Raw genomic sequence first — 72,089 nt, 5'->3', positions numbered from 1 at the left:
GTAAAAATAAATAAAATATTGACAAAAACTGGGATGACATATTATTTTCTGTAGAATAATCAGTTTGGAACATTCTAACTCATTTTACTGTAGTCAAACCTATATAAAAGTAAAAATAGTCTAGCTAGTCAAATGCAAATATATTCCTTAATTAGTAAGTGTGGGACTTGGTGTTAATGTGGGTCCGCCGCTTTGAATATGTTGATTTAGTAGTACTATTAATTAATTATATCGAACTTAGTAGTACTCTTATTTATTTTGTTTTATATTCAATTGATTTTCATATATTAAAAGTTAATATTTTTTATTTTATAAATTTCATAAATATTGAAGTTCAATTTGTTATTTTTATTCATTCATTCAAAGTAATAGAGAACTCGAATTAATCAAGCTTAATTTTTGAGAAATTTATAAAATTAAAAATAAAATAAATGTCGTTAAAAATAATTTTAGTGAGAATGATGTTTATGAATTGTACTCATATAAAATATGTAACTTGTCATTTACAGGAATATAGAATAATAAACATTTATGAGCTACTAAAACCGAAGGCACTTGTTAAGATACTATTCCTAATTAATTTATCTTTTTTAGATTAAATCATTTCACAATAATAACGACCTACTAATCAATTTAAATATATTTTAAATTGATAAAGAAAAAGGAAGAGAAAGCGGTGGCATCTGCTGGTCCAAAAACAACTAAACTTCTAAGTCAATTAAATAGCGTAGATATATATGGATCGGAAACGTGACATTCAAATCATGTTATTTATCTTTTATAGAATAAATCATGTTTCATAATTATGTTATAGGTTAATACTACCTATTAATTAATTTAAATATCCAATTATAGCTTCAATATAAATAATAAACTGAATTCATGCGGATTTAATAAGAAAATAATTGTACTACTTTTATTTCCAAAATGTATATGAATAGTTTAATTCCAAACTAATAGATTTCGTTGCTTTGTAACCTGTTTTGTTTAAAACTATTAACACAGTTTATTGATTTATGAAAATAAAAGGTTTAAAGAGAAATAAAAGATGAATGGGATAAAGAATGTAGTCATAACATAACGTCAAAACATAACCAAAAAGGGATAAAAAATCTCAAAATATTAGGATAATAAAGAGGCTAACTTTTGAAAAGTTAGGAGAGAGATTCATGGAGAAAGAAAGAATTATAAATGGACTAAAATATTCTCAAAGTCCTGAAAGATCACAAAATAGTGGAAAATGATAAAAAAAAAAATGTTATTATCCCTTAGTCGTCCAGAATTTATCCATGCTAATATTTTTATTATAGACCACGAATATGTATATGCAAATGCAACTATCCATTAATTTTTATTATAATTCACTCTAATAATAATCATCGATCAAGAGAAATGGATATGCATTAACGATAATACATTACTTAGGTACTAGAATTTGGATTTATTGATTTATTTATTGGCACTGAATCAAGTCTATATATTTCAAAAATCTAAAGCATTAATAAAATGTTGTGACTATAGGTTAAAAAAAAGTCTTAAGAAAAAATTACATACAATGGACCACAGTATAAGTGTAGGTATAAATGTAAGAATTGAAGTGACTGTCTCATGCAAGAATGGTGCTATGTTGATGTAATAATTTGTACAAACAGTAGTATAAATAAGTATCCTCTCCCGCCAAAATAAATAAATAAAAATTAGTAATTTCAAACTTACACACCATCACATCTAAGTGCAGTATTAACTTAGTTGTTTATATACAGCATGAAAATAGAAACCATTCATCATCAAGCTAAGGTATACTATCTTTACTGATTTCATTAAAACCAGAAGTGGATGAAGAGTACGCTACACCTGTTCGTATCGTCGATGAAACCGGCGACTCCCCCCACGTAGCACTGCTCAAGCTCCGCCTCTCCAGGTGAAAGTCTTTCATGGCTTTGAACCTCACGTCGTTAGTGTATGTGCTCCCCCGGCCGTTACAACCGGAATCTCCATTTTGCGCTCGAGCATCAATACAATCTTGCTTCAACCATGTACGTTATAGTGACTTCTGTATACGAATATTGGATCATTTTTCTTGTTCTCTGAAAACCCTAATGAATGGGTGCGAGCAATATTCATAACCTTTCGAGTTTCCAGATAGCAAACTTCAAAGTAACAAAAAGTGGTTCTTCAACCTTAAATCATATTTCTATGGAATACAGAGGATTTAGAAGAATATAAAACAGGACTAATGGCATAATAACAAAAGTTCGAATCCTTACACTCCAAGTATAACTCAATAGCAAGAGCCAAATGTTTTATCCTAGACACTCCTTCAAGCAAAGAGACGATAGGCATAAATGTCATGTTGATCACATCAGGGGCCCCTTCTACAGTCCTTGCCCTGTTCAAGGTCATCTCCCCCTCTCCTTTTGAAAATAACCATTACATCCTTCAGGTATGATAATAGTACAATTCACTTATCAATAAAAATTTTGACACTTCAGTCTGAGAATCATTTATGATGGTATAAACTAATGCAGTGCCTGCTTCACTAACCTTGTCCTTGTATTTTAGAGTGCCAGCATTTGTACTGAGAACCTCTGATCTCCAATATCTGACAAGGATAAGGGTGATAATTGGTGCTGTCTAACATAGACAACATCCCTTCCACCAATTGTTACTGAGGTCACAATGTGGGTTCCGTAATTTTCTATAAAACTGTGAGACAAAGAATTGTATCAGGAACTCAGAAATCCAGTAGTCAACCTTTCACACATTCAAGTTACAGCATGACCTTTTAAAAAGTTTCTTCTACTAGTTTCAAAAGAGACAAGCTGTAGAAATATCTTTGGTGCTTGAAGAGATTCTAAGCAGATAAGTTTACATTCTAAAACTAACAACCAATTTCTATCCATTTAAAGGTTTTCAAAGTTGAAATATTAATGCTTTTCCATACTCTATAAAGAAGCTACAAAATCATACAGTATATTACAACATTTTTATAATGGAAACAGCTTATAGATGTCATGCATACATATGATATTGAAGACAAGCAATATCAGCCAGTAAAAGTTGCTTGCAGAATGCTTCACCTTGCCAAGGATGCAGGATCCCAAGAATATGGAACGGCACATTTTATTTCATTACGCAAACTTAACTCGTCTTTCACTAGTTTGATACTGAATAACGAGATGGGATGGTACATGCAAGTGACTTCGCAGTTGCTGCATCAAGTTGCCAAGAGCCGCTGAAATTAAACATGGAATTGAAGCATCCAAGTGGTATCTGACCAGAATGTTCATTGACATCTGCAAAATTGAAGTTCAAACATGTCAATGCTACAGAATCTGGGGTTACATGAAAAGTTTATGTAGACATATATACATATCAATCATCTTAATGAAGATTCAAGTATCACTGTTGCCCCAGGTAGACAAATCAAATACTACCAAAGGCACATAATTAGAACATAGTAGATAGTACAAATCAACCAATGAAGCTATGCATCAATGATTAGTCATAAAAATCCATTCTTTAAGAAAATCAAGAAACAACTCCCCGTTTCAACACACAAAGAACTACTACATCACTATAACAATTCATAAACCTACCAAAATATAAAACATCCAAACAAGAATAAAGAGCAAAAAAACAAGAAAACCCACAAAGCAAAATCAAGTTCAAGGAAGAGCAATTGGAAAAAATAAAAGCTGAAGGCAACCGGTGCACCCTTGCAGTATAGTACTAGTATTTCTGTATATGCAAAAGTATAATTTCTCGGAATTGGGGGAAGGGGAAATAATTTTTGGAGTATATGCAGAAGTTATTAAACTTTCGGTACTTTCATTAATTTACTAGAGATTACGATTCAGAAATTTGGTTTGATAATGTTGTCCAAGTAAATTACCAGTATCGAAATTTTAATTAATTGTAAAATCAGATTAAATCAATAGTTATGTGAATCTTTTTCGTTAGATCCATGAACTGAATTTGCTCAATACTTTTTCGCATACATATGGCCAATCAATAATTAATGAAAAAAGATACTATGATCTAACCCACAAAAAATTAGTTTAAAGAAAATAGAAGGAAGAAAAGGAAACAGAGAGAGTATATTGAATAGAAAGCCTAATTGCCTTGGGACTTAAGGACCTTCTTCTATAAAGATGAAGACATATTAATGCAACTTTAATTTCACATATCTATCTAAGCAATTGGAATAATCACTTAGACAAGGATCAAAAATGGAATTTCATAGAATTTTTCCTTGAAAGAGAGAAAACATACAAATATAATGAAAGCTAATATACAGTGATCCATAAAGATTTAATTTAGCCAATGAAAATTTACAGATTTGAAATTTTCCCTTTCGGTGAGATAAAATATGAAATGCTATGGATCGTCAGCACAAGTTGATTACTTTTAATTAATTGCGACAATGAGGCTAGGCATAAACCAAATATTTATATCGTCAAATTGCGACAATGAGGCATAAACCAATTTTTTAGTAAAGTTATGTGATTTAATTGATCCTTATTCTTTTATCCTAGTAGTATTTGATTTCTTCAGTTAAAAACTGAATTGATTATCCTACAATTAGGTACACATCAAAAAATTTGGCAGTATACGTTTAACCATTGTTTCATCGGCATATATTAATAGTCGTAGAACTTTTATTTTATAATTTTCTTTTCTAGACAAATTGAACATGAACAATAGAGACTTGCTAAGAAAAGTGAGTGGCAAGTACAACATTTTGGAAAGAGGCCAACGCCCAACAATCGTGTGTCACTTCACTTTCACGTATCCTTTTTCTTAAGATCAATTGTCGTCCAGCTTTTTCACACACGTATCTGATGTTGGTTTCTTTACACACAAATATTCAATTTTAAGTTTACTAAGGTCGTCCATGTCTTAATACCATCACATCCCTTAATTATTGATGGGCCCTACTGCACTTTTTACCCCATCTCTTAACTAAAAGACAACACCTGCAACCCTCCATCACTTAACTATTCATTCAATTTCATTTTTTTATTTCCAGCAAATTCAATTAATAAAAACACACTTTATTAAATAAAAGAAAATTACAATTTAAAATCCTAAAAAAATATAAAAAAACACATAAATAAAATCTTTAAAAAAAGGCATAATTTAAAATTCTAGAAATTAAAAATTGCACATTTAAATTATAAAAACTACTCCGCCGGCGAATCATCCCCGAAGGTGGTAGCGGTGCACCCGGTTGAGGCGGAATACCAAGTTGTCTTGCCAGATACGCAATGCCGGCAAGATGGGCTTAATATTGGTCAGGCGTCATGCGGGAAGTGTCAGTCATCGTGGCGGTGAAGTACATGGACATTAGGGAGGGCGGCGCCCTTGGGAGCCAGCCTGGCTTGATTTGCCTCAGCCCCTCCCTGCGCGAGCTCTAGCCGCCTTCGCCGTCTAGTTCCCTTGCGGCCGACGTCGTGTACCAGAGGAGCCCCCTGCATCAGATGTCGGGAACTCAACATCTTGTGAGGCATTGCCTTCTCCACCCTCACTAGACGAGTATTGGGCACCCGCCGTGTGTTTCGTGCATTTTGAGCTCGAGTCCGTACTGGACTTGGTCACAAATTTGTGTTGACATTTTAATATGATCGTATTGACACAAATTGATGCCGTTGATTTGTACTATCATTATTCTGTTTTAACTTTTAAACTATGTTACTGTAAATAAACTCGTAACAAGTTAAGAATTATGATTATTGATTACTTTGTTTAACACGAAAATAATGTTATTGTAGATTTTACTATTCCTAGTAATATAGCTACAGAGAAGATAATTTTTTTACAGATTACTTATCATGTATTTTAAAATATTGACAAAAACTGGGATAGCATATTACCACTATTTTTTTATAAAATAATCAGCTTAGAAGACTCAGTTAGGATTTGTATTTGTGGGCTTGTTCTTCCTAAAAAGTGTGGGTTGTGAATGTGGGTCCGCCGCTTTGAATATGTTGCTTTTAGTATATTAATTAATTAAAGTGAATTTTTTAAATAAATGACAAAGAATTATAGTGAGAAATAGTACTAATATTTAGTACTACTGCTATTTCATTGTGATAATATATTTAATTAATACTAGTATATTTTTATAGCTACTATACCAGTACCAGTATTTGGTTAAAAATGGTTATTTTAGTTTAGACATTAAAGCAACATGTTTTATTAGCTTAGTAATTAAACATTATACGACGTGCATGACAGTGGGCCCATGTTGCGGGTTATTGAAACAAATGCAACTGATTATTTGACAATTGTGTTTATAAAAATACTATCTAATCTCCTATAAATGGAGAACCAGACTTCATTAAAATTGACAAGTCTTAGATTAACATCATAAAATGTCGGATGCCGGAAAGAAGTTAGGATGGGGATTGGGGAAAAAGAGTGAGCCGCTGGCAGAAGAAGCTGCAAATCCTAAGGCTGAGAGTGGGAAGCCAAAGGCACAAGCAATTGCAGCCCATTCTTTTCCTCAAAAAGAGAGTGAGCCGGATTCGTGTAACAACAACAGTGCTGCTAATAACCTATGGAGCAACAATAAAGTCGCAGGCACAACCTCGTCCGGAGTTGGGCAGACAAAAAACCCTCACCGCGTAATCGGTTCTGCATAAATAGTATGTCGTCCATGTCTCCCTCTTATTTCATACTAACCTCCCTTCTCTTTTATTCAATCATGTGATTGTAGGATGATGATTTAGCGAATTTTTGATGGGAATAAATGCAAGTAATAAATGAAGATCACAACACTGAAAATTACGTGGTTCGATTTACTGAGGTAAATCTACGTCCACGGGAAGAATAGAGGGCAAATTTGTATTGCTTGATCTAGCTTACAGATTACAATACTGATTTGCTATATGAGATTCAGGATCTAGAGAACTTAACCTTGGTCTATCTGATCTAAGTTCTATTTATACATTCGAACTAAGATCGTGGTTTGCAGCCCTGGTAGGGGGGTTGATAACTGCTTAATACCACTAAATAGATCGTGGGTGTAATGGAGGTCGTGGAGATCCTGCATGGGTCCACTATCTCCTTGTTCGGTCGAATACTGAGACCGAACTGCTGAACTTTGCCGATCAGCTTTTGCCGATCTGAGAGTTGAGCTCGATTGGTCGGCTTTTACCGAGCTATAGGCTGTGACCGAACTCTTTGGTTGTGCCGAACTGATACTCTTTCTTGGGTTTTGGGCTGATGGGCCGTCACTGCTATTGGGCTCGCAATTATTGTTTAGTTGTTTAGTTCGTATCCCATCACCACCCCCCCCCGAAAAGCGAAGTGAATCACTTCGGCGTTTTGGATAAGTGTAAGGGGGAGGCCGACGTCAGGGGACGTGCTCTGCACGTGTCTGCATTAAATGCGACAGCAAATCCGGCCAGAGAATCCAGAAAAAGTGGGATTTGAAACGGTGCGACGAATTTGAAAAATATTTCCTTTCTTCATCATTGGAACACTTTTGCGATTATTTCTTCTGCATTCTCTCTCTTTTTCGTAAAATTTTCTTCCGCTTCTTCAAGAATTTCTTCAGAGACTTTCGACCATCAAAGAGTAAGAATCATGTCTTCTTCTTCTGAAAATGTTTCTGAATCAGGTAGTCGTAGGAAGGGGGGTAAGGGATCTTCTGGCCGGAAAAAGTCCGGGGAGAAGACGGTAGAATATTTTCACAGCATTTTGAGTAAGGATACTGTGATATCCTTACACAGAAAATATTTTCTTCCTGGGGGGTTAGTGGTGATTCCCGACGACACTCATAGGGCTAACTCGCCGCCGGAGGGTTATGCCACCGTTTACGAAGCCTGCTTAGAATGCGGGCTTCGTTTCCCTCTTCCCCCCGCCTTTGTAGAGCTTCTTGATTTTTTCCAACTTCCTTTAGGTCAGGTGACTCCAAATTCTTGGAGGCACTTATCGGCCTTTGCTGCCGAGCTGCGTAGACTAGAAAAGGATCTGTCTCTGAGGGCAATCCTTAATTTCTTTCAGTTTAAGAGAAAGGGATCCTGGTTTTACTTGATCCCTTTACAGCCCTTTAGAGCCTTCTGTAAAACCAAATGGCCGATGTGGAAAAATCGCTTCTTTTTTTACAATAGGACAGCGGCTCCGGACTTTTCCTGGAGAGGGCCGAAGTCCGTAATTCCTCATCCTCGGGTAGAACCGTTGGACGAGCTCGAGGGCGGGCTCAATAAGATTCCCATGATTAGGAAACAGTATTTGGAATCTGAGCTCGTCAAGGGTGACTTCGTGTTCGACTCCTCGTCTTCGGACGAAGAGACTGAGGGTGAGGATTTCTTTTTTATGCTTTACTGCTTTAGCGGCGAAAACTAACTTTGTTTTCTTGCTTTTTGGCAGTGAACATGCTAAGCAGGCTTGGTCGCAAATCCTCCGAATCAAAGGAGCCGGAGAAACAGAAAACCACCAGCTCGGCGTCTGATGCCGAGAAGAATCCGAAGAGGCAGAAGACCTCTTCGAGTCAGTCTTCGGATCCAAAAAAGCCGGGATCGACCTCGGCAAGGGGGAAGGCGAAGACTCAGAAACCCCCGAAAGCGCCAGAGAGAGACATTGTCCAGGGGGTTATGGATCAGGAGTGGTTACGGCCACTTCGGAACATATCTCTGAGCCCTTTTTATGGCCAAAGGACTTTGTAGAGGTGAATTTCCTTCTTGATTTTCTGGCTTTGCTTCTTTCCTATATTTTTTTTGTGGCCCCTCTGTTGACTTTTTCCTTTTTCCATTTTCAGAGGAACAATATGCTCTGCAAACTCGTCACAGTTGAACTCTCTAAGGCGTCCAGCGATTATGATGAGATGCAGAGGAATTTGAATGCTGCTCGTCACCAGGCCGAACAGGCTCGGGCAGACTTTGAGAGGGCAAGGGCCGCTATGATCTCGGCTCAGGATGAAGCCCAGCGTGCCAAAGACCAGCTCATCATCCAGAGAGAGCGGTCGAAACAGAGGGAGGCGGCTGCCGTGGTGGCTCAGGGGGAGGCTCTCCGTGTTTACACGGAGAAACTCTTTTTGAGCAATCAATTTTCGGCCCTTATCGGTGATCTGCTGAAATTGATGACCGATAAGGTTGAGCAGGAACCCGAAGTCGTCTTGCCGCTGTATGGCCGAGAGATTGCAGCGCGTCTCCAGAGTCTGCCGCTCCTTGAGGAGCTTGCGTCTTCATCGGTCCTGCTTTCTGCTGAACGAGTCCGTAATTGCCGTGCTGACCGTGACGAGAACATGGAGGCCATCTTTGCCTCCTTGGGGCCTGTTTTACCCGCTTCAATTTTCAAAGAGGGCGAGCAGGAAAATGAGGCCGGCAAGGAGACCGAGCAGAAGGATCAGCAGACCGGCGACGGGCACGCCGAGCAAGAGGTGCAGCAGATCGGCGATGGGGGCGCCGAGCAGGAGGGAGGGAGGAGGGAGGCCGAGGCTGAGACCGAGGCCGACAAGGAGAAAGAAGCTGAAACCCACAGGGAAGCCGGAGACGAAACTGGCGGAGTATGATTTCGTCTCCCTTCTCTTAGTTTAGTTTCTTTCTTTCTATTTGTAAAATGGCCTTGAAGCCCTCCTTGTGTAAACTTTTTCTTGCGAATGAAAAAAAATCTTCTTTCTACACTCGTGTCTTCCTTATAGCTTTTCTTAATCTCTTTTACTCCTATTGTGGTTTACTGCCTGCTCGGTAAACTGAAATGCCGAACTGACATAGCTGCTTCGTATTCTTAACTCTAAGGAGCTGGAGGTACTTCACTGGAAGCGGCTATACTCTTTGGCTTTAAATGAAGCTGAGAAAAAAGCTATAGATGACCAGATGAAGTATGATGAACTCTTGGCTCGTTTAGTGGAGCTGGAGTCCAACAATAAGGACTTAGAGTCCATAAAGAAAGATCTGGAGGCCGAGCTGAATACTGTCATCGCTGAGAGGACTGCATATGAAGATTTCATCTGCGGGCGCGGGGGAATGACTATATCTGAAGTTCAGAATCAAGTTGATGAACAGTGGGAGAAGCTTCATGTACTCCGGAAGAACAATGTGCTGGAGAGCTCGGCTTGCCAACAAGTTGTGAAATCATTGCGGCGCTTGGCTTCTCTGTACGACATCATTCTTTCCCGGCGTCCCTCAATCGAGAGATTCCTTAGCCGTTTCCCGCTAACAGATGCTCACACTCCAACTCAAACCTCTAATCCACTTACTCAAATTTCTACTCCAAATCAGCAACGGACTCAGGAGCAACCGGAAACGTCAAGACAAGAACGCCCTGAAGTTCGTAGAGGAGTTGTGAATATGAGTGAGCAAGATCAGCGAATGCTTCGTGAAGAGACTCTTCGCCGCCGAGGTGCTAGAACTTCCCGGACTCAGGGAAGAGGCGGTAGGTCGATCAGAGCATCTCGCCCACCTACTTATTCTTCATCTGCTCGGAACGCCCGAACTCAGCATCATGAGGATTTTTCGGATAGGTGGCTCAACTTTAGCAATCGTAGACAGTAGAATAGTCCTTTGTAATGGTGTAACGCATTCTCGTAGGGCAGCGGAATTGTATGCCCAACAAGACTTAGTAAATGAAATTTTTTTCATTTCGCTTCTATCACTGCGTATTTACAGTTCAGCGATTTTTTATTTCATTTATTGTACTCGTCCTCGGTCTTATGAAGTAAACTCTTCTTTGACCGGACTTAGTTAGTGTCCTTATTTGGCGAGTTTTATCGCTTGGATTGGACTTTCCCTAGTTAACCGGAGTGGTTTCCGGCTTATTGCAGTTCGTTTCAGACGAATTGCTTGTTTCTTAAGCTGAATTGTGGAATCTTGTATCTTCCTTAGAAGCTTGGACTCACAATTGTCTTTAATACATGATCTAAAAAAAGGGGATCAGCCTTTAAGGAACAATATACCTCAGTAACATTTGTAAGAGACAAAACGCACATAACCCTAGTACCGAACTAGACACAAGAACAATAAAAATATGAAAGCACATAACCTTAGGACCGAACTAGACACAAGACTGACCGGACCTTGTCTCTTACAAATAGAACTTCTTGAGGTTGGAAATATGCCATGTTCGGGGTACTTGTTCTCCTGACATGTGAGTTAATTTATAAGACCCTTTTCCCAGGACTTCTGACACCCGATATGGACCTTCCCATGTGGGTTCAAGTTTGCCCAGCTTTTCTGCTCGGCTTACTTCATTGTTTCTCAATACGAGATCTCCCACTTGGAACTGCAGCTTTTTCACCCTTTGGTTATAACACCGGGTTACTTGCTCCTTGTACTTGGCTTCTTTTATGAAGGCCAATTCTCTTCTTTCTTCGGCAAGATCTAGTTCGGCTCTCAGTCCGTCGTCATTCAGTTCTGTTGAGAAATTAAGAGTTCGGGGGCTGGGTATGCCGATCTCAACCAGAATTACGGCTTCAGTGCCGTACACTAGACTGTACGGAGTTTCACCGTTGGAGGTTTTTGGTGTAGTTCGGTAAGACCATAGGACTTGAGGAAGATTTTCTACCCATTGTCCTTTGGCTTGTTCTAACCGAGTTTTTAATCCTTTCACCAAAGTACGGTTTGTTACTTCCGTTTGTCCGTTTGCTTGTGGGTGAGAGACTGAAGTGAACCGCTGTTGAATATTCAACTCTTGGCACCAATTCTTGAATGTTTTGTCAGTAAACAGAGTCCCATTATCTGAAATGAGGATATGGGGTATGCCAAATCGGCAAACTATGTTCTTCCAGACAAAATCTAATGCCTTTGAGCTTGTTATCGTAGCTAATGGTTCAGCCTCCACCCACTTTGTGAAGTAATCCACGGCAACGATCAAGAATTTCATTTGCCGGGGAGCTTGTGGTAGTGGTCCTACTATGTCTATGCCCCATTGCATAAAAGGCCAAGGGCTTTGCATAGCACATAGATCCGTCTGCGGCGTCCTTGGGATATTTGCATGGATTTGGCATTTCGTACATTTCTTAACTAGCTGTACTGCTTCTTGTACCAAAGTTGGCCAATAATATCCCCATCTCAGAACTTTTTTAGCTAATGCTCTAGCTCCGATGTGGCTACCGCAAGATCCTTCATGAACTTCTCTAAGGATGTAATCCGTCTCTTCTGGTCCTACACATCGCAATAACGGTTGAAGGTAGGACTTTCTATATAGGACTCCTTCATGAAGTTCATACCGACGTGCTCGGCATGTGATTTTCCTTGCTTCTCTCTTATCCTCGGGCAGTTGTCCTTGATCTAGATACTTTAATATTGGCGTCATCCAGTTTGGTGAACTGGTTACTGAGTGTACTTCAGCTTCATCAATGCTTCTGTGCGGTAATTCCTCCACCTTTGAGCTCGGATATGAGGCCAACTTACTTAAGGTATCTGCTCGGCTATTTCCTGCTCTGGGAATGTAGATTATCCGAAAATAAGAGAAATTTCGGCTAATACTTTGCGCTTTGTCCAAGTATTTTTTCATCCTTTCACCACGGGCTTCACTTGTACCCAGCATGTGATTCACTATGACTTGTGAATCACAATGAATTTTGAGAGATTTGACAAGTAGACGTTGCGCTAACTGAAGTCCGGCAAGAAGGGCTTCGTATTCGGCTTCGTTATTAGTGGTTGGGAATAAGAACCGAAGTGAATAAGTTACTTCGTGTCCGTCGGGAGCGATAAGTAGAATACCAGCTCCACTTCCTGTCTTATTCGAAGCTCCATCTACGAATCCAATCCAACAGTCCTGCGGCTCTACTTCGGGTTTCTGGGGCTGTGTTAGTTCATCATTGGTAGGATTTTTCTGTTCGGCAATAATAGGGATTGCCTGATCGAACTTTGCCTCTACAAGAAAATCTGCCAAGGCTTGTCCCTTGATGGCTTTCCGAGGTAGATATTCTATTGAATGTTCTCCCAACTCTATGGCCCACTTGGCAATTCTGCCTGATGCTTCTGGCTTAGTCAAAACTTGCCGAAGTGGAAGATCGGTTAAGACGCATACTTTGTGAGCATAGAAATATGGCCGCAGTCTCCTTGCTGCATTTACTAATGCCAGAGCAATTTTTTCCAGAGGTTGATACCTTGTTTCGGGACCTCTTAATGCTCGGCTTGTAAAGTAGATAGGACGCCGTTTTAGGCCTTCTTCTCGTACAAGCACCGCGCTAATGGTTTGATCTGATGCTGCTAAATATAAGAATATCACTTCGGCATCTGTTGGAGCAGAGAGAATAGGAAGTTCGGTTAAATAACTTTTGAGTTCGTCAAAAGCCTTTTTCTGTTCGGCTCCCCACTCAAACTTTGGTGCCTTCTTCAAAACATTGAAGAACGGCATTTGCTTTTCGGCTGCTTGGGAAAGGAATCTATTCAGTGCGGCTAGACATCCAGTTAGCCTTTGCACATCATGTATGGACTTCGGCATTGCCATGTTCTGAACAACTTGAACCTTTAGGGGATTTGCCTTGAGTCCTTCCTTTGAAACCCAACAACCCAGAAATTTTCCCGAATCTACCAAAAAGGTACATTTTTGGGGATTGAGTTTGAGGTTGGCTTTTTTGAGCACGTCGAGAGTGGATTTGAGATTGTTTTCGTACTCCGAAGTGCTTCTGCTTTTAACAACTATGTCGTCAACATATACTTCAACCTCTTTTCCGATCAGGTGCCGAAATAGCTTATCTACCATCCTTTGATATGTGGCTCCGGCATTCTTTAAACCAAATGGCATCTTTTTATAAGCAAAAATACCGAAGTCAGTAATGAAAGCCGTTTTTGAAGCATCATTCTCATCCATTAAAACTTGGTGGTATCCTTTATACAAATCAAGAAAACAGAAAATTTCGAAGCCTATCAGAGCTTCTACTTTTTTATCTATGTTGGGAAGGGGGTAGCAATCTTTAGGACAGTGCTTATTTAGATCCGTAAAATCTATGCACATCCGCCATCCTCCTTCTTTTTTCTTGATCATCACAGGATTGGCCACCCAAGAAGGATATTTTACTTCAAATAATACATCCGCTTTCAGTAATTGGCGGACTTCGTCATGGATGACTTGATTTCTTTCTGCCGCAAAGAGTCTTTGCTTCTGTTTTATAGGCCGGACTGAAGGATCAATATTTAACCGATGTGTAATTACCTCGGGAGACACTCCAGTCATGTCCAACGGAGACCACGCAAAGACATCTTTGTACTCTTTGAGGAGCTGGATGGTCTTTTCCCGGAGTAGAGGTGTTCCCGCGAAACCGATCTTGACCGTTCTGGATGGATCATCTTCGTATAACTGAACTTTCATCGAGTTCGGCTCCGGTGTGACTTCGTTCATTTCGCCTGCCTCTGACTCCGGCTGCTGTGATTGCTATGCTTGATGGTGCCGATCTGATTGTTCGGCACTTTTAAGCGCAATCTGCAAACATTCTTTTGTTCTCTTTTGATCACCTCGGATGACTGCTATCCCTCCTTTAGTGGGGATCTTGATTGTGAGGTGATAAGTAGAGCAAATGGCCCGAACTGTGTTGAGCCAGTCTCTTCCCAGTATAATGTTATACGGGGATCGAGCTTTTACCACAAAAAACTCGATCACCGTACTGGAGCTCGTAGGCACTCTTCCTACCGTAATCGGAAGGCTGATAATACCTTCAGGGCGGGTGTCCTCCTGGGCGAAACTTTTCAGAGGAAGTGGGGCCGGACTGAGCCGAGCTGGATCCACTTTCAGTTTATCAAAACATTCTTTAAAAAGAATGCTAACTGACGCTCCTGTATCCACAAACACTCTGTGGATCAGTTTGTTTGCCACTCCAGCTTGAATGACAATAGCGTCTTGATGAGGAGAAATGGCCGGGACGGGATCTGCATCTGAAAATGTAATTGCTTCCTCCTTCTTCAGCCTTTTATGTATTGGCTCCTCTCGATTGAAGCCTCTGCGCTCTGATTTTAGAGATGATTTAGTCTTCCCGGCTGGGAGAGCGTCAATAGTCTGGATCACTCCATCATATTGCGGCTCGTCATCGTCTTCGGGATCCTGTTGCCTTTTAGGATCCTGAGGAGCGCAGTTCGCACTTCTCTGTTTCTTATTCTTTTTCGGCGGCTTGCTTTGGTATTTTTTTAACGTCCCTGCTTTCACAAGAACATCAATATCTGCTGCCAAATTTCGGCACTCCTCGGTATCGTGACCGTGGTCTTGATGGAAGGAGCAATATTTATCCTGACTTCGGCGCGTGGCCGATTTCGTCATCGACTTTGGTTTTTCGAACATATCAGAATGAAGTTTGAAATTTTCCGCTCTCGACTTGTTCAATGGTACGAACTGAGCGGGTGGTTTCTCAGGATTGAGACGTGGTCCCAATCTGTCTTGTACCGGTGCCCTTTGAATTCTTTCAAAAGGAGTTCGGCGAGGATGTCCCTGATCGCTATGATCGGGCTTCCTCTTGTCTCCTCTGGAAGAGCTGTCTAAAGACCGTTTTCGACGGTCTGCCTCATCAGCACGAGAAAACTGGTCCGCAATGTCCCACATCTCTTGAGCTGTTTGCGGACTGCATTCAACGAGCTTTCTGTAGAGAGCTCCTGGCAGAATTCCATTTTGGAATGCCGAAATGACAAGTAGATCATTGAGATCATCTACTTGTAGGCATTCCTTGTGGAATCTTGTCATGAAGTCGCTAATCTTTTCATCGCGACCTTGACGTATAGAAAGCAGCTGAGCCGAAGTGATTCGGGTTTCAGCTTTCTGGAAGAACCTCCTATGAAAAACATCCATTAGATCTCTGTAAGATCTAATGCTGCCTTGAGGGAGGCTATCAAACCACCTTCTTGCGTTCCCGATGAGCAGCTCGGGAAACAGTTTACACATATGAACCTCATTGAGACCTTGGTTCGCCATATTATACTGATAGCGTCCCAGGAAATCATGAGGATCCACTAACCCGTCATAAGTCACTGACGGAGTTCGGTAATTCTGTGGCAACGGAGTTCTGGTGATATCATCCGAAAATGGAGTCTTCAGCGCTCCATACATAGCGAATCCGACATCTCTACGGTATGGTGGAGATGGAGTTCTCCTGTGATTTCGGTAACAAGGAGGAGAAGGAACATATCGGTGGTGAGGATTCTTTCTCCTGGAAGATACGACACTACTGCGGTAGTGACTTTCATGTCTGGAGGGGGAGGGAGAATCCATCGTTTTCTTCTCCGGCTTCTGGCTCGTTTGCAGGAATGTTAAGAACTCATCCTGCTTCTCAGCCAAGAACAACTTGACAGCCTCATTCAAATCGAGCTGCTGGGGAGGCTCGGTGCGATGACTTTTTGAGTGGTTTGTTCTTTCACCGTGAGAACTGGAGGCAGATTTTTCCCGAGGCTGTTTTCCAGACCTACGGGCTGGACTAGCTTCCTCACGTTCATCACGGACGGAAGTATGGGTATTATGTGATCTGGTACGCATTTTTTGGTGGAAGAGGATCAAAAACTCGCTTTTATCACAGTTTTGGTTTTCTGTGTCCCCACAGACGGCGCCAGTGATGATTTAGCGAATTTTTGATGGGAATAAATGCAAGTAATAAATGAAGATCACAACACTGAAAATTACATGGTTCGATTTACTGAGGTAAATCTACGTCCACGGGAAGAATAGAGGGCAAATTTGTATTGCTTGATCTAGCTTACAGATTACAATACTGATCTGCTATATGAGATTCAGGATCTAGAGAACTTAACCTTGGTCTATCTGATCTAAGTTCTATTTATACATTCGAACTAAGATCGTGGTTTGCAGCCCTGGTAGGGGGGTTGATAACTGCTTAATACCACTAAATAGATCGTGGGTGTAATGGAGGTCGTGGAGATCCTGCATGGGTCCACTATCTCCTTGTTCGGTCGAATACTGAGACCGAACTGCTGAACTTTGCCGATCAGCTTTTGCCGATCTGAGAGTTGAGCTCGATTGGTCGGCTTTTACCGAGCTATAGGCTGTGACCGAACTCTTTGGTTGTGCCGAACTGATACTCTTTCTTGGGTTTGGGGCTGATGGGCCGTCACTGCTATTGGGCTCGCAATTATTGTTTAGTTGTTTAGTTCGTATCCCATCATAGGAAAAACGAAATTTGAATATCAAAATCTTTAAATTTTTTATAGATGTTACGTTGATGGTGTTTTTCACTTGTATAGCGTTGATTTTTTTAAAAAACTAACATAATTTCTGATACAAAAGAATGCAGCACCTATAAGTTGAAGATTAGTTATCTTAATCTTTTGCTTTTCTATGACACTTTGTTCTAATTTTTTCTTGGACTTTCGCGGTTTGGTTTTCCGTAGAAGATTTTCCTTGAATTTGTGTTCTATTGGTGGAGAATTGTACATCGGCCATACGTTTTCCTAATGGTTTCATGTCTCATCTATAGAGTCGATAATTTGAAAAGAGGCAATATCCAATTATAGCTTCAATATAAATAGGAATCTGAATTCCTAAATAAAAGATTTCCTTTGTTTCTAGATTTGTTTCTCTCTCTTATTCTACTACTACTATTTTTCTTTTTCTTAGTTTATTGTATAGATTCATTGTTTTTCAATACGTTTTCCTATAGTATTCATGTCTCATCTATTGAGTCGAATTGATTGACAACATGCCCAAATCTATATAATACAACTATAATTTTCCTCATTTGTGTCATCAGATCTCACCGGCGGAGTTAGGACGACGGATGACGCCACGATATGTCCCTGCTCCTTTTATTTTAATTTTATGTTGATTTGTACTTTATTTGTGGTGATTTGGGATTGTTTGTTCTTTTTCTTTATAGATATATTTCTTTGCTATCTATCCTTGTTTTTTTTAAAACTATTTATGTAGTTTGTTGCTTTTTACAGTAGTGATTAAATGTTATAGAGAAATACTAAAAGATTAATGGAACAAAGAATGGACATGACTAAAAAGGGACAAAAGATCTCAAAATATTTGGATACTAAAAAGGCTAACTTTTCATAGGTCAATACTATATATTTGGAGAGAGAGAGAGAGAAAAATTCGTGTGAGGAGAGAGATTCATGGAGAAAGAAACAATTATAAAAACACTAAAATAGTCTGATCAAAGTCCAAAAAGATCAATATAATAGTGAAAGATGATAAAAAAAATGTTATTACAGCCTAAACTAATCTATACATGCTAATATTATTGTTATTATAGACCACGGATACGCGTATATGCATATGCAAATGCTGTGATTTTTTTTAGAGTTCTTTCATTGATAAACTGACTGAAATGTCCTTTAGAAACAGTATTTTTGAACAAAACAAATGTTCTAAAAAAGTGAAAAAGTACCTTAAACGGTATTAAATCAAAGTGGAAAGACGATATTTTTAAAGTTTTAATACCTCATTTGATATCCAAGTACCAAAAAAGATGTTCATTATCTCAAAACAATTGTGACATGGGATTCTTTATTCACATGAATTAATGGTTATCGACCAGGAAAAAGTGGATAGGCATAAACGTTAATACGAGACAAAACCGTACAAATATCTCTTAGGTAGTAGAACTTAGATGTATTGATTTATTTAGTGGCAATGGATCAAGTGAATATATTCTAAAAAACTAAAAGTATTAATAAAAAGTTGTGACTATAGCTTAAAATTAAAAAAAATTCTAAAGTAAAAAGTAAGTAGCATTCAAATTTAAAGACTTTACATACAATGGACCACACCACAATATAAATGTAATAATACTGTCTATAATTTACATATAATTACTATAGTTTTAATATTAATTGTAATTCTAATTTCTCGGAATTGGGGGAAGGGGAAATAAGTTTTGGGTACATTTATATGCAAAAGTAAATCCAGTCGAGGTATTTTCAATTGGGTAAAAGGCTGATGTAGAGAAATGGGCTCTGCTATATAAGATCTGGTGAAAAGGAGCCCAGATCCATTCCAATTCAAGCATTGTTACACTGAATATCCAACTTTGGGTTGCTTTCATTAATTTACTGGAGACTATATACGATTCGAAAATTCGGTACGGTGTCGTTTTGATTGACGCCTAATAGTTTCATCAAAGTAATTATCAATCAACATTAGCGCCAAAATTTTAATTAATTACAAAATCAGATCAAATCAAATCAAATCAATAATTATGTTTATGTGAAATGCTTCATTAGATCTGTAAACTAAAATTGCTCACTAGTTGTTCTAATAGATCCTTTCAATAATTAATAAAATGAGATACGGAGTATGATCTAATCCATAAAACGTTAGACAAAAGAAGAGCCCAACGATCGTATGTCTCTTTCTATATTGTCGGTTTCTTTACACGCAAAAAATCGATTTTGAGAGTTTGGAGCATATTTCCAATTGTGTCTAGCTAGCTTCCTCCAAAAGTCACATTTAATTGTTATTGTCTAATGGGAAAAAGTTTTTGGAGAAAATGTAAAAAGTTCGAAATTTGGTATGCTTTGTGTAGTTTCTTTATTACTTCTATTTAAGTGTATTTTGTGTGATTCTCCATCATTGATTATTTAATAAGTATGTTGATTTTTTATAATGAAATATTTAAAAAGAGATAAAAGATGGATGGAACAAAAAATCTCAAAATATTGGTTAAAATAAATAGGCTCTTTTAAGAAGTCAGTATACATTTGGAGAGAGAGAGAGATAATCGTGTTCGTATATGCCAGAGGAGAGATTCATTGCATGAGAACGAATGACTAGGGCTGGCAAAATATACCGAAATACTGTAATACCGCACTTACCGTACCGAAAAAATACCGAAAATACCGCATTTTCGGTATACCGCATTTTTCGGTACGGTATGATACCTTACCGTTAGATTAAGGTACGGCAAAGGTATGAATTTTGCATATACCGCGGTATACCGCATCATACCGCATTATACCGCAATTACGGTATATACCGCAAAATTGCGGTATATACCGTAATTTTGCGGTATATACCGTTAATAATTATATATATTTAATATATTTATTATTTATAATATTATAATATTTAATATATTTATTATTTATAAATCAAACAAGTATGATTTGCGGTATACCGCGGTATACCGCAACACGGTACGGTATACCGCAATGTCGGTATAGGTATGACATTTTCTCATACCGCAATTTGCGGTACGGTATGCGGTATGACATTTTCGGTGCGGTATACCGTACTGTGCCACCCCTAAGAATGACAAAGAAAATCTCAACATTTTTGTGACGTGGAAAATTTTTGAACATAAATTAATAATCATCGATCAAGAAAAAATAGATAAACCATACAAATATACTTATCTAGGTACTAGAACTTTGATTTAACGATTTATTTAGTGGCAACGAATCAAGTCTACATATTCTAAAAATCCTAAAGAGCTGTGACTATAGCTTAAAATTATAAAAAAAAATCTTAGTAAAAAGTAAGTATTCTGGTATTTCAGATTAACGAGTATAATATAGACCGCATTATAAATGTTAACAATTGAAGTGAGTGTAAAAAATATGAAGCAGCTGGTTTAATAATTTGTACAAACAGCATAGATAAATACCCTCTCTTGCCAAAAAAAATGTAAAAAATGTTTTTGACCCAACACGCATTTAAATTTTAAATCATAGACTTTTTGGTTAATCGGCTGTCACAATTAATGATACAACTACGAAATATTATAAAATGTCTTTTTGAAAGAACGTTTGTCATATTGAGTACTTATCTTTATATGTGATTGTCATATTGAGTACTTATCTTTATTTTGTTTGTATGTGATTGTCATATTGAGTACTGTTCTAGGTATAGAATTCTGTTTGTATGTGATTGTCATATTGAGTACTTATCTTTATTTTGTATTGTTTCAATTAGTTATCCCCCAATTTAATTTAGTTATAGACTTTCATTTAACAAAAGAGCCATTTTCTATTAGACCATCTTAGTTCACTAAAATCTAAAATAGGATAGGTAATTAGCTTCAATGGTGTTAAAAAACCAAACATATTTTTGGTTTTTGAGTAAAAAATAGTATTATCTACCTTTAGGTTTACACAAAACCAAATTTTTTTTCAAATTTTGTGAGTAAAAAATAAATAATATAGAGAATATTCTTTTGAGTTTGATTTTAGTGTAAATGGTTAGAATAAAATCATATTTGATGTGATATTTACACTAAAATGAGTTTACATTGTTTAGTATAAATGGTTGGAGATACTCTTAATATGCATTTCCTTGTGATTTGTAAATGACAGTCTTTCATTTAGTTATGTAATATTTTTATAATATGCATTTACTTATTGTGCATTTTAATATGTGTAGGTAAATGTATCATTTTCTTAAAAAAAGTTTCTTCTATTATCTAGGTTTTATCTCCGTCAATGAATGAACCTCCACTTTTCAACCATAAGAGTTACTGAGTGAAGATAAAATAAAGTTGATTTAGAGGTTGAACCCACACTTCTCCAAGCTCAAGAGTTACCAAGTAAAGACAAAAGTAAACTTGATTTTCATCTATCTGCACATCAAAAATTATTTTTGGATCCCCCATCGTTAAAATCCTGCGTCCGCCACTGCACTTTCTAATGTCTTCCTGCAATTTAAAGTTTGAGCATGCTTATGAATATTAAGTATTCTATATTTAGAAAATTTAATTTGATAATTACATATATGAACTAAATTAATCTAAAAAGGACTTTCATGTTATGAACTAAATCGATCTACAACTAACTTATTTGTTATAAAAATAATCTCCGTGATTTGTAGCTAGATATTGTTCTCAATAAAGTTAGATTCTAACCTCTAGGAAAGAAAGATGATGTTTTTGAATTAAAACACCACATTTTAGTAATACTAGTATATAGGGAGTAGTATTTTTATTTTTATAGCTACTATATACTGGTATATTAATAGTATTTGGTTAAAAAAGGATATTTTAGTAGTTTTAGTCTTTACTGTAATAGGCAACCTGCATGACAGTGGGCGCTTATTCTTGTTGTGATTAATGAATTTGTTGCGTATTCTATTTGACTATTAAAATATAGTTAAATTAAGCTTGGATCTGTGCTATATAAAATGGTGAAGCAAGTTTCATTTATATTGACAAATCTTGATTGAGATCATAAAATGTCAGAGGCAGGAAAAAAGTTAGGTTTGGGAAAAAAGAGTGGGATGCAGTCGAACCCTAAGGAGAAGGGTGGCAAGCCAAAATCCGAAGCAGTCGCAGCTCATTCTTTCTTCCCTCATGAAGAGATCCAGACAGATAAGAGGGAGAACAACAGTGCTGCTGATAATCTCTGGAGCAACAATAAAGTCACGGGCACAACCTCGTCTGGAGGACAGACCAACAAAACCCCGCCCTTATTTGGATCCGCATCTAAATAGTATGTTCATCCTGTTTCATTTCATCTAAGTGTTTTCCCATTCTCTTTTATATTTTTCATCTTGTTACATTGGTGAAATGGTATCCTATAAGTTTGAGTGGGAAATATTAGACGATCAAACTTTTGAAACTTATAATCTTTTTTGTGTCAACAGGTCTCACTGGTGGTGGATGAGGATGACGCCAAGATATGTTTTGCTCCTTTCGTTTTTGTTTTTGTGTTGATTTACAGTACTTTTTGTTTATGTGCAATGATTTTGGATTGAACGTTTCTTTTTAAAAATAATTGATTTAGTTGTTTTGTATCATCTTGTTCTACTTGAAACTATTACTGCAGTTTTTGGCTTTGTTGTATTTTTAAATATTTAGAAATAAAATGGGATAACATTTTATGTTTGATAGAATAATTAATTGAAAACATTCTAGACTCATTTAATTTTTACTTAGTCAAATGCAAAAATATGAGTAGTAGTATATGCCAGAGGCGATATAAACATTTGGAAAGAGAGAGAAAGTACCGTGTTCGTATATGCCAGAGGCGATATTCATGGAAAAAGATCAAAGTCTAAAAAAGTTGAAAATGACAACAAATATCTCAAAAGAGTGGCAAATGTATTTTTATTATAGACCACAAATATGCATATGCATATGCAAATGCAATTATTGTAAGGAGTCTCTCAACATTGTTGTGACATGGAAATTTTTTTCACATGAATTACTGTAATAATCATCGTCCATCGATCAAGAAAAAAATAGATAGGCATAAACGACAATACGAGACAACCATACAAATATATTAAGTACAATTAGGTACTAGAACTTTGATTTAAATATTTATTTAGTGGCAATGAATCAAATCTACATATTCTAGTAATCCTAAATAGTTGTGACTATAGATTAAAATTATAAAAAAATCTTAGTAAAAAGTAAGTAGTCTTGTGATTTAAATTTTTTTTTTTTTTTTGCCCGCAGGGGCGTAGCGTAGTTGGCAACGGAGGGGCAGATCTTGTTGTAATGAGTCTGGGTTCGAATCTCACTGATGTCGTGTAGTTGCTTCCATCTCTCAGGCACAAGTGTGAGGCCTTGGGAGATGGGCTTCTGGCAGCCAGTGGGTTAGGGCCTCCCTCTTAACGGGCTACTGCGTACCCTGATTGAACCCCCCACATGATGTCGGGCCGGGAATCGCCTTTTTTGCTGCAACGTAAAAAATGTTTTTGCCCCAACACGCATTTAATTAAAACCGTAGACTTTTGGGGTAATCCGTTTTCACAATTAATGATACAGGAATATAATATCAAAAGTTATGGCAGTTCTGATACATGACGTGGCATTTTTATTCATAAAGCAATAGTTTAAAACCTTTTTTCCCTTTTATATTCCATTGGTGGAACGGTGTCTTGCTTAATTATATACGTTTTTTATCTATAGTTTTACATGTCTCATCTATAGAGTCCATAATTTAAAAAGAGGCAATGTCCAATTATCTATCTCTAATTTTCATGCGAATAAAATGTGAGTGTTATGTGTTAATCGACTATAGAAAACCAGAAAATTAAATGGTTGCATGAGAATCTATCCAAAAGTGGGAAACTATAATAGTAAAATTTTTTTTATGTATGTGTAATCAGATCTCACCGGTGGGATTAGGACGACGAATGACGCCACGATATGTTCCTGTTCCTTTTGTTTCTATTTTGTTACCTTTTTGGATTAAATGTTTCTTTTTATTTATCGATTGATTTCGTTGCTTTGTATCCTTGCTTTGTTTAAAACTATTAACGTAGTTTATTGATTTATGACAACAAATGTTTAAAGAGAAAAATAAAAGATGAATGGGACAAAGAATGTAGTCAAAACATAACCAAAAAAAGGATTAAAAATCTCAACATATCGAGTAGGATAATAAAAAGGCTAACTTTTGAAAAGTTAGGAGAGAGATTCATGGAGAAAGAAAGAATTATACATGGACTAAAATATTCTCAAAAGTCCTAAAAGATCACAAGATAGTGGAAAATGATAAAAAAAATAAAATAAAATGTTATTATCACTAAATCGTCCAGAATTTATCCATGCTAATATTTTTATTATAGACCAAGAATATGCATATGCAAATGCAATTATCCAGTAATCTTTTTTATAATTCACTCAAATAATAATCATCGATCAAGAAAAAAATGGATATGCTTTAACGATAATACGAGTCAAAATTAAACAAACACATTACTTAGGTACTGGAATTTGGATTTATTGATTTATTTAGTGGCAATGAATCAAGTCTATATATTTTACTCCTAAAGCATTAATAAAAAGTTGAGTATAGCTTAAATTATATATACTATAAAAAAATCTAAGCAAAAATTACATACAATGGACCACAGTATAAATGTAAGAATTGAAGTGACTGTCTCATGCAAGAATGATGCTACGCTGGTGTAATAATTTGTACAAACAGTATAAATAAATATCCTCTCCCGCTAAAAAAAGTAGTACTAAAAAATAATTTCAAAGTTATACACCATCACATCTAGGTATAACCTAGTTGTTTATATACAGCATGAAAATAGAAACCATTCATCATCAAGCTAAGGTATACTATCTTTACTGATTTCATTAAAACCAGAAGTGGATGAAGAGTACGCTACACCTGTTCGTATCGTCGATGAAACCGGCGACTCCCCCCACGTAGCACTGCTCAAGCTCCGCCTCTCCTGGTGAAAGTCTTTCATGGCTTTGAACCTCACGTCGTTAGTGTATGTGCTCCCCTCGGCCGTTACAACCGGAATCTCCATTTTGCGCTCGAGCATCAGAACGACCTCTGACATCGTTGACCTCACTGACGGAGTTGCATTCGTGCACAGGAGAGCTATTTTCACCACCATCTCTATCTCCTCTCTGTTGGCACCGGCATCCAATCTCGGATCAATGAGTTCATCAATGTGCTTGCTCTCGTTCAAGTGGTTCGCCTACAACGCCAAAGAATGTAGCAGTTTGAGAAGAATTGTCATACTTATTTAGGGACGTTTACGTTTATCAATCAACATATCACTCAACGTAAACGTCCTATTAGCTGGCGAAAACAATCACTTGAAAAATAAATGGTTCGTACCCAATCTAGAAGGCAGACGAAATTGTGACTAGGCATGTAGTTGTTGTTGCTTTTTCCGCTGACTATTTCCAGAAGCACGACTCCAAAGCTGTAGACATCTGCTTTGTCGGTTAGATAACCCCACAGTGCATATTCAGGCGCCATATATCCTCTGCAAAAGAAGGACGAGCACGCTTATTAGTGTCGTGGGAAGCCAGGGAGAGAGGTTCACCAACATAATTAGATGAAACTTACATTGTTCCAGCAACTTTTGTGCTAATGTGCGTCTTCTCGTCTTCATTAAGACGAGCCAATCCAAAATCAGATATTTTAGGATTCAGAGCGCTATCCAGCAGCACATTAGTGGCTTTGATGTCTCGATGGACAATTTTCAGCCTTGATTCGTCGTGGAGGAAAGCTAACCCTTTTGCAATTCCGATGCAGATCTTGAACCTTGTTGGCCAGTTTAGTATCATTTGACTTCTTCCATTTGACTCTGAAATGTAGTGTTTGTTAACTAAAACATCATAGGTGAAAGTATGCGAATTAAATTAGGAAATAAGCATATATACGCGCACCGAACAAAGCGTGTGCTAGGCTATTGTTTTCCATGTACTCATACACCACCAGCAACTGATCGCCTTCAATACAGCAAGGTTCTGGTGCTGTAAACAAGAAATCATGCCAATCTCATTCAAAAACTCACGATTTCCTTGCCTTGATCCAGACGAGAGTTGCTTCACAGCAATTACAGTACCATCAGGCAGTTCACCCTGCAACAGAACGTCGATCAAGAAAAGCAAACATCTAGAAAACAACATCTTCGTGAAAAGAGCAGAGCACCTTGTATACTGAACCAAAACCACCTTCTCCAATTTTATTTGCAGCGTCAAAATTGTTAGTAGCAGTTCGAATCTGTTTGAGGGTCAAGATGACTGTTTGCAGTTCTAGACCTTCAAGATCTGTACGGAGAAAGTCATCGAATAAGCCTTCAACTCTGAGTTGCAATGCACCACATCTCAGATATGAACAAAAAATCCAATGACTTACCATTTCTACCATGTTTTCGACCTGTCAAGTAACCTTTCCACCATAGGATTCCCAATATCGCGAGAATAACAAACACTGTCAAAACTGCAGCTACTACATACGCAGTTACATGCTTCTTCTTTCCCTCTGAACAGACTTTAAAAGCTACGTACGACACATGAAGAAATAGAATAAAAAAAAAGATAAAATGAAATCTTCTAGTACAAAAAGTTGAAATAAGACATGTTTTGAAGTTGAGGATGCCGAAAATTTTAATGGAGTACTCACTTGGATCAACTGAGATAGCTGATATAAGAGAACCATAATCCCCTCTGTTGGGAATCCGGGTAGTCCCTTTTCCAGCCCAGTAAAACCGGATCTCCAATGTATTATCAGTCACGTTGGTACTAAAATTTCTTACTACCGACTTTTGAGCTCCACGAGCCTCATCTTCAATGTCGAAGTTTTCATGCTCTAATTTCTCCTGGTGCAGAAACAGTATCAGAAAATTAGTGAAGGATCTTGGCAATGTAAAAAACTCTGTAGTATATTGAACCAACCTGAATGTATATATCAAACATCCGCTTCCCCAGACTGTAATATGAGCTGTTGTTGTCTGTGAAAATTATCTCCGCAAAGTGCAGGCTTACATTATATTCCCCATTCTCCAAGCAATAATGGAAATACGTAAGTGAAAGAGGGCTAAGGCGGGCACTACTGTACAATTCAGTGAGCTTTGGCGTATGAATGTTGACTGCACGTGATTTCTGGTAAGAAGGTTCGTCTAAGAAGTCCCCGGTGCTAACAAAGCCCCAGTAGTTGGTGCTTAAATATCTTTCAGCATCAACTCCACCATCACCTTCATATATAACATTTCTGTCGGTTTCTTTGACGCGCAAGTCAGTCCCACCACAATTAACTTGTAAAGAACATTTATCTGTTAGAGGCAAAGTCAACATTCTTGGTTACATATGCTGCATAACATACAGAGATAATAGAGAAGTTGTACAACTTCAGAAAACACAAAAACAAGAAGGCGACTTTTACAACGTTAATCGCTAAAATGTGAAGGAGCCTCACAGATTACTTGAGTTTATTTGAAGAATATGTTCAAGGTATATCATTTTATGTACTTGTTACAAAATGCAGTGAGATTTCCATAATGGAGTTTTTAACCATAAATATAAAAATTGCCTAAGAAAGAAGGCTCAAGAGTTTACACTACAGTACTATCAGGTTAGGTTGAGTATGTCTCATAGTGAAGCATTGAATTTGAAACAGAAAGTGAATCAAAATAATCTTATGCTTCATAGTGCTGACCAAAGTAGAAGATTAGGTTGAGTATGTTTCATGTTTAACAAGATCTTTATGATATCCCAAAATAAGAACTATATAAAACTTGTACCAAATTACATGTACTTGAGTATTTGAGCAAAAATAAGCCAAATCCAGGGGCAGGCTACATCAGTACGTCTTGAAATTAATTTTAAAGAGAAAGGAATGGATTACTTACATCTGGGGCAGACAACATCCTTTATGCATGGGAGAGTTCGTTTTCTGTTGAAGTTAAGAGTATGCGTGAGGAACAAAACTGAGTATATATGCAACTTGACCTTTTTCTCTTGGCCAAACTATAAAAGAGTGGATGGAATAAAGTATATCTTACAATGTATTCGATGCAGATGAGCCTTTGAACAAGTTTACGTTTCGATTCCTGCACCAGAGAAACACAGAGAAAAATGATATGTTGCCATTTACTACTATATGATAAGGAAATCTCAATGGCTTTTCTTACACGTCTAGTCGACAAGCAGCTTCCTCAGGGCCTTCCAAAGTAAAATTGTTGTATGAAAGATCACTGCATATCAATAATTCATGTTACAAATTTCGTATATATGAGTTATAGCATATTCTGTTACAGAAAGTCCATTTTGACAAATATTCATGCATAAAACGTACAACTCTGCCTGAGTCATGCATACAAGCTGGAAAAGGAAGGAATATAGAGTGTTATGAAATATGAACATAAAACGTACATATTGCCTGCATCCTTCAAAAGTGTGCCAGGTATCTTTCCACTCAGCCTGTTGCCGGTCACAAACCTGTTGACAGGAAAGAAAACACTCGCCTGATCAGAGTTATGGTTCTTTCAGATTGAAGACTGCAATAAGTTCAAGAAAAATTTCACTGAGCTGAAAGCGGTGTATGATAAAGGGGATGTGGTAAGAGAAGATGAGTTGAATTAAGTTTATAATCTTGCACTCACACCACTTTCAGATTTCTAGCAATGTGGCTAGGAATCTCGCCGTCCAACATGTTGAAACTGACGTCCCTGTCAATACCATAGACAACAAACTAATGAACTATGAGAAAATAAGTAATAGTCGCTTTAACATATTCATTCTTCTCAAGAATAAATTTCACGGTGAGCAATAAAAGAACTTGGTATTCAATGAAGTACTTAGGTTACTCACAACATATCCAGAAGTCTAAGCTTCCATATATATGCAGGAATTTCACCAGTAATTTTGCAGTTTCTCAATATCCTGTCCCAACAACGAAATCACCTTATTTTTTATAAAGAGTGAGAAATCAACCAGGAAGCATTTCAATATTCTCGGTTACTCAGCATACAATGATGTTAGGGCTGTAGTGCTCCTCAGCAACGGAAATTCCTGGGACGGCCCTTTTAGGTCGCTAATCCTCCTGTGCATTGAAGTTCCATCAGAATACTTATCAAAGTCAACCATATAGAAACATCGAGTGAGGAAATGGTGGGTGAAGGCCAACTCTGGAATGTTGTGTACTCACAGATTTTCTAACATATCAAGAAGAGTTATGTTCAAGGGAATGGGCCCCTCCAGTCCGCTAGCAAACATTTCTCTTCATTGGTGTTAAAAAATGAATGTTAGTAGAAGACTCTGAGGTACTAGCTATACTACTCTCTACTGCAAGGGTACATAGAGATCTTACAAATTTGTAAGTTGCTTCCAGTTCTTAATAAAGTCCGGTATTGGTCCACTTAGATTGTTGTCATTTACCCTACTGTAGTGCAAAAAGAAACTGTTAAAAGCACTAGAGAACTCGAAAGGAACAAATAAATTGAAGAGCTTACAAATCTTTTAAATTCGTCAAATTCGCAAGTGAATTTGGTAGCTCCCCTGTCAGTGGGTTCGACGATAAGATCCTGTAGTTCAGAAATGTAGTCAATTGATATCAGTTTTGTTTTTTAGCATCCTAATTTGAAAAAGTAAATAATACCGCTCATAAGAAACATGAGATCTCACAGATTCGTTAAATTTGTCATCCTTCCTATATCAGGAGGAATGCCTCCCGAGAATTGGTTTCCCTCGAGGTTCCTGATCCACACAATAGTGCAGAGCCAAGAAAAGCTTGTTAATTATTTTGTTTGCTAAAATTTGGTGAAAAGGCATGTAGTTATAATAAGCACCAAAATTAGAGAAAAAATTAAACTGCTTACATACAGGTATGTAAGGCTAGTAAAGTTTGCCAGATATTTTGGTATTTGTCCAGATAAACGGTTTACGAGTACAGAGCTGCAGGAAAATTCAGGCAGAGTTGTCGGTGATCAGAGAAACACTGATGATTATAGCAAAAATAACAGGTGGAATGTAAAACTTACATAAAATTAAGTTGCATTGAAGCCCACTCTTTCGGAATTGTGCCAGTTAGGAGATTGTAGGCAACATCACTAAAAATTAAAAACCAGGAAACAAAGTGTGTATAAATACTAAGTTTCTACATTCGAGGTAAAGCTGATACTGGAATAGGTTCTTACACATGCTGGAGGTACTGAAGCTTTACAATGGACAATGGAAGAACACCAGGAAGATTGTAATTCTTAATCACACTGTTGAAAACAAGAATGAAATTCATTATAACACAGGCCAATGCTGGGAGAATTAGAGTGAATGCTAAGGAATGAAAACCATACAGTGTCGTAACATGGCAGACGGTGTTGGTGTTATAATTGCAATTGCATTCAACATAACCATCAGAGTTCGGTGGAGGAGTTTGTGAGATCCCACCCATCTCCAATTCACATAAATCAGCATCGAACGTCCAATGTACTGCGCCCAACTCGCTGGCTATCTCTTTGAAGACATCCACTAAGGACGAAAACAGAACAACACCGCAAAATGAACAAAGGATGCACAACAAAATCAGAGAAAACAACCAATCCAAATCTTCATCTCCATATCTGGTTATTTTTCTTAAGTTGCTATATACTATGTTCCTTGTACTATAAAAATTCATTACAATAGTGGTTCCATTTGTAAAACAAATTTACATAATTATGCAAACAACAGAGAATTACTCCATATTCTTACACAAACTCATCATACACTGGTAATGAGAAATACATACAGCACTTCTACCAAACAATAGCCAATTACTTCAGTTTCTCATCAGATTGTGCGTGCACTAAAATTTACAACAATTCTTTCTGGTTTACCAAGCCCGGAAATTCAATATCCAAGTTCCCAAGTGTGAATAGTAAAAAAATCAAACAAAAGGTTTTCTAGTATGCCTGAAGAATTCCCTTTCTTTGATCAATAAAACATTAATTCTTCAGTTAATCATCCAATCTTGCTTCTGGAAAGTGTTAAAAACACGCATACAGATAAAATTGAAGAAGAAAAGCAGTTAGTAACCTTCTTCCTGCGGCACCCGCTGCGATTCCGACAACCTCAAAAACGAGTAACAGAAAACCACAACAGCCCAACAAAGATGCAAACTTTTCCCCACCAACATCGTTCCCAAGCATCAAGACTTGAACTTTACTAAAACAATCGATGGAAATTCCAGTTTACAGCCTTAATGTGATGCAATTATATACACATTTAATATCTGACTAGGTCTGGGAAAGCGAATGCAAAGATAGTAAAGGAAAACAACAGGCATGAGCATGATTGATGTAGCGGTAACAAAAATTAAAACACAGACTTTGTATCGAATATTTAAAATCTGGGATTGGATTTTCGTTTTTCCGTACTTGAATAGCTATTTACGTATTTTGACTCTCGGTTATTTTTGTCGGTATCCGATATGACTACATTTATATTCAACCGCTTTGAATTTTCAAATAATAAAAAATATAAAGGTCATATTTGTATCTAGATTAGTTATCCGAGCAACGAAAGATTAACAGAACCAGTGGAGTAAGACATAGTAAAACAGTTTGTTGTCGACATGGGAAAATATTGACGATGTTGCAAATTGTCACTAAACAATGGAAGGCGGCATTATTGAACTATGGAATCAACAACCACCAATCCCACCTAAATCCGCTATTGATCTTAACCATTTTCGAAATCTGGATAGCGAGTATCCACTTTAGCAAAGTTAAGATAGATTACTATGTTTTCTATTTTATAATCACACTTAATTATTTGTCTCCGTTATTTAAATGTATTCGCATTTGTAGAATTACAGTCAATTTTAAATTATATATTGTCTCTAATTATAAGACAATATTATCATTTTGATGGTGCAAATAATTGGATATGATTTAGTTAGGACTTTGGGTTATAAAAGCAATGCTTTCTTTCACCTAACCTTTCTTTTATATTTTTTCAAAATTGTGGATTGCTTCCGGGTGGTGTGGGCACATAGATATAAAAAGTTTGCTGCATTAGATTTTGTTGAGCTCCATTCAAAAAGATCAAACAAATAAATGTTGTCATTCTTTACAATATTAAAAGGTTTGGAGATGGGAAAAGTTTATCCCATTTCACTCTAGAAATGTAAAAAAAGTTGAAGTTCTATGAGCAGCAAGGGTAATGAAAAAGAAGGGTGAAAGTTTCAAATGCACTCGTGCTCTAACCAATATATAATTGTCGATTGTTTTTTAGCTTATATATTGTTAGAGTTTGACTAAAGTCTCAATTTGGTCCTTAACATATTGCGTTTTTTTATTTTGGTTCAAACCATTATCTTTTGAATTATTCTGTCTCTCACATTTGAAATCGGATCACATTTGGTCCATTTTGGACGGTTCCGTCAAATTTTTGACGGTTTTAATTACCGGGTCACAAATCCGTCATTAATTGGGAGAAACTGATTCGGCAAATTTTTGACGGAGTTCTTCGTTCTCCACCACGGAGCGCCAGCGGGGCCTTCCCACCATGCGTGGCTCTTCGTCTTCGTCCTCTTCTTCATCTTCACCTTCGCCTTCACCCTCCTCACCACCAGGGACGCCGCCGGCCTAGAATTCCAAATCCAGCCTCCTCAACTCCGTCTTCGACGCGCTTCTCCACTACGCCGCCCTCAACGCCTCTTCCACCGGCCGCATGTCCCCCGACGAGCTGAACACCGTCGCCGCCATGCTCCGCCGCTGCGCTGCCTCCTGCAACCTCCTCGTCTTCGAGCTTAGCCACGAAACCCTACTGTGGAATTCCCTCAACCACAACGGCCGCACCATGTTCTCGTGCGTATTAGTGACGGATCAGTTTCTCTCCGTTAGTGGCGGATTTGTGACCCGGTAATTAAAACAGTCAAAAATTTGACGGAACCGTCTAAAATGAACCAAATGTGATCCGATTTCAAATGTGAGGGACCGAATAATTCAAAAGATAATGTTTTGGACCAAAATAAAAAAACGCAATATGTTAAGGACCAAATTGGTACTTTAGTCTTATAGTTTTCTTTGCTTAATGAATTATTTTAATAAAGAAATATGTTCGGTCAAACACCCTCATTATGTTATGCTTGATATTTAAGCAGAAAAATTTTCAAGGCAAGATTTTTGTTATTTGTGCTTCATTTTAGAACTCAAGTCAAGATTTTGAATTAATCAGTTTTGAATAGTAGGACAGATGTAACAGGTTCGGGCTATAAATGTATTGAACGTAACCACAAGTATATATATTGAATTTTCAAACAAATTCTTTAATTTCAGCCACAGTCTGGCGGCTTAACTTTGGATTATTTCTTCTCTTTTAATGTGCATTTTGATATGATGGTTGGATATAAGATGTGAACCGTTTTAAATAGATTACTTACTTTTCAATACTTTTGAGTTTTGAAGCATATTAATTGTTTTTTGACTTGATTTAGTTTAAGTACGTACTTGACATATTCATATCTATCTCCTTGAAAACTTGGAAATTAATCAACCAAACAAGATTGTTTGAGTGCTTGCTACTTAACAAATATAGTTAAGTTATGCCATATTTAAGTATTTAAGCATTTTCTTTTCCAAAGTATGTTAGCGTTGACGATTCGACAGCATTGTTAACAAACTGTTAAAAGATGTTGTGTCACACCTAGTATTGATATGATAAATACAATTCCATGAAAACATATGATATGATGTACAAAAATCATAAAAGTCATGTGTACGGTAACAATGCATTTTATGGCATTTTCTTCTTATTATTATAACGTCACGCTTGGTGATTAAGATAACAATTGTGACCCAAAAGTCAACTTAAGAAAATGTTTGAGGTGGCAATTTAGAGCTTTTGTTTAGTTTATATTCATCAGTTTTAGATTTCTTGCTAAAACTTGCTATATGTGGTTATCAGAGATTGTGTGGTGGTTTGAATTGCGTTGTTTATCATGTGAGTATTTGTTTGAATGTGTTGTGTGTAGATCGATAAATTTGTTAAGGATGTGTTTGATTTCTAGGAAGTGTAAAACCCAATAAAGCTATGTGTCTGAAATTGATTTTGTTTTTGATCTAGTTTCATTTGCACATTCAATTGTTTGGCTTATATGACTATTATTTTGGTTTGTACTACATTATGTTTTCTCACATATATTTTGTATATGGACGAATTGACCCTCAGTGAAATATTCTAAATGCATGGCCATGCCAGTGAAGTCTTGCATATGAGTGGAAGGAGAAGTCATCGAGAACTCTAATTTTCTGTAATGGACAGTCAACATGATACATTCAAAAAAACACCATATCCAATTCATACAATTCACATAACACACACTATGTCCGATTCATACAACACCATCTCCAATTCAAACTTGACACTAATGTGTATTGTTTGTTAGTTGAGTTTTGTCTTTTATAAATTTCTTTGTTGTTCTTCTGCCATGTCTTTGATGTTGTTTGGATTCTCATCGTCTTTTTTTTTACTCTACTAACGTTTTTTTTGGACTCTGCTAACGTTTTCCTAATTTTGAGCATATTTGTGTTCATAGAAGAAAATGTAGCCTTGAAGTTGGAAGAATAAAAAAGAGTCATGTGTACTTTACATTCTTGTTAATTATTTGTTCACACTATGAGACTTCATGTGCTAGTACTTTTTTTTTTTGAAAAAAATTTGTCAGAAAGTTCTTGAATCAACAATAGCATGAGCTATTTGAAAAAAGGGAACGTGTTACTTATTTATAAAGTAAAGACTAAAGTCTCATTTTAGTCCTTAACATATAGCGATTTTTTTATTTTGGTCCAAAACATTATCTTTTGAATTATTCGATCCCTCACAACTAAAAACGGGTCACATTTGGTACATTTTGGACGGTTCCGTCAAATTTTTTACGGTTTTAATTATCGGGTCACAAACCCGTCACTAACGCCGCCCTCAACGCCTCCTCCTCCTGCCGCATGTCCGCCGACGAGCTGAACACCGTTCGGGTCGGGGTCGGGCTGGGCCAAATCAATCGCCTTCACCGGCGGAAAAATCTTCACCGCGCACCAGGATTGCAAAATTAGGGTTTGGACAGCTCCAATTTCCCCCAAATTGAAAATTCACCAATTGATTTCAACTGCCCATCCGCCAAAAATTACGTCAAAATCCGCCGCCACAAGCAGAATTTATGGATCCAGCACGCCGACGCCGTCTCCGGACTAGCCGTCGACGGCGATCGCGGCGAGCTCTAGTCAATCTCATGGAATAAGAGCTTCAAAACGTGGAAAACATCTTCCGATATGGCTTGCATCGACTCCGTCGGTTCAACGCATTCCGACGCCGTGAACGCCGTCGCCTCCTCCGGCAGAACCGTCTACACCGGCTCCGCCGACGGGAAGATCAAGGTGTGGAGAGCCTCCGCCTCCGGCGACAGGAGAAAACGGAGCTTGAAGACGACGCTATCGAAGCACGATTTGAGCGTGAATGCTCTCGCGCTGACGCTGGATGGGCGGGGTTGGCCTCCGGCGGCGACGGTGAAGAGATGGATTTCTTCGTTGATTGCTGCTTGAAAGGGCATAAAGGGGCGGTGTTGAGCTTGGTTTATGTTAGTGACGGATTTGTGACCCGGTAATTAAAACCGTCAAAAATTTGACGGAACAGTCCAAAATGGACTAAATGTGACCCGTTTTTATTTGTGAGAGACCCAATAATTCAAAAGCTAATGTTTTTGATCAAAATCAAAAAATTGATATATGTTAAGGACCAAAATGAGACTTTAGTCTAAAGTAAAATCTATTTTGTTACAGTCACACGAAGTTAAAGAACCACTTAATCTATTTCAGTATTTTCTACATCACAGAGTTAAATATCTCATTAATAGCTTATACAGATAAATTAGGAGCGGAAAAAATATTTTTTGGAAATTCTATGTAACATCAATTGAACTGCATAACTTAGAAATTGTGTCAATGCTTCTCGTATTTGCCTTTGTGATGTAATGGCCCATAGAATATCATTGCAATACAAGGCCGGGAGACTTAAATTGGCCCATTTCATCCCTACTTACAAACACTAGCATTAAATGACTAACTTCTTGTAATGGTATACTCCAAGATAAGAAGAAATAAACGAAATCAAGTGAAAGTAAGGAAAAGAAAATAAGGGAAAAAACAGGGAAAAATAAAGAAAGAAAAATAGTAATTTAAGTATTTTTTTATTTTAATTTGAGCATTTTTATTTCAATAAATAATATTTAAGTGTAATAAAATCGAATAAAGTATAATAGAGTTCAATTCTCGTTAATTACAAAAGTATGAACAAAAATCGACCTAAATAACGCACTATTATTAATTTATACAATTACATATCTATGCGTTTTCTGTTACATCACACGCCAGCTATTTTCTCTACTTACAATACATTATTAATATAATCAAACTACATCCGATCCGTAATGCTATGAGACATTTTCTTCACTCATAGTACATTAATCACTTTTTAAAATTTGTATCATACCACATTAGATCTATTTTTTAGAACGCATGGGATATATGTTTATACATGCATAAAAACTTGTATTAACAAATAAACATCGATCTTCTATATAAAATTTCTACGTCTGTCACTGCAGTCATACATATGAATATTGATTCGTAGTGAAAATAATCTGCACTAGTACTATATAGTATAATTCAGACCAATCAACCTGTGTCTTATTTTCATCATAACAACGATGTATGCATTACAATAAAGAGTGGGGCAGGCAGGGGATAGTAGATTAGTTTGAATTGTTCCGAGTTGAACTCTTCAAAAAGGAAGCACTTTTAGTTATTTCACGAAGAGGTTTATTAGTAAATCTAACAAGGTTGTAGACCCATGCTCCAGCAATTGCACCACCTATTGGCCCTACCAAATAGATCCATATGCCTCTGAAATTGTTCGACACTATTGATGGCCCTAAACTCCTTGCTGGATTCATAGACGCTCCCGATATCGGCCTGCAAACCCCACTTCGTTAGATTTTACGAAAGCTAGATACGACATCATAGAAAATTATTTCCATCGAATTTTTTTCCAATAATTATACTATATCTCTAAAGTTTTGAAGTTGAATATATGAAGTAATTAATGAGCAACTTAACATACCCAGCAATCATTACATTCAGCAATATAACTGATCCAATAGCCAAGCCAGCAAGTTCACCAATCTGCACCAGTAAATTTAATCTCAAAATATGAAATTAATTATAGTTGTGTTGAAAAATCTAATCTCAAAATCTGAAATTAATTATGTTTGTGTTGCTTTCAACGTCTACAAAATTAACAATAATGGTCCAAACATTGTCCCTATGTAGTGTAACAATTTATGTCAATATTAATAACTCTACGCTGTCTTCTGCAATTAATGTATATGGACGTCCAATAATTAATTTGCTCTAGGGTTAGAATAATTACTGCTCTATTGTCCGTGGCGACGCCGGAAATGACGAACATGAGGTAGAATGTGATTATAAATTCTACAACCAAAGACTGTGCGTCGGTGCCGGTAGGTAAGGTTCCGGTGAAGTGATCGTGTGGCCCGCTGAACAATAGTCGTAGGGTTCCGGCGCCCAGGGTTGCTCCAACCATTTGAGCGGCTACATAGGCAGGTACCTACATGAGCATTTATACATCAACATTAGATTATTAAAGAAGTCTTAATCAAATAAGTACATTTCTAGCCACACATTGAATTCACAACCTGTCCTATTAATTCTTGCTCCTTGATTTTAGCTGTCTATACTTAGACAAAATTAATGCATTAATTAATTACCTATTTTTTTTATATGAGCGATATTTAAATATTACATTTCGCTATTTGTGGATCGAAATTTGTACAGGGGGAGTAGCCCATAAAACTAATTATACATCGATTTTGGTTGGGTTAGACTTTTTTTCTGACTGGATTGGACCAACTCGATATTAAACTAGACCAAATTTAAAGTCTATATATATATATATATATATATATTGCTTGGTTAGTCATTTTCTTTTTTGTTTCGGCTCATATACGAGTTAACGTTTCACCTCAGTATCAACGAGACACTCTGTTGCCATATGAAAAGTTTATGTGGCTTTATCTTAAAAATTAATTGATGATACGAGAAATAGTCTATTAATAGTATTTATAGTGGTTTGAGGTCTATTTGTTTGTTTCATTTGCCAAAAAGGTAGAGATATAGTATATGCTACCTGTTTCCAAGAGAATCTCTTGCAGGAGGCGAAGGCAATGGTGACGGCGGGGTTGAAGTGGCCACCAGAGATGTGGCCGACGGAGTAAACCATGACCATCACCACCAGCCCCCACACTATGGCTATTCCGGGGAGCGTCACCACCTTCTCTTTGTCGGCGTTTACAGCCACAGCGCCGCAGCCAGCGAATATCAAGAAATATGTCCCCAGCGTCTCCGCTATTATCTGCGCCGCAATTTAAGTTTCAAAAAATGAAAAATATATATATATATATATATATATATATATATATATATATATATATATATATATATATACTCCTATGTTGTAAAATTATTTACTACTATACTACCTTTTGTATAAAGGGGACAGTGAGAGAGCAGCATCCGGCAGCATCGGAATCTTGATTGAAATCGCCGTCTTTTATGTGCACAACCACTCCGTTACCATTTGATATCTCATCCATCTCTCTATTGCACTATTTTGTGTGAGAGTGAGATACTTGTTCAAACTATTTTGTGTGAGGAGATTCTATGAGAAGAAGCACTATTTATGCAAGCATGGGTGAGAACTTTGTTGAAGGGTCAATGAATATAGCTATCTTTCTTTTTCTCATCAACATTTTTAATTGGGAGAATTGTTTTAAGGAGTGATGCTAGCAACCATATTAGGATTGCGGCACACTTCTAAAAGTAGAAATTATAATAAAAAAATATGAATTATTTTTATTTTACTTTTTTATTTAAATTTTACAAAATATCCTAGTATTTTTTATTTATTGATAAATTATTAAATAATTATAAAACAGTAGTAATTAGTTTTTGCCTCTAAACACGGTTGGTTGGTTGGTTGGTTGGTTGGTTGGTTGGTTGGAAGAATGAAGGGAAATAAATCAATAGTCATAATCTTTATTTAAAATTGATGGGAGATGGTAATTAAGTATGATGATATATTTTTACATCGATTGGAATTATTGATTTATTATTACTGTTTTTAAAAAAGTTTACGAAAATCACTCTGTGGTAAAATATAATTATTTAAACGAATTAATTTATCTTTGTAGTTATATATGGATTAAAAGTGTGCTACTTTATTAGATGATTTTACTTCTTGCTCTCAGCAAAGATAGCATTGATGGCTTATTCAACAACCCTCTTGAATTATCACAAAATGACCACAACTGCGAACTAACTTCAATTTATATTACACCTTATATTTTTCTCCGAAACTAAGGATTTGTAAATTATTTCTTCGTTATATAAATATTTTGTTGACTACTCTTCAATCACAAGCTTTTGTAAATATAGATTTCCAGAAAACAAATATAGATGAAATTTCACTATTTTGTCTTAGTAATCCTTATTGAGTAATGATAATAACGGGATATAGGAGAGTATATAAATTAAATAGTCATACATGTCTTTCAGAGAATCATTGTCTAATATTTTTAATATATAAATGTTGTATAGAATACGTGCATAGGCAAAACCAACCTAGGTTGCATCGATTTGAGTGTGTAGCTCTTAATTCGCTCTTTTGGAATGTTCAATTTGATAAGTACTATACTATTACATTAAATTAATGAGATTTTTTTTTCTAGGATATAAGCTGCGATAGCGAAAGAAATAGCCCACCCGGCGGAATCTTGTCTCTTTTTGCCATTTATAACAATTTTTATAAATACAAAATATATAATGCAAGAGAGAAATTATGTATATATACATCACAAAAAGTAATGTAACGGTTGTAATTATAAAATTTTGGTTATCCATGGGACTATACTTTTGTACATCTATATCCACTAGCTCAAACAAAATAAAACAATCTAGAAAGTTACATAATCGAAATTTCATATATATAAGAAGCACCGTATTATTCCTACTTTCCTTGGAAAAGACAAACATATGTGAAACATAATAAAACTGGTTCCATCATCCTCCTAAACCTAGGCATATATGTTGTCCAAATTACTCAACATGGTTACAATTACAAGGGTGGGGAATTGATATAATAGTGAACAAAAATTACACTATTAAATAATGATTTCTCTTACCACTAAAATAAAAATAAAAAAGTTGATCGATGGATGTGAATAAGTATATTTCTCCCATGTTTTAGTTTAGTACTATCATTGGTCTGTATCAAATTACATTATGTTTTTAATGTGTATATATACATATATAAATGTAGTATATATGGCTATCATAGTTAAGAACTCTAACTAAAATGTGGCCCATTGATTTTATTGTGGCTTGTTATAAAGAAAATTTCCATTTGAAGTAGCTCGCCAGTTAGTGTCGGTGTTCTAACAATTAATGTTTCTTTTGAAGTAGCTACACTGGCTCAAAAACTCTACAAATAAAATTTATTATTTTAATCCCCTAATCATAAAATGGAAAATTGAAAAAGTAATTAATTTTTGCATTAATGTGGAAAATGGTAGTGAAAATTTTGAGGGTACATACTATATTTTTTATTGACAAATATTCATAACATGAATTCTACTGGAAAATAGTACTAATATTTTTAGAATTAATGTATTTGCAATATCGATTGGTGATAGTATGTATTTGATCACCCTCGTCATAGAATGGTGCATTGCAGTCAACGGATTATTTATGCAATTTTTCATTTCCCTGAAATTAATTTTGAGCAAGTATCTTATTATCTACTTTATATATGAAAATGAATTACATTAAATATATAGAAACATTTCCATGTGCGTTTGCCCAAACGTACTTAAAGTAGTTGAAGAAATAAAGCTTATCACATCAGATAAAAAGGAAACAAATTTCTAACCTTATTAAAGATTGAGAAAGCATGGTTCCATGACTTTGAAAATTAGAATGTGAACCCCATAATATAGTTCATAGAAATATACATATAATGAATTCATGCAACGTGGAATAGGTTTTGTTCATTTGGAAATGTATCACTTCATAATTAAAGCATCGTACAATTTAAGTTATTTTTCCAACCAATTAGAGAGAAGGAGCTGCATTCTTCTCCTCCGTGTATACGATAATTTTGTAGTCAATTTTACAGACGATCATCAATAAACTTGCATCAACTTTTACTTCAGATAAGAGGATAGAAACATAGATTCATAGCTAAAAATGATATCAACTACTCCATATATAGTATATTCTGTATTTTAGTGGAATAGTTCATTTTGAAATTGTATATATAATTATTTAGTCCTAGAAATACTTAATTTAATTATATAGTACTACTACACAATTTTATTAAAATATGAGCCAAAACCACCATTCATAATTTTGTACCACCCCAAATGCATAAAGGTACTAAATGTGCAAAAATTGAAATTATATCTAAATAGTGTATGCGAAATGTAGATTAAAGATTAGCATTAGTTGTCTCCATGGATCATGCATTAACCACGTTGAAAATTTTGAATTATTTAAAAAGTATAAAATAAAAAAAAATAATTGTAAGAGACAAAATCCCAGTGTGGGAAGAAAAAGAAGAGTTCACGAGAGGTCATTGCCGGCCACTTGAGGAATTAAAGCAGCCATCCAAAAAGAAGAAGAATTGAAGAAAATAAAAGGCAGCCATTTCAAACTCCATGAATCATGGGATTCTAACTGATTTTTTTTCTTTCTGGTGCAGTCAATTCTTACACATGAAAATATTGCAAGAATCTCGTGTGAAAACATAAGATTACGAGAATATTTACAGTAACTTTACAAATTATAGACCAATTTAATTAATTCAACTGTTTGATTATTCGATCCACCCTAATAAGTTGGGTTTTTGCATGCGGATTGAATTTGGGTTGGTTAGATTTTTATGATCACAATTCTTGCACTTTTTTGACGAATTGCGAGTTTCTCGATGGTTAAGTGCGTTTTATCATTATTATGGGGTTTAATAATCATTATGTTTTAATAATACTAAAATATTTTCTAAAAAAGTAATACATAGAAAATTATTCCAAAAGGGAACTTTCTTATTACGAGAATTGCAAGTAACTTTTACGTTTACCTGTAATTTACTGCACTAAACATCTAAATTACTAAAATTTTCACAATAAAAGTTTTTTATTTGAACGCTTTATATATAGGGAGTATATTTTATTTCGTAGATGAAAGATTACTTATGTACTCTTAAATAAGGTCATTGAAGACTTATGAGAAATTTGCATTTCATCTTTTTGAGCTGACAAACATTATTGTGGAGGTGCATAAACTCAATCTTGAGATCATCATTACAACTCCCTTTTTACTTTTAGAGTGTGAAAAGAATTCAATCTCTAATTCTTAATCCAGCGAAAGAAAGAAAAGTGTACATGTATACAGCACGCCAATGAGTTTGTCAAACACTACAACATGGAATAAGAAATTATTTTGGTATGATTAATATCAGCATAAAGTGATGAATGTTGTGTATTGAGGATTGATCATAAATTATGACGAGACCAATTAGCGGGCCCTCATCCAAAAACATTGATAATGGGAAGATCTATGATAACTCCATTTTGTTCCCTCTATTTATACCTTTTTTTGGAATAATGTATATAGGTAGTTAATCAGGTGAGAATGGAATTTATAAGTGAGAAATGATAATAAATCCTTCAAGTTAATTATAAGCGAGATATGAGAATAAATCCTACAAGTTTGATGAAGAGCGGGCCTAGAAAATAAAGTTGGTATAGACTTTGTTCGACATATATATTTTTCATATGTGATATAGATACTAAGAACTAAAGATAGTCTCAGACAATATTAACAAAATTGCCAATGAAAATATAATTTAGAATAAGGCTACGTTTGGTACACGGAATTGGAATTGGAATTTTGTGGAATTGAATTGGAAGAAATTGAATTCTAATTCAATTCCAAATCCTATGTTTGATAAAGTGTAATTGATATGAAAGTGAATTTGAATAATTTGTGCACACACATTGTACACACACTCTACACAAAATACACACTCACACATACTTCACACAAAATGCACATACTATATACACATCCCACACACTACACAAATTTCATACACTACACACACTACACACATTTCACACACTTCATACACTACACAAATTTCATACACTACACACACTACACAAATTTCACACATTTCCCGCACTACACATATTTCACACACTGCACACTTTTCACACACTACAACACTACACAAATTTCACACACTACACAAATTTCACACATTTCTCACAATACACATATTTCACACACTACACACATTTCACACACTATACACATTTCACACACTTCACACACTACATACATTTCACACACTACACACACTACATACATTTCACACACTACACACACTACACACATTTCACACACTTCACACACTACACACATTTCACACACTACACACATTTCACACACTTCACACACTACACAAATTTCACACACTACACACATTTCACACACTTTACACACATTTTACACATTTCAAGCATCCAATTTTTGGATTTTTTTTTCAGTTTTAGATTTTTTTTCCGATCTGAATAAAAAACTGAAATTTTCCAAAAGTTTAAATTGAACCATGTTTGAAATTTTGGTTTGTGAATAGTGTGTGTATTCTGGGTATAGTGTGCGTAGTATGTGTGTTTTGTGTAAAATTTGTGTAGTATGTGTAATGCGTATGTAATGTGTGTAATGTGTGTAATGCGTATGTAATGAGTGTAGTATGTGTATTTTGTGTATAGTGTATGTAGCGTGTGTATTTTGTGTAGTGTGTGTATAGTGTGAAATGTTTGAAATTTGTGTAGTGTATGTAGTGCGCGAAATGTGTGTAGTTCGTGAAATTTGTGTAGAGTGTGAAATGTGTGTAGTGTGTGAAATGAGTGTAGTGTGTGAAATGAGTGTAGTGTGTGAAATTTGTGTAGTGTAAGAAATGTGTGTAGTGTGTGAAATTTGTGTAATGTGGGAAATGTGGGAAATTTGTGTAGTGTGTGAAATGTGTGTAACGCGGGAAATGTATGAAATTTATATAGTGTGTGTAGTGTGTGAAATTTGTGTAGTGTGTGAAGTACATGTAGTGTGTGTAGTGTGTGAAACGTGTGAAATATATGTGTGTGTAGTGTGTGTGATATGTGTGTAGTGTGTGAAGTGTGTGAAATTTGTTTAGTGTGTGTAGTGTGTGAAATTTGTGTAGTGTGTGAAATGTGTGAAATTTGAGTAGTGTGTGAAATGTGTGTAGTGTGTGAAATTTGTTTAGTGTGTGTAGTGTGTGAAATGTGTGTAGTGTGTGAAATGTGTGAAATTTGTGTAGTGTGTGAAATTTGTGTAGTGTGTGAAGTGCATGTAGTGTGTGTAGTATGTGAAATGTATGAAATGTGTGTGTGTAGTGTGTGAAGTATGTGTAGTGTGTGAAGTGTGTGTAGTGTGTGTAGTGTGTGTAATGTGGGAAATGTGTGAAATTTGTGTAGTGTGTGAAGTGCTTGTAGTGTGTGAAATGTATGAAATGTGTGTGTGTAGTGTGTGAAGTGTGTGAAATGTGTGTAGTGGGTAGTGAAGCTATCTAATTTTTTTGGTTATTTGGAATTCCAATTTTCTTCTTTTGATATAGATTTGAAAATTTTGAAATTATAATTCAATTTTAATTCTATATATTTTTGTGATGCCAAACAATGGAATTGGAATTGGAGCCTCCAATTCTAATTCCATAGCTCAAATTCCATGTTCCCAAACACATCCTAGAAGTTTTGTAGGATCTTAAGCCCTCTCCCACTTGTATCTGCATCAGCATAAGATGGTAATAGGTTGGCTGTAATGGATCAAGAAAAATGTGGATTACGACTGAAATATTCTAACCCCAAAATTAAAATTACTTACTCCATAAGCCTTAAATTGTTAGGTTGGCTTGAGAGGTTTAGGATTAGACTCAAAATATTTTTGCCCGATAAGAAAACCATGGAACCCAAACTATACTACAACTAAAAGTCGAATCTACCTTAAAGAGGCTTCATCTTAGGCCAGCCCACTAAACTAAACTAATTTTAGATTAAAGATTTTTTCAGCGAATTTACATATAAAAATGATTGGACATATTATCCCATTGACATAGAAGATAGACTATAGTTTTGTAGTAATAAAAATAAGAGTGAAATATGGGTTTATCTCGCCAATAATTTCCGGGCTTTAAAAATATTTACAGTAGTCCCTGGACTAAAGGTTTATTTCAAAATCGGTCATTTTGCATTTTTTTCACCCGAAAATGCCTTTTGAGGGACCGGGTAATTTGGTCTTCACAAAATTTTCACTTTTTCAATTTGATATTATTTCAATGATATACTAAATCTGATATTATTTCAAAACTATCTTCTTCTTCCATATGCTCATCTTTCACTTTATTTCATTATTTCAATATTAATTTAATTTTATAAAATTAAATTTAAAATTTAGATTTTTAAAAATCAATAAATTGTTTTAAATTAAAATTATTAATTTATGGACAAAATAATACTCCACTCACCTTTTTTTCCCTTCGTTGGTTTCTGTGTTGCAGGACTAGTTGTGGTTCAGCCGTTAAGCTATCATTTTGGAGCTTTGATTCTATCTTCCTTTTATAGTTTTATGATTTTATCAATAGTCATTTATGTTTTTTATTAGTATTCTTTATTATCAATAGAATTGTATGTCTTTATTTAGTAGCATGATTTTGTGGCTACCTAACTAAATGCATAAAAGTAGATAAATACTTGAGAGAGAGAGTGAATCACACAACAAACAGATGGGACAAGAAAATCACTTTGAGGGAAAAAGAATCAAAAGAATATGCAGTCTAATGTTGTGAGGATGAGAAACATCTGCCAAAAAAATGCAGAGCCAACTACATGAGACCTTTTTATAGTCCAACCTTGTGTATCCAATCAAATACGAAAGAAGAAAACTGTAAAAAAAATAACAAAAGAAAAAGAATCCGATTCTGCTGTGTTTTTCGGTTTCCCTGGTTCAAGAGATCAGCTCTAGTTAGAAGTACAATAATGTGCAGCAGCAGATACACCACCACCACTTCACCTGAAATAAACCGCATCGGATATTAGTCCAAATCCACGGCCTGAAGCCGAAAGCCAGTTATGCTTTTAGTGTAGGAGATGGGAACAAGTTGTGTTATACCTGGTGGTAGAATTCCCGAGAGTAAGCTCAAGGTCATCGGGAACACACTCATCGTGTATTCTCTCACCTTCCCACGGTTTCACTAATCCCATGTGATTACTACCAAATGCAAACTCGGCTGAAATTGCATCCGACATTGGAATATCAGCTGTTTGGTCGACTCCGGCTCTAATGGCTGGAGAGCAAGTCCCACTTTGCCCTGGGGTCCACATTCGAGAGCCTACATTTGAATAAGGTTCCTTGAAACCAAATGGATTTGCAGACACAAGGCTGAATGTCGGCGAAGAAGGCCCATCTTGAGGAGTCTGAACCCCAGAGAGCCATCCTGAATCAGGTGGAGTTTGCAGACCGGGACTCTGAGGAGTTGAAGAGGGTAAGAACGGGAAGTTTTGTCCACACCACGCAGAGCCAGCTGTCGGGTCATCCCAGTTGCCATCCATTCTAGGTGTGCTTGCAGTCGGTGAGCTCAGAGGCGGTGTGACTGGAGCACTGATAGAACCTCCTGGGATGTAAAGATTATGGGGAAGCTTTGAAGCTGCCAAAGAGCCAGACGATAGGTTCTTTAGCCAGGGTATAAGGGAGTTGGGATCGGCCGAATTGTTGGCATTAGCACCATAATGGGAAGGACTAGCAAAAGAAGATGATGCAGGGCTTGGGTTGAAAGAGGTTCCTGGGCTAGGTTGATATGATATGCAAGGACTTACTGCCACTGAACCCATGATATCCATTCGTTCCAGAGGCTTGCATCCCTGCAAAGATAGAGAACGTTGAGCGAAAGCAGACAACCAAGACTCAGATACACAAATTGACTCCATGTTTGATCAGTCAAATGCAGCAGAAAGAGTACACATCAGAAGATCCTCAATGCTTATAAGGATGAGATTGACTAACAAATATTAAGCAGAATCCAGAGCTGAAGAAGACCTACATTGGTGAAGAGATTCACCATCTTCCTAAATGGACCAAAAAACTATATATTCATTCTATTGATTCATCTTTACTTCAAAATCTGCAGTATCTACAATCCACTAAATTAATTTCGTAAGCACACAACAAAGTTCGCTGTGCCAAACTCACTCCACATGTAAATTGGAGTACTTGCATATTGATTATCACGAACTTACTACTTAAAACTTAAATCCAAATCCAATGCTGAACCATGACTAGTATCAATGAAGTATAAGAACATACCAACTGATGAGTGTTAAAGAGAACAATTAAGCTTAGCTTTGCATAGATATATTAACTTTATAACAAAACTAAACGAGCATTACTCATTATTATAAACAACAGAGTGCTACCAAACTATTCGATTATGGCTCCTTCAGCTCCGACTTGGCAAGGTACTCTTGGCACTTTTATCTGGCATATGAATATCCTAAATAAATGGCTTATGCCGTTGTGCGAACGTACCTAAGCATTTATTTATTTTGGAGCACTGAACCATGGTGTACATATCAATGTATGATGCCCCCAAAAAAAATTGAAAGAAATGTAGGAGTATATATTGATTCAGCCCCTTCACCCTTGTTATGCTAGTGTTTAGTTGGCAGATATATTATTTATACTCAATTTACAACTCAACTATTTGTAAGGGCCAGTCTATACACTACTACACATGATATAAGCAACAAACAATCTTAGTCAATTACAACTCGACTAACAATAAAAAAATTGTGAGAAGCAAGTATACGAAACCAAAATTTTCACGCAATGGCATTTGAAAACGCCTCCTATTGATTAAAAAAATCAAGATATAAGAGAATAATTCATCATGCCCATGTGCATTTATTACAATTTTACTTTTGCATAAATACGTATAAAATGTGCAAATAAATGGTTCAAATACAACTAATCAACTGTAGTTACCATAAAATTGTTCTCAAACACCCGATTTTGGATGTCATGGTACCCATAAAATCGAATTGAACAGTAAATTTAATTTGAGCAAAATCACCTAAAAAAAAAGAGCCCCGGTTTTCATTAAATGGACTAATGGAGTAATAAATTGGGTGACGAATATGAAAAAGGATAAGAATCTTTTTAGGTACGAGCATGAAAAAGCAAAATCAAACCCGTTAAACGATCTAATCGTGCTTCGTACGCTGCGGTGTGCAGAAAAGTAACAAACTCAGATACCGTGAATTCGCAGAGAGAGTATGAGTGTATGACCGTCACATGCTCCGTCTGACCCAATCATCATAATATAATATTTAATTCAGCTGTTAAGATTCGATTCCGCCGCTACTATCGTGCGCCGGATGCGTCCAGAGTTCCCTCTCGTGTTTTTTCTCTATGACTATACAACCCCAAGCAGACCCGATCAAGCGCATTTTAGCAAAAAAAAACACAGAAACACAGGCGATTCCTAAATCGGCAGCAAATAAGATCGGATAGTTAGAAAATGAAGTTCCTTACCTGTCTGTAAGTGGTGCCATCTTCTTCGACGACCCATCCGGCTTCATTGCAGAGAGCTTTGAGCACCTCGTTGTTGTCGCAGTGCTTGGGGAGCTTGTAGTTACCGTACATCCTGAGTCCGGAGAAGTTCTTCGCGGCGATCGCGCGGCGGCGGCGCTCCCTCCGCTTGTTGTTCTCCCGCTCCTTCCATGTCGGCAGCCTGGTGCCCGACGTCATCGGCGCGACGACGGAGGAAGAAGGGGGAAAACGATCGGAGCCGGAATTTGCGAGGAGTGTGTGAAAATGAGGGAGGGGGTTTTGTTGAATGTGATTACTGAGTAGAGAAGAAAAGGAGAGATAAATACAAGGGAGAGAGACAAATGGGGCTGGAGAAGGGGGTTAATTACGAGAGTGCCACTGATGTAAGTGCCTAGACATGCGGGTCGCGCACGTGTTTAGTCTTTTGGAAGTGGGGACAGGTGTTGGGGATGAGGTGAGACAGCTGCAACAAATGGAGCATGAAATCAAATTAGTAAGAGCATCCGTAATGCCGGACTTCGCCGCGGAATTCCCACGGATATGCCAGAATTCCTTGACGGACGTCCGTCATTAGGCACGAATGGCACGGATACGGAATTGAGCTGAGGACGTCGCAGGTCCGCGGCCTTCTGCGGAATTCCGCGCGGAATTCCGCAGGGACGTCCGCCATTGTGTCGACTCCCGCGGAATTCCGATTTATTTATTATTTTTTTTCAATTATGTAATGTGGTTAATTTTAATTCCGTAAATTCTTAATTTTAATTCCGAAATTTTAATTCTGTAAATTCTTAATTTTAATTCCGATTTATTTATTAATTCTGAAATTTTAATTCCGTAAATTCTTTACTTCCGGAAAGTGGTTAATTTATGAATTTGTGAATTTTTTTAATGTGAGAATTCCGTCACTGTGTAATGGAAAGTCCGTATGACGTGGCAGAGCAGTGGGAAATCCTTATGACGTGGCAGTGGGAATTCCGCCGGGACATCCGCACCACTACGGATGCCCTAATGTAGAAAATACGATCCAATACTCCACTTTTCTATTTTCAACTGTTTATCAAATTAATTACTAGTACTGTATCATTTTAATAAGTATATTTAATATAATAAATCTTGTTTTCTATAACTAATATCAACAATTACATTTTTAACTATCTCTTCCTTTATTAATTTTAGTTAAAATTAATTTCATTTACGATCAAAATTATTAATACTCCCTCCATCTTATTATATGTGATATATTTCTTTTAAATACAAGTTTTTAGGTAATGGTGTTTAGTGATTAAGTGAAGCGAGAATAAAGTATGAGTGAGAAAAAAAATAGAGAGTAAAAAATAGGAGAGATATTAAAGTAAAATATAAATAGTTTGTTGCTTTTTATTATAAGAGAAAATGTGTCTATTGTAGAGGGACTGGTAAAAAAGAATACGCCTTACTTATAATAGGACGGACGGAGTAGTAAAATGAGGAAGTATAATTTTTCATATTAATAGTATGAACACTATAAAATTTCAACCAAGAATTAAAATTTTAAAATCCAAAAGAGAACATTGTTAAATAGACTGAAATCACCCAAGGATGACGATGTTTTCGTATTTCTTATGTTTAAAAATGTATGACCAATGATAATGATGGATGGGATCCTAGCACAACTGCTCATGCTGTATCAAATGCAAAAATAAAATAATATATGCACCATTCGTTCACGAAAAATAGGACACATTTGCTATTTTTGTTTGTCCACGAAAAATATGGCACATTTAAAAAAGAAAAGTTTTCAACAACTTCTCTCTTACTTTTTCTATTTTCTCTTACTAATAATATGGACCCCGCATTCCACTAACATTACTTCTTTCTTACTTTTTTTCCATCTCTCTTACTTTACTAATTCTACATTAAAACTCATATTATTCACAAAGTGTCATATTTTTATGAACGGAGTAAATATTTATTTTATTTTATTTATTTGATTTTTTTATTTATGTATATATAAAAGCTGGTCTATTGTCCTACGTAGAACAGCAGAGGATCCCCACCTGATAATGGCATTGCCAAAATTTATTTTTATTGAACCATTCAAAAGCTCATGATGTGTTCCTTGCCACAATGTTTTATTCGTTCATGAAATCTAATCCTTTTTTTAAAAATTTTGTGTTAATTTTGTTATTGTAAGATTATAAATTAATGTATCTTTAATTTATATTGTTCATTCTCAAATTATATATAGCTCGTCATTCACCTTTATCTTATAGCTCTATAATATAATATTCATGTTAAGTTGTTTCTGACGTTGTTGATGTTAATTATGGAGCCTAAAATATCTCCTACCATGTTTAGGATTTGTTTCCTTGAAGTATATTTCCTTGTGATAGATTTATTCCTTAAAAGATATTTCCTTATGGAATATGTTTCCTAGTTTGACTAGAATTAGGGCTCTCTAGTTACTTATAAATAGAGGTGTTCCCTCATTGTTAAATCATCCTGAAATTATATAGTGAAATCTCTGGCTTGGCATCGCCCCCAGACGTAGATACACATTGTATCGAACTGGGTAAACAACTTCTTGTGTTCATTCTCTTTCATATTCGTGATTGTCTGTGTTTATTTCCCAACAACTGGTATCAGAGCCTAGGGTTTAAGAGGCAGAAATCACGATGGGGATCGACGAGAAAATTGCTGTAGAGAAGTTCGATGGATCTGATTTCGGATTTTGGAAGATGCAGATTGAGGATTACCTGTACGGTAAAGATCTCTGGAAGCCTTTAAAAACCAAACCCGAAAAGATGGAACATGAGGAGTGGAGCTGCTGGACAGAAAAGCGATGAGCGCGATTAGGCTATCGTTGTCCAAGGATGTGGCTTATCACACGACTGCAGCAAAGTCGACAAAGGAGATGATAAAGATCTTGGAGGACATGTATCAGAAACCATCAACGGCAAACAAGGTACATCTGATTAGACGATTGTTTAATTTTAGAATGCAAGAGGGAAAACTGGTGCAACAACATCTCAACGAGTTCAACATGATTACTTTGCAACTGAACTCGGTTAATATAAAATTCGATGATGAAATTCGTGCCCTGATTTTGCTATCGTCTCTGCCTGAGAGTTGGGCTGGCACAGTGACAGCAGTTACTGCTGCAGAGACAAAACTAACAGTTGACAGAGTAAGAGATCTGATGATTGGTGAGGAAGTTCGCCGGAGAGAATCAGGATCTTCTACTTCGGGATCAGCACTGAATACAGAACAGAGAGGCAGATCGAAAGGAAAGCAAAATCGTGGAAGATCAAATTCCAGAGGAAGGAGTCAATCCAAGAAGGATTTGGATAAAGTTAAATGCTGGAATTGTGATGAGTTTGGGCATTTTAGAAATCAATGTGAGGCACCGAAGAAGTATAAGAATAAGGATCAGAAGGACAAGAAGACAGCAAACGCTACCATGTCTGATGACGATGGCGAGGCGTTGGTCTTGAGCGTCAGTAGTCCGATGGAATCGTGGGTATTGGATTCTGGGGCGTCGTTTCACTCCTGCAGCAATGTGGAGATAATGGAAGACTACGTTTCTGGCGATTTTGGGAAGGTACATCTGGCTGATGACGAGCCCTTAGATATCGTGGGAAAGGGAAACGTGAAGGTAGTGACGTCCAATGGATCCGTAATAAAACTGAATGGAGTCAGACACATTCCTGGATTGCAGAGAAGTTTGATTTCGATTGGGCAGCTTGATGCAGAAGGATACACCGTGACGTTTGGCTGCAACAATTGGAAGATTACCAAGGGAGCTATGATAGTAGCTCGAGGTAAGAAGGAGGGTACGTTGTATACCACAACTAACTCCAAAGATTGCATTGATATTGCAAGTGAGGCAAATAATGCAGATTTGTGGCACTGTCGTCTTGGCCACATGAGCGAGAAAGGGATGAAGATAATGTGCTCAAGAGGTTTACTGCCTGGCTTGAAAACTGTTGAAGTTGGCCTGTGCGAGGATTGCGTGTTTGGGAAACAGAAAAGGGTGAGTTTCTCAAGAGGAGGCAGAAAATTGAAGACACAGATGTTGGAGATGGTCCACACTGATCTATGGGGACCAGCACCTGTGAAGTCCCTAGGAGGCTCTGAATATTATATGACTTTCATCGACGACTCTACTCGAAAGCTATGGGTTTATTTTCTGAAGAGTAAATCCGATGCGTTTGACGCTTTCAGGAAATGGAAAGCCCTTGTTGAAACTGAAACCGGGATGAAGGTGAAGTGTCTAAGATCCGATAATAGAGGAGAATATGAACTTGCAAAGTTCAAGGAATTCTGCGCCGAGAATGGAATCCGCATGGAGAAAACTGTGAAAGGAACTCCACAGCAGAATGGAATCGCAGAGCGCATGAACAGAACGTTGAATGAGCGAGCAAGATGCATGAGGTTGAAAAGTGGATTGCCAAAGAGTTTTTGGGCAGATGCAGTCAACACAGCTGCATTCCTAATTAATAGAGGTCCATCAGTTCCCTTGGAGTTTCGGATACCCGAGGAGGTTTGGACAGGAAAAGAGGTAAATCTATCTTTCCTACGCATCTTTGGTTGTGTTGCTTATGCTCATGTTAGTTCCGTTGAGAGAAGTAAGTTGGATGCTAAATCTATTAAGTGTACGTTCATTGGTTATGGAGGCGATGAGTTCGGTTATAGACTCTGGGATGAGCAGAACCGTAAGGTTATTCGCAGTAGAGATGTCATCTTCAATGAACAGGTATTGTACAAGGATAGATTGGAGGCGTCAAGTCCCAGCAGTTCTGAGCCACAAGTGGTCGAGCTAGACATCTCAAACTCGAGTGGGAGCAAGGAGAGTCAGAATGCTGAAGAGGTGCTTGAAGAAGAACCAAGCACTCCACCACCGACTATTCCGCTGCCTAAATCGACTAGAGAGCGACGTGCACCTGATAGGTACTCGCCCTCTAATTTCTATTTGTTACTTACTGATGGTGGTGAGCCCGAGTGTTATGCAGAGGCAGGAGAAGGCCCTGATAAACAAAGGTGGAAAATTGCCATGGATGACGAGTTTGCCTCTCTTCTCCTAAATGGCACATGGGAGCTTGTGGAACTTCCTAAAGGGAAAAAGGCATTGCATTGCAAGTGGGTATATCGAATCAAAGGTGAAGCTGATGGTAGCAAGCGCTACAAGGCTAGGCTGGTCGTCAAGGGATTTGAGAAACGATACGGTATTGATTATACAGATGTGTTCACTCCTGTTGTGAAACTAACTACTATTCATTTAGTGTTGAGTATGATAGTTGCAGAAAATCTATTGTTACATCAGATGGATGTAAAGACGGCATTCCTTCATGGTGATTTGGAGGATGAGTTGTACATGACACAGCCTGAAGGATTCATAGTAAAAGGAATGGAAAACCTTGTATGCAAGTTGAAGAAGAGCTTGTATGGTTTAGAGCAAGCTCCAAAGCAGTGGTACAAGAAGTTTGATGGATTCATGATGGAGATTGGCTATAAAAGATGCTACGCTGACCATTGTTGTTACTACAAGAGGTTTGACAAGAGCTATCTTATTCTGTTATTATATGTTGATGATATGTTGATCGCAGGAGGTGATCAAAAGGAGATGGATAAGTTGAAAAGGCAATTGTCTGAACGATTCTCCATGAAAGATCTTGGAGAGGCTAAACAAATTTTGGGCATGAGAATCGAGCGTGACAAGGCGGCAGGAAAATTGTATCTTTCGCAAGCTGCTTACATTGGTAAGGTTTTGGAAAGATTCAACATGGATAATTCGAAGCCAGTAAGTGTGCCTTTGGGCAGTCACTTTAAGCTGTCGAAGAAGGAGTCGCCGAGTACAAAAGAAGAACGTGCTGAAATGAAGAAAATTCCTTATGCTTCAGCAATTGGTAGTATTATGTATGCAATGGTGTGTACGTGGCCTGATATTGCACAAGCAGTGGGAGTAGTGAGCCGGTTCATGGGTGATCCGGGCAAGCAACATTGGGAAGCAGTTAAATGGATCCTTCGATACTTGAGAGGTACTACAGAAAGCGTCTTATGTTTCAATGGCAAGAATGTCGAGCTGGCAGGTTATGTGGATGCAGACTTGGCGTCCAATGATCTTGATGGGAGAAGAAGCACAACCGGGTATGTATTTACTTATGGTGGTACAGCTATTTCATGGACTTCTAAGTTGCAGAAGACTGTTGCTTTGTCTACTACGGAGGCTGAATATGTAGCTGCGACAGAGGCAAGCAAGGAGATGGTGTGGTTGCAGAGTTTCTTAGATAAACTTGGGAAGGAGAACAAGAGTAGCATACTCTACAGTGATAGTCAGAGTGCTATTTTCTTGGCGAAGAATCCAGCGTTTCATTCTAGGACAAAGCATGTGGAGTTGAAATATCATTACATCCGACACCTAGTGGAGATGAAAATCCTGCAACTTGTGAAGATACTTGGAAGTGAGAATCCTGCAGACATGTTTACTAAGGTGGTGACCTTAGAGAAATTGAAGCTATGCATAGCTTCAATTGGCCTTGGAACTTGAAGAGAAGGTTAGGCGATGCTAAGCGGATGAAGGGATGAGATCACGAGGAAATGGTTGTTTAGGAGTTGTTAGTCTCCAAGTGGGAGATTGTTAATTATGGAGCCTAAAATATCTCCTACCATGTTTAGGATTTGTTTCCTTGAAGTATATTTCCTTGTGATAGATTTATTCCTTAAAAGATATTTCCTTATGGAATATTTTTCCTAGTTTGACTAGAATTAGGGCTCTCTAGTTACTTATAAATAGAGGTGCTCCCTCATTGTTAAATCATCCTGAAATTATATAGTGAAATCACTGGCTTGGCATCGCCCCCAGAGGTAGATACACATTGTATCGAACTGGGTAAACAACTTCTTGTGTTCATTCTCTTTTATATTCGTGATTGCTTGTGTTTATTTCCCAACAGTTGATGCTATAATAATTGTTAATACTCTCTTCATTCACCAATAGTCCAATTGGTGGATAATATGAGTTATAATTCTAAATTGGTAAAATATAATAGTAAAATTATAAAGTGAGTAAAGTAAAAGAAAAAAGCGAAAATGTAAATAAAGTACTAGAAAAGATAGATAAAAAAAGAATAATAAAGTGGATGAATTTCTATTTTTAGCATGATGACAAGCGAAAACAGAAAAATAAAACTAACTTTTTTATGAACAAAAGAAATAATAATTTGAACTCCAGTATCAAAATCATATATCTATCACGGTCCATAGCCTTCACAATTTGGGTGGTATACCATGACCCGTTCTTATTACTTTCTATTTTATTTTGAGGGAACATCATTTTTGGTCCATAAACTTTGCCAAAGTATCATTTTAGGTCCGTGAACTTTGAAAATATCATTTTAGGTCAGTAAACTTTGAGTTAGTATCATTTGAGGTACTTTTTACTATTTCCAAGTTTTTTGGACGAAAATACCCTCAATGCCTTAAATTATATATATTTTTAATAAATTTATCATATACTCATATTTTTTTATAAATATCTTCACAATATATTTTTGATAAATTTTCTAAATATAATTTGACCTTAAATATTATCACTTAATTTTGTGACATGCAAGTAAAATTGCTTCTTCAATTTTTTATATTAATTTTTTTAAAAATTGAATAAAGAACTTTCTTTAATAATAAAAAATTGAATAAAGATCTTTTTATAAATATCTTTACAATATATTTTTGACAAATTTTCTAAATATAATTTGACCTTCAATATTATCATTTAATTTTGTGACATGCAAGAAAAGATCTTTATTCAATTTAAAAAAATAATATAAAAAATTGAAGAAGCAATTTTACTTGCATGTCACAAAATTAAGTGATAATATTTAAGGTCAAATTATATTTAGAAAATTTGTCAAAAATATATTGTAAAGATATTTATAAAAAATTATGAGTATATGATAAATTTATTAAAAATATATACACTTTAAGGTATTGATGGTATTTTTATCCAAAAAAACTTGGAAATAGTAAAAAGTATCTCAAATGATACTAACTCAAAGTTCACGGACCTAAAATGATATTTTCAAAGTTCACGGACCTAAAATGATACTTTGGCAAAGTTCGTGGACAAAAAATGATGTTCTCTCTTTTAGGGCTCGTTTGGTTGCCATGTTAGGAAATAACAAGATAGTTATCTTAAGATAGTATTTTCGGGTCGAAAGTAAGATAGTGTCAGATAGTATTTTTATGATGTTGTTTGATTGACAAGATAGTTTTTATAAATAAAAAATATAAGGACAAAAATACCCTTATGTATTTAATTTGTTTTATGGATCTTAAATACTCCATATAAATTTTAATTAATTAACTATATTATTGGTTTATTAAATAAATTTGATAACTTATGATTGATTACTAAATATTACTACTGCTATTATCATTACAGTGATAATTATTCTTCATTAAGGCACACAAGTTTAGTTGTACTCAATCTCCTTCATCATCTCCTCTATTACAAAATCAGAATCCAATTTCAACTCGATGACCAAATTCATCTTCATCTTCCCGTCCCATCGCAAGTAGCCTAAAATCGAAGCCTTCGTGGAAGAGGTCGAGCGGTGATTCGCCGGAAGGAGGCAGCGACGAGGAAATCGATGTCCTTGTGCGGAATGAAATATTAGCTGGAGACGATGGGGAAAATAGAAATTTGGACGGAATTCTTCTTGAGCTCGAGAATATTCCGGTCGGATGAGTAGTCAATTCTGGCAGGCAGGCAAGACGAGGAAATGATCGGCGCCTAGGTTTCGGTTCAATAGGGAAAGTCGGTGCGAGGTCTCTGACGACACGAGCCATAGAGAGCGTGAGATGTGGGGAGAAGGGGACGAAGAAGAGGTGCGCGTCTTCGAGATTGTGAGTGGGGAAGGGGCTGGGGAGGAGGAAATTGTAGAAGAGAGAGACGGGGACGACGGGGAATTCAAAAGGGGTGTAAGGGGTGCAGAATTTTTATTTTGAAAGTTGTTAGTATGTTTTGGTAGTTGAGAAGAAGCGTCGTCGAGGAGAGGTAGGGGGAGAACGTGGATGTGGAAGGCGGGAGGAGGGGGAGGGGGAGGAGGAGGAAGAGAATTGTGCAGAAGAGAGAGAAAGTGAGGGTGAAAGAGGGTGAAGAGAGAAAGAGAAAGAGAAAGAGAAAGAGAAAGGGGCAATATTGACTATGTGGAAGAAACAATAGACTATCACACCATTTTAGTGGTATAGTCTAATCTCCATTTTACGGATAGTCCATCGGGCCGAGACGGGCTGTTCACTTTTTTTGGGCTTAGAGATAGTGGTAACATGACAACCAAACATATGAAAAGCATGTATAAGTAGAACTATCAAGGACTAACATACCAACCAAACGAACCCTTATTATATGCATATGCAGTAACATTATAATTTGTCCCAAACATGATATATATGCCACTGCATGTTTAAATTACGAATTTGTCATCAGTAGGCCAAAACGCGGACAACTGGAGGTGGGGCCATGTTTTTATTAAACCAATTTCACGTGCGTGGTGGATTAGGACTTTGAATTAATTAATTGAGACAGATTTGAAGATTAGTATGTCTGACCATTTACTTTATCATTCATTTCATTTAGACCTTTTATATTCATATTTATGTTTATCAGAGAATATATGAAGGCAATACATCAAACAAAATGTTACTATTAGCTTTAGCCCTCTCTTTACACTACCAAAATGGATGTTATCCAGATTACTCGTTGATTTTTCGTTTTTCTTTGGGGAGGGGTTCTTAAACATTGTGGTCTCAGACTCTCAGTTATGCATGAATAAGTGATAACTCAAACATTGTTTTATTTTTCTTTGATGACAAAAAAAAATCATCATTATGTCCGATGATATATTTTGGGGGGATTGACTTTATGTATGATAGTAATATAGCATATCGATATAAGAAATAAATTGCTTCGCTGTCAGTTGAAACTGGTATGATTGCACAATGAAAATAGTACTCCCTCAGTCCGCCACTAGGAGTCTCATTTGAGTTTGGCACGTATTTTAAGAAATATAAAGAAAAGTGGGTGAGAAAAAATTATGGAATGTGAGGCCCATTTTTATATATTAATAGAATGCGAGTGTAATGAATTAGTAGAAAGTGATGTGTACCTATTATTTACAGTAAAAGTGAACTGAGACTCCTAATGGCGGATGGACTAAAATGGTAAACTGTGACTCTAATGGCGGACGGAGGGAGTAATTGCGTAATTGATAGCAAAAATAGCATCGTAATATAAAATTAATTGGGCTTAAATATAGTAACCTTTTAAATTTACCTTTTTGGCCGGTTGGCCCATCATGCATGGTATGGGCCTTTTTTCCTAATGAGGTTTGTGTGCGTTTGAAATTTTAGATAAATAAGAAGAAAAATATAGAAAATCGATGTTGGATATGAGGTTGGAGGGGATTGGTCAATTGCTAAATTAGCAATCACAAATTAAGACCAAATCTTAGCCATTTAGATTAAAAGATCTAGTGGTTGAAATAATGCCACATGCATTATATTTTAAATTAAAAAAATTATTAAATAAACTTAAAGGATATTAATATCAATTCTCTCTCATCAAAATCATCTTAAAACTTTAAATTTACGTAACTATCTCGATTTAGATTATTTTTTCACAAAAAAATATATCAAATTAAAGATAATTTTATAAGGATACCAACAAGATCTAAATTGCATATGTTCCGACGATGTTAGGGTGATGAAATTTGATAAATTATATTTCAATTTTCGTATATGTTGATAAGCAGATTTTATCAATAAATGCAAAAAAAATCTCAATATAGTGTATGCAAAATCTCAATATAATGTAGGTAAAATATCAATAACACTGTGTTGATATTTTCTTATACTGTGTTGATATTCTCATGTCATATTAATGATATTTGTAATACACTATGTTGAAATAAAAAAACACTCATAAAAATTATCATATAATAATATAATGATGATATTATCCTTTTGTTGATATTTTGTCTACTATTTATTGATATTTTTTTTATTCAATCTCAGCCTTTGAATCAAAGGGTCCATATTCAGTCTCAATTTAGGATTAAGGTGATAAACTCAATAGAAGACGACCTGACGTAGGATTGATAAATCGCAATTGCAATTATCGTCTACACTATGTACAGTTTTCTTAAATCAAAACTAATTGAAGATCCTATGTATTATCTAGACATAATCTCATATAAACTTCGTTATAAACATGGTTTTTACACTCTTATTACGATTATGTCATTTTCTCTTAGAATTTCTCTTAGAAAAGGACTTTTGAAATTAATTCGTATGTTGGAATTTTTATTTTGTGAAAGTTCATAGCAGTATTTTTTAGTGTTCTTCTTGAGAATGTGTACAAAATTGGAAATTAATTTGGAATGGGAGATTGTATAGCATTAATGAGTTCCTTCAACTATCAATTGGTTGTAAGTTAGCAGTGTGGAGCTGTGGTAATCTTGAGGCAACGGGTTCAAACCTCGTCACCTGCTGTGAAACTTTCGGCCTTAATCCACAAATTCGGTCGAGTGATATTAGCTGGATTCAACCAAAGCCAAGTTCGAAACACCTTTAATCAAACAAAAAAAAAATCCTTCAAGTAAAGATTTATCATTTACTATTGAATGCACTTTTTTTTGGACGAATATAGGTATGTGTTCGAATCTCAAATATAGGGGAAAAAAATTCATACTTTAGTAAAATTAAATTATTTACTTCTTCTTGTTGGGCATGACTTTGGTTTGGATCCTAATAACATCATAAAATTCGAACAAAAATTGAATTTTCGAATTTCAGATATTTTCTCACACCTAATCCTATATACTTCCGATAAATAATGTGTTAAGTTCAACTAATACTCCTAAATATAAAGTATTTATGATCCGAGAAGTAAACCCTATTGGTTGAGAATTTATAAAGTAAATTGGTTGACACTTTAACATAAAAGCAAATGATGAGCGCATGTCACCCTATCAATATTGCAATCATCAGCACACCATCATTTATGGTCTGCGATTATTTTTTTTATAAATCATTAATACTAATAATTTCTTATTTATCTAATAACTCAACCTCCAACTCATTAGATGAAGGAGATGAGTCTTATCAATAGTTTAGTTGTAAATTTGTAATCACATAAAATAAAAAAACAAAACAAAAATATATGGAATTAGCAGCAAAATAGCTGGAGATGTGGTGTGTGGGGGCGGGCGGCACTCGATTTTTAATTATAGTGCGATTTATTGAGAATGAGAACCAACCATTTTCTGAAACTGCCAAAATGAAAGAAAACAAATGATTTAAATCGATATATAATTTATAAACACACCCAACCACTCTAATTATGTAGTAAATTCGTAGTGTAGGTTGATATTTAAAATTTACAGGGGAATTAAAATGTTGCCAAGTTAGGGAAAAAAGATAACAAACAAGTCATTTTTCGTTGAGAAGATTCAAAGAAATTTAATGATTGGATATGATTCCAAGTTCCAACTTTGTCACAAGTTTCCCTTGATGGAACATCCATTAACACGACTTTAGTGCAATTTATTTTCTGAAAATAGAAATGCCGAAACCGCGTTGAAATTTCCACGCCAATAAAATGTCACACGCTTTCCCCTTCTCCAATCCAATAGATGAACATTATCTAAATGAAACAGCGTCACAAAATTGGAAAAAAACACACACCCAAATTAGATTAAGATGAAATAGTAAATTGAGGGGCAACGCATGCAGTGATAAAAGCACTACGTGGAACATCAACATCAACAACCCTATAGGCCAATTAGATTAATCGGATGTTTATTAGTTATATAAAGTAGTAATTAATTAATCACACATCTAAAACGTAATTGGTGCCATAAAAATCAAAGTAATTGGTGCCATAAAAATCAAATGATCTTTCGCGATCTACGGTTGTAGCTGTATTCCATGTTAGGAAAGAGTCGTTTAATTTTTAAAATTTGCACATAGGCCCTTCTGTTTGGTTATTGCATTGCAAAACATATTGTTGTTTCAAGGAAGTGTTCTCTCGACTATCTCTCACCATTTTCGAGCGACAAAACAAACATAGTATATACGCACACATAATTAATAAATTGGTGTCAAATTTTATGAGATTTGTGTTGGGTTACAAACCTATCCCACGTCGAATGAGTGAGTGAAGTTGGAAGTTGTATATAATTCCTGTTCAACCCCAATTAGTTTGAGGCCTTTTGGGAGTGACCCAAAAACAAATCCGTGCGGGCTTGAGCCAAATCGGACAATATCAAACTAATGTTGCAGTTTGAGGGGAGGTTTGTTGGGTTACAAACCTATCCCACATCGGATGAGTGAGGGAAGTTGGAAGGTGTATATAATTCATGTGAAAGGATGTGGGCTAGATTAGATTAATATGGATTAAATAATTATAGTTGGGCTACAATTATAATTAGCCCATAAGCCCAACAATCATGAAACCCTAATGACTCTTTGTCTATATATATGGTTATTTATTCTCCATTGTGGGGGATGAGAAATAGCGTAACATTAGAGAGAAAATACGTAAAGCTTTGTAGAGAGAATTCCTAGCTTTCTTCTACGGAGCAATTGTACCGGGATAGTTCCTGCATCGGATTGGATTGCACGTGGACCTCGATAGTAGTGGATTCAACTTGCAGGACACAATCGTAGAAGAAAACACAACAACAAGTAAGATTTAGTTCCATTGTGTATTACGTGCTCAACTTGCAATATGATTATGAATCTAGATCTGTTATTCTTGTCTGTAATTTCCGCTGCGCTCATTAGATGAATACAAGAATTACCAACAGTGGTATCAGAGCTGGGGGCTCGATTCATAATTAATTTTGTTTCCTAATTAATTTGTGGATGATTTTGGAAATCAAAATTCTGAAATTGGATTTCAAAATGTTTCGAAATTTAGTGCAACATACGACGCGTAGTTGTGTTGACGCAATATATGGTAGTTTCGAAATTTTGTTTCGGCTGACGCAATTGGATTTCAACTGTACAATTGAGCAGTACAGTTGATGCATATAATGAAGAAACAATTGAATTTTATGGTGCTTATGCTATTGTCGCTGGTTTTGACAGATGAAGCTTTTAGAAAATTGAAACTGGGTTTCAACTAAAAGATAATGTTTTTCAACCATATTTGCAATTGAATTTCGAAATTTGAAATTGGGTTCCAATTAATTTGGAATTAATATAGATCAGAGAGTTAATATATTAATTAGATTAATAGATTATGATTTATTGTTATTATTTTGAATAATGATATTGCATAAGTGTCGTTGCTGTGACGATTCATGCGCTTCACTAGGATTATGGTACAATTATTATAATATATATTATTATTTGATTTCATCAATAGATTACTGGATACTAATAATAATAAATGTATTATTAATATTAATTTAGAATTAATATTAAATATCTGTTTATATTAGTTTGGAATTGATATAAATTTGATGATGAATTTATTAATTAGATTAATGGATTAATGTGAAAGAATTTGTTAATATTATTATATATGATGATGATTTGGAGTTATTACTTGATTTACAAATTTATTAATTTAGAATTAATATAGATTGGATAAATTTTGTTACTTAGATTAACAAATTGGGACATAGTTATCATCTGGAAATGATAATATATACTCCACAGCACAATATTAATTTAGAATTAATATTAAATATATATAATTATATTAATTTAGAATTAATATAATTAAGTCCACATTTAATTAGAGAATAAAATTTGATTTTATTTGTTGAGCATTATTTGATATCTTATGTGATAAGCATGCTATTTGATTTTATGCTTATTTATTTAACTATAGTAGTTAGAGACCGTTTTATTGTCTGGGTAGGCGGCGCCCAGTATGTGTAGTCCGTGTTATACTATGTCTGGGTAGGCGGCGCCCAGTAATTGTAGTCCGTGTTATACTATGTCTGGGTAGGCGGCGCCCAATAATTGTTTGAAATTTAATATTGGATATTATATTCACAGAACTAGTATCACACTTTTCCCCACAAAATATAAGTCTTGTTTTGAAACAAACGCGTCGTCCATCACAATTGTTTGATGTTCCTAGTCTTTTCGACCACGAGTTTTACGCCCTCGCGTTTACTCTAAATCTACAAGGTTTAGGCTCATTCATAGATGCATGGTTGGCATCGTGTGATGGGGTTGACTTGCTTAAATTATTTTGAGTAGCCCTCGCAACCAGAATAATTTATGGACGTATATTAATTAGATTAATAAACCAAGAATTGTAAAATTGTTGTTACAATTGGCTTGGAGGCCTACCTGGTGATATTATTGTAGTCATCAGCCCTCGCAGAGGCTGCAATAATATAGACTTGGATCTTGGACCACTAAAATTTATATTAGATATAAATTCGTATTTTATGTTTGGGGGACATAATATATGTTAAAATTAGTGGGAGCTAATCAATACAATAAACCCTTGTTTGATTAGTGATGCGATTGTGATCTTTGTATGCTTTTCTAATTTGTTTTTCGTTTTATTTTCTGTTCAGATAATATGTCAAACTTATCTTATGAGTGTATGATGGAAACAAACAAATTGACTAGGTCAAATTTCACGGAGTGGCAGAGAGACTGCCCAAAACTCAAGGCACAAGGTGCAATGAGTGGGAGCTCAGCTATATTTGTCATTGAGATAAATATGTCTATGAATAACTCACAATCATGGGTATTGGATACCGCTTGTGGTTCACACATTTGTAATAATGTGCAAGGTTTAATTGACAGCAGGAAAGTGAGGCCTGGGGAAGTAGACCTACGTGTTGGAAATGGAGCAAAAGTTGCTGCCGAACGCGTGGGAACTTATAGATTAGATCTTCCCTCAGGACATAGACTAGATTTACATAATTGTTATTTCGTTCCAGTTATTTCAAAGAATATTATTTCCATTCCGATGTTGGACATCGCAGGTTTTTCCTTCTATTTTGCAAACAGCAGGTGCTCGTTTTCTAATAATGGATTGTTTTATGGAAATGCCTCTTTAGAGAATGGATTATATATGCTTGAATGCAAACGGGATATTCTCAATGTGCAAAATAAAAGACTTAAGCTATGTAATACGGATAATGCTACTTATCTTTGGCATTGTAGACTTGGTCATATCAATGAGAAAAGGATAGCGAGATTGAGAAAGTTAGACTATCTAAATTCATTTGATTTTGAATCATATGGTGCTTGTGAATTCTGTCTCAAAGGAAAGATGACTAATAAGCCACTTTCTGGGAAAGGGGTGCGTGCTAATGATGTGCTAGAGTTGATCCACACAGATGTGTGCGGACCGTTTCCAACTCAAGCAAAAGGTGGTTATTCGTACTTCATTACTTTCACTGATGATTTGACAAGGTATGGATATGTGTATCTTATGAAAAACAAATCTGAGGCCTTTGAGAAATTTATAGAGTTTAAGTGTGAAGTTGAGAAACAACTTGGGAAAAGTATAAAAACTCTTCGATCAGATCGAGGAGGGGAATACTTGAGCCGAGAATTTCTTGATTACTTGAAATCGCATGGAATTCAGTCGGACTGGACACCTCCTGGTACACCACAAATGAATGGAGTATCTGAAAGGAGAAACCGAACATTATTAGATATGGTTCGATCCATGATGAGTTTAGCTAGTCTTCCTTTATTTCTCTGGGGTCATGCTTTATTGACTGCTATTTACATTCTGAATAGAGTTCCATCTAAATCAGTTGAGAAAACACCATATGAGTTATGGTATGGCAAAAAGCCTTGTCTTAACTATATGCGGACCTGGGGTTGTCCAGCTTTTGTTAAGAAACAAATGACTGATAAGTTGGAATCTAAAAATGAGAAGTGTTACTTTGTGGGATATCCTAAACAAACTAGGGGATACGATTTCCACTGTCCTGAAAATCACAAGGTGATAACATCAAGGAATGTGACGTTTCTTGAAGACAGTTATGTCTGCAGGGAACAAGGTCAAAATACAGTAGATCTTGAAGATATTCAAGAACCACAAGTTAACAATGAGGATAATGTATTGTCAAATGGTTTGAACAATAACTCAGTGGGAGTTTTTGATGATCTATTGGGAGGGGAAAATACTATTAGAGGAGACCTTAGAGGGACTCTCGAAGAACCTCCTCAAGACAATGAGATGCATCAAATACAAGATGATACAATAGTTGCATCACCTCTACCTCAAGAAGATCATAGTGATATTCCTGGGCCTACTCACAATCAGAATGAACAGCCCGAGCCAGAAGAAAACCAACTCAATAGGCCTAGAAGGATTCGTCGTGCACCTGAGAGACTGAATCTAATGGTTGAGAACCAAGATGATGAAGTTGATTTAGATGATGATGAGCCTAAGACCTATACCGAGGCGGTGTCGGACACCGATCGAGAGAAGTGGCTTGAAGCCTTGATATCTGAAATGGACTCGATGTACTTCAACTTAGTCTGGGAACTAGTTGACTTGCCAGATGGGGTTTACCCCATAGGTTGCAAATGGATCTTCAAAAAGAAGAGAGATGCAGATGGCAAAGTACAAACCTACAAGGCTAGGTTAGTGGCAAAGGGCTATAGTCAGCGCGAAGGCATTGACTATGATGAAACCTTTTCGCCAGTTGCTAAGATCAAGTCCATTAGGATATTACTTGCAATTGCTGCATACTACAATTTCGACATTTGGCAAATGGATGTCAAAACCGCATTTCTCAATGGAGAATTAGAAGGCGATGTCTATATGACACAGCCAGAAGGTTTTGTATCGAAAGAAAGGCCGAATGCAGTGTGCAAGCTAAAGAAGTCCATCTATGGACTTAAGCAAGCTTCGAGGAGTTGGAATATTTGTTTTGACAGAACAATCAAATCGTTTGGTTTCGTCAGAAGCAAAGAGGATCCATGTGTTTATAGTAAACGTGAAAATGGAAACGTCGTATACCTTATCATATATGTTGATGACATCTTGATTATGGGAAGCGATCGTTCCATGATGCAATCCGTGAAAGAATGGTTGTCTAGTTCCTTAGAGGGACTCTCGAAGAACCTCCTCAAGACAATGAGATGCATCAAATACAAGATGATACAATAGTTGCATCACCTCTACCTCAAGAAGATCATAGTGATATTCCTGGGCCTACTCACAATCAGAATGAACAGCCCGAGCCAGAAGAAAACCAACTCAATAGGCCTAGAAGGATTCGTCGTGCACCTGAGAGACTGAATCTAATGGTTGAGAACCAAGATGATGAAGTTGATTTAGATGATGATGAGCCTAAGACCTATACCGAGGCGGTGTCGGACACCGATCGAGAGAAGTGGCTTGAAGCCTTGATATCTGAAATGGACTCGATGTACTTCAACTTAGTCTGGGAACTAGTTGACTTGCCAGATGGGGTTTTACCCATAGGTTGCAAATGGATCTTCAAAAAGAAGAGAGATGCAGATGACAAAGTACAAACCTACAAGGCTAGGTTAGTGGCAAAGGGCTATAGTCAGCGCGAAGGCATTGACTATGATGAAACCTTTTCGCCAGTTGCTAAGATCAAGTCCATTAGGATATTACTTGCAATTGCTGCATACTACAATTTCGACATTTGGCAAATGGATGTCAAAACCGCATTTCTCAATGGAGAATTAGAAGGCGATGTCTATATGACACAGCCAGAAGGTTTTGTATCGAAAGAAAGGCCGAATGCAGTGTGCAAGCTAAAGAAGTCCATCTATGGACTTAAGCAAGCTTCGAGGAGTTGGAATATTTGTTTTGACAGAACAATCAAATCGTTTGGTTTCGTCAGAAGCAAAGAGGATCCATGTGTTTATAGTAAACGTGAAAATGGAAACGTCGTATACCTTATCATATATGTTGATGACATCTTGATTATGGGAAGCGATCGTTCCATGATGCAATCCGTGAAAGAATGGTTGTCTAGTTCCTTTATGATGAAGGATCTGGGTGATACTTCCTACATCCTTGGAATCAAGATCTATCGAGATAGACCGAATAGGATGTTGGGATTATCACAATCCACTTACATAGACAAGTTGCTAAGGCGCTTCTCAATGGAGAATTCTAAGAAAGGTTTTCTTCCTATGGGACATGGCATTGTATTGTCAAAGAAGGATTGTCCTTCTAATGACAAAGAAAAGGACAACATGAAAAGGATCCCGTATGCTTCGGCGATAGGATCTATTATGTATGCCATGATTTCTACTAGGCCAGATGTGGCCTATGCGCTTAGCATGACAGGCAGATTTCAGCAAAATCCCGGTGAGGAACATTGGAAAACTGTTAAGACTATTCTTAAGTACCTTAGAAGGACTAAAGAATATTTCTTAGTCTATGGTGGACAACCAGAGTTATCAGTTACTGGGTACACTGATGCTAGTTTCCAAACAGACCATGACGACTATAAGTCTCAGTCTGGATATGTTTTTGTCCTCAATGGTGGAGCAGTGAGTTGGAATAGTTCCAAACAAGGTACAACTGCCGATTCCACCACCGAAGCCGAGTATATTGCTGCATCTGAAGCTGCCAAAGAAGCTGTTGCTTTGTTAGAGTTCGTTAAAGAACTGGGTGTCATTCCGAGTGCCAATAGTGCAATACCTTTGTATTGTGACAACACTGGTGCTGTTGCGCAAGCAAAAGAACCCAGAGCTACGAACAGGAACAAGCATGTTCCCAGAAGATATCATCTGATCAGAGAAATAATTGAAAGAGGCGACATAAAATTAGAAAGAGTACCCACTGATGATAACTTGGCTGATCCTTTCACCAAACCGTTATGTATAGCAAAACACAACAAGCACTTTGAGAGCTTAGGTGTTATGCATGTTGGTAGATGGCTTTGAATCAGTGGGAGTTACAGTTTTATATGTCTTAGAAACATTTTGTGTTGAGACAATATTACTTGATCACATTATATGAAAATTTTATTTCCTATGGGTTTTGTGCACTTATTGGAATAATTGTTTTAAATGTTTGATTTTATTCTAAATATTTGTTCCCTTGAATTATGACTGTTGTTAATGGTGTGAGACATTAATGATATAGTATAATTCTAAAATAGCCCTAACCAATGATCATCAAGAATGGGATATTGGTGATATGTTATAGGTTAGCATGGGGTTTGCATCACATTCTTCGAGAATGTAGTTGTTCTCACAACTATGAGATATTAGATACTCGTGATGGACACATGGTATACTTTGGAGAGTATTGGTATACCCTACTATTAAACTGTTTTGTTGAGTGTCTACAGTTTATTAGTACATGAAGTATGTAATAGTCCTTGGATCTGAGGTCATTACACATTTTGTTTGTTGAGTGATGTGCTTTGACCTTGTACAACGCTTTGCCTCCCCTCGGAGGATTAAGACACGGACTTGTGTTGGGTACATCATAAGATAAATGGAAATGGTAGTTGAGCCAAGAATGAGATTCATTCCTCGATTAGAATTTCGAGAGAACACTCAAATTCTGTATATTACTTGACCATTAAGTCATTGGCCAATGCAAAGATATATTCAATTAAAGTAATTGAATATGATCGAATGGGTCATTTAATAAAGATGAGATAAAGTGATTGAGCTATTTGGATGACACATGACAAATCTTAGGCTCAATCGGGTGGTTCGTGAATGAAAGGATGTTACTATAAACTTTGTGTAAAGGCTTGTTTACCGAATTCACGTAAACGTCCGTCATATATCGAGCTACGCTGCCAACGCAGTCTAGGAGTTTTGTGCAGACTTCGATTAGATCGTCGTCGATAATGGGGGCCTAAAGGGTCACACTATAAGTGTATTTTGATCCGCTCAAGGGTACAAAGTTGGAACTGCGTATTATATCTAATGCCAGTCCAAGTGGGAGATTGAAAGGATGTGGGCTAGATTAGATTAATATGGATTAAATAATTATAGTTGGGCTACAATTATAATTAGTCCATAAGCCCAACAATCATGAAACCCTAATGACTCTTTGTCTATATATATGGTTATTTATTCTCCATTGTGGGGGGATGAGAAATAGCGTAACATTAGAGAGAAAATACGTAAAGCTTTGTAGAGAGAATTCCTAGCTTTCTTCTACGGAGCAATTGTACCGGGATAGTTCCTGCATCGGATTGGATTGCACGTGGACCTCGATAGTAGTGGATTCAACTTGCAGGACACAATCGTAGAAGAAAACACAACAACAAGTAAGATTTAGTTCCGTTGTGTATTACGTGCTCAACTTGCAATATGATTATGAATCTAGATCTGTTATTCTTGTCTGCAATTTCCGCTGCGCTCATTAGATGAATACAAGAATTACTAACATCATGTCCAACCCCAATTAGTTTGAGGCCTTTTGGGAGTCACCCAAAAACAAATCCGTGCGGGCTTGACCCAAAGCGGATAATATCAAACTAATGTTGCAGTCGATGATCCTAACAAGTTGTATCAGAGCCATGTGGCTATGGGTTGTGCCTGGATGAGCCCCGGTTAGGGTCGGGCCCTGAAGGACTCGGGTTGTGGCCTTAATTGGATTTATCGATTGAAAATACGATCATTTTGAGTTAGGTTAAAATTGGTTTTGGACTAATTTCGATAATCCCATATAAGCACTCATATTATTGTTTTCATTATTATTATTTTTAAAATTTTTGTTACACTTTACTCTCTCCGTGTTCAAAAAATAGAAACATTTGAAACGACACGGGTTTTAATGCACAATTGGTAAAATAAGTGAGAAGAATTGGTAAAGTAAGAGAGATGAAAAGAAATATGAGTAAAGTAAGAGAGAAAAGGAGAAAAATTAGTTAAAATAGAGTTAGTGGATTGTGGGGTCCATATCCTAAAATAGAAAGATTCTAAAATTTCTATTTATAAGGAACGATCCAAAATGAAAATAATTGATATTTTTAAAAAACGGGTGGAGTATTACATTTAGAATTAAGGTTGTATTCGTTTCTTTCAATCTTCTACAACTACCTCCGCAGAGTTTATAGTCGTAGACTTGCAATCCTCACCTTTATCATTGTTTGAATACGTGTCAGTTCTTAGTCAAGGTCGCACATTATCGATATTTTTATAATTGATCACTTGAGTAGATTATATTTATTTGTGATTGCTATAAGATTTTAATTGTGGAAATCATGTTCTATCAATCATTTTATATTGTTGTCATGTGGGTGTCATCATATTGAGTTTTGTGTTTATTCGAATAATATTGTGTCGTTAATGAATTTGGTTGTGTGCTTATTGAGTATGGATTTCAAGGTAGCATGTCGTATGGAGAGTTTCCTTAACAAGGAGTAATATTAATAATTTATCTCAACACTCAGTTAATTGAGTTTGCACTATAGAATTGGATTTGATTTAATAATATTAATTTTACATGTCCAATAAATTTTTTAGGATTCACAGTTCCACAAACAATTTCAGTTCCGATTTTGAACTGAAACACTTCTAGCTCGAAATTAACTTTGTCCGATTTTTTTATTTTAACAATTTTTCATTGTTTTACAATTTTATTCAAATTTCTTTGTTTTTTTCGTATGTTGAACCAAAACTGATGATCATGGTACCAAAAGTCCTAAAATCGTATGAATAAAATAACTTATACGTCTCGTCTGAATAAATTTGTAAGACACCGGGGTAGTTTCATTACTCTACAACATTTGAGGGGTGTGTAAGTAATTATCAGCTACCTAAAGCCCACATGTGATAAGGATGCTTGTTTATCAAGTAAAGATGATTTCTGCAGAAGTGGCCCCAAATTCAATGCAATGTGTAAAACCTAGAAAACCCCACCTCGATTTTGAAAAGATTTCCACAGTTCCCAATATAACAAACCTCGCTTAACCATAACCATATTGATTCTTTATCAGCTGATTCGCGGAAACACATACATACTGTTTTTGCATAAATCATTTGTATCTTTTATTCTGGGTGGAGTCCGTGAACGCGTCAGTGTCAAAGTTGATGCTTTTACTTGAAGATTTGGGCAACACTTAATTGCTCGAGTGACTTTGATGTGTGAGTAATGGAGTAGTATATTTTTATTTTATTAATTTTTGGCCATTTATTCTGGTTTGAGTACTCATGTTCTAATCGTTAGAATTGCAGGGTGTAGTTGCGGATTTTGATTTGATTGTTGCGTTTGACTTGTTATCGACTCGAGTTACTGGAGATATTGAACGTTGAGGAATTTGGGAGATATT

At 36.3% G+C, this 72,089-nt stretch overlaps 4 protein-coding genes and 2 pseudogenes across 10 annotated transcripts in view; 1 reads left to right on the top strand and 5 right to left on the bottom strand.

The window, feature by feature from the left end:
- Positions 1-1,956: 1,956 nt before the first annotated feature.
- Positions 1,957-3,793, bottom strand: LOC121811323. Of its 7 annotated transcripts, none has more exons than XR_006052527.1 (4): positions 3,081-3,785; positions 2,545-2,706; positions 2,268-2,437; positions 1,957-2,096 (listed from the first exon to the last, which is right to left on the bottom strand). XR_006052527.1 is itself a non-coding variant. In XM_042212160.1 (4 exons), the coding sequence occupies exons 2-4, from the start codon at positions 2,648-2,650 to the stop codon at positions 2,029-2,031; spliced, it is 375 nt and encodes a 124-aa protein (XP_042068094.1). In that variant the 5' UTR covers positions 2,651-2,706; positions 3,081-3,788; the 3' UTR covers positions 1,974-2,028. The 7 variants fall into 7 exon arrangements, 1 of the variants encoding a protein (XP_042068094.1); XR_006052529.1 differs by having other exon boundaries at positions 1,968-2,087; XR_006052525.1 differs by having other exon boundaries at positions 1,974-2,437; positions 3,081-3,296; positions 3,654-3,793.
- A 20,899-nt stretch (positions 3,794-24,692) lies between these two features.
- LOC121811319 lies at positions 24,693-31,432 on the bottom strand (annotated as a pseudogene).
- Positions 31,433-36,613: 5,181 nt separating this feature from the next.
- LOC121810954 (aquaporin NIP1-1-like) lies at positions 36,614-38,891 on the bottom strand. Its single transcript, XM_042211701.1, has 5 exons — positions 38,622-38,891; positions 38,270-38,494; positions 37,493-37,690; positions 37,184-37,245; positions 36,614-37,035 (listed from the first exon to the last, which is right to left on the bottom strand). The coding sequence occupies exons 1-5, from the start codon at positions 38,733-38,735 to the stop codon at positions 36,816-36,818; spliced, it is 819 nt and encodes a 272-aa protein (XP_042067635.1). The 5' UTR covers positions 38,736-38,891; the 3' UTR covers positions 36,614-36,815.
- Positions 38,892-46,018: 7,127 nt separating this feature from the next.
- On the bottom strand, positions 46,019-49,130 carry LOC121810933 (BES1/BZR1 homolog protein 4-like). Its single transcript, XM_042211674.1, has 3 exons — positions 48,805-49,130; positions 46,387-47,135; positions 46,019-46,287 (listed from the first exon to the last, which is right to left on the bottom strand). The coding sequence occupies exons 1-3, from the start codon at positions 49,018-49,020 to the stop codon at positions 46,284-46,286; spliced, it is 969 nt and encodes a 322-aa protein (XP_042067608.1). The 5' UTR covers positions 49,021-49,130; the 3' UTR covers positions 46,019-46,283.
- An 8,087-nt stretch (positions 49,131-57,217) lies between these two features.
- On the bottom strand, positions 57,218-57,907 carry LOC121810770 (annotated as a pseudogene).
- A 13,716-nt stretch (positions 57,908-71,623) lies between these two features.
- LOC121810917 (heat stress transcription factor A-4c-like) overlaps positions 71,624-72,089 on the top strand; it is a 2,474-nt gene continuing 2,008 nt past the window's right edge. The window contains exons 1-2 of the mRNA XM_042211657.1: positions 71,624-71,904; positions 71,995-72,089. The exon at positions 71,995-72,089 is cut by the window's right edge and continues 536 nt beyond it. The gene's annotated coding sequence lies outside the window, so the exon portion shown is untranslated. The remainder of the gene's footprint in view (positions 71,905-71,994) is intronic.

This window comes from Salvia splendens, chromosome 7 (assembly GCF_004379255.2).
Source record: "Salvia splendens isolate huo1 chromosome 7, SspV2, whole genome shotgun sequence".
Classification (NCBI taxonomy): Eukaryota; Viridiplantae; Streptophyta; class Magnoliopsida; order Lamiales; family Lamiaceae; genus Salvia; species Salvia splendens.
This window is presented reverse-complemented; position numbering and strand designations above follow the sequence as displayed.

What these genes read in the sequence shown, in the direction of transcription:
- LOC121810933 (XM_042211674.1), bottom strand. Translation starts at nt 49,020, where the DNA reads ATGACGTCGGGCACCAGGCTGCCGACATGGAAGGAGCGGGAGAACAAC. An exon ending in ATGGCACCACTTACAGACAG is followed by an intron (nt 47,136 to 48,804) that starts GTAAGGAACTTC and finishes CTATCTTTGCAG; the next exon opens with GGATGCAAGCCTCTGGAACG.
- LOC121810954 (XM_042211701.1), bottom strand. Translation starts at nt 38,735, where the DNA reads ATGGATGAGATATCAAATGGTAACGGAGTGGTTGTGCACATAAAAGAC. An exon ending in CTGTCCCCTTTATACAAAAG is followed by an intron (nt 38,495 to 38,621) that starts GTAGTATAGTAG and finishes ATTGCGGCGCAG; the next exon opens with ATAATAGCGGAGACGCTGGG. An exon ending in CTGAATGTAATGATTGCTGG is followed by an intron (nt 37,036 to 37,183) that starts GTATGTTAAGTT and finishes TGGGGTTTGCAG; the next exon opens with GCCGATATCGGGAGCGTCTA.
- LOC121811323 (XM_042212160.1), bottom strand. Translation starts at nt 2,650, where the DNA reads ATGTTGTCTATGTTAGACAGCACCAATTATCACCCTTATCCTTGTCAG. An exon ending in CTCTAAAATACAAGGACAAG is followed by an intron (nt 2,415 to 2,544) that starts GTTAGTGAAGCA and finishes TATTTTCAAAAG; the next exon opens with GAGAGGGGGAGATGACCTTG. An exon ending in TATTGAGTTATACTTGGAGT is followed by an intron (nt 2,151 to 2,267) that starts GTAAGGATTCGA and finishes GTTACTTTGAAG; the next exon opens with TTTGCTATCTGGAAACTCGA.